Source organism: Tachypleus tridentatus, chromosome 13 (genome assembly GCF_004210375.1).
Source record: "Tachypleus tridentatus isolate NWPU-2018 chromosome 13, ASM421037v1, whole genome shotgun sequence".
Taxonomy (NCBI): Eukaryota; Metazoa; Arthropoda; class Merostomata; order Xiphosura; family Limulidae; genus Tachypleus; species Tachypleus tridentatus.
The window spans coordinates 96040504-96093130 of NC_134837.1; the positions used below are offsets into that span (position 1 = coordinate 96040504).

The following is a 52627-nucleotide window of genomic DNA, read 5'->3' on the forward strand; positions in this document are numbered from 1 at the left end:
GTTATCGGTATTCATGTTACATAAGAGGGTAAGTCAGTAATAACAGTTACTGGTATTAGATATTCAGTGATAGATAAGAGAGTAAGTCAGTGATAACAGTTACTGGTAATAGATATTCAGTGATAGATAAGAGAGTAAGTCAGTGATAACAGTTACTGGTATAGATATTCAGTGACAGATAAGAGAGTAAGTTAATGATAACAGTTACTGGTTATCGGTATTCATGTTAGATAAGAGAGTAAGTCAGTGATAACAGTTACTGGTAATAGATATTCAGTGTTAGATAAGAGAGTAAGTCAGTGATAACAGTTACTGGTAATAGATATTCAGTGATAGATAAGAGAGTAAGTCAGTGATAACAGTTACTGGTAATAGATATTCAGTGATAGATAAGAGAGTAAGTTAGTGATAACAGTTACTGGTTATCGGTATTCAGTGTTAGATAAGAGAGTAAGTTAGTAATAACAGTTACAGGTTATCGGTATTCATGTTAGATAAGAGTAAGTCAGTGATAACAGTTACTGGTATTAGATATTTAGTGATAGATAAGAGGGAAAGTTAGTGATAACAGTTACTGGTAATAGATATTCAGTGATAGTTAAGAGAGTAAGTTAATGATAACAGTTACTGGTTATCGGTATTCATGTTAGATAAGAGAGTAAGTCAGTGATTACAGTTACTGGTATTCATGTTAGATAAGAGAGTAAGTCAGTGATAACAGTTACTGGTAGATAGATATTCAGTGTAGATAAGAGAGTAATTCAGTAATAACAGTTACTGGTTATCGGTATTCATGTTAGATAAGAACAGTCAGTGATAACAGTTACTGGTTATAGATATTCATGATAGATAAGAGAGTAAGTCAGTGATAACAGTTACTGGTAATAGATATTCAGTGATAGATAAGAGAGTAAGAGAGTAAAGTTAGTGATAACAGTTACTGGTTATCGATATTCAGTGATAGATAAGAGAGTAAGTCAGTGATAACAGTTACTGGTAATAGATATTCAGTGTTAGATAAGAGGAAGTCAGTGATAACAGTTACTGGTAATAGATATTCAGTGATAGATAAGAGAGTAAGTCAGTGATAACAGTTACTGGTAATAGATATTCAGTGATAGATAAGAGAGTAAGTTAGTGATAACAGTTACTGGTAATAGATATTCAGTGATAGATAAGAGAGTAAGTTAGTAATAACAGTTACTGGTTATCGGTATTCATGTTAGATAAGAGAGTAAGTCAGTGATAACAGTTACTGGTAATAGATATTCAGTGTTAGATAAGAGAGTAAGTCAGTAATAACAGTTACTGGTAATAGATATTCAGTGTAGATAGATAAGAGGATAACAGTTAAGTGTTAGATAAGAGGAAAGTCAGTGATAACAGTTACTGGTAATAGATATTCAGTGATAGATAAGAGAGTAAGTTAGTAATAACAGTTACTGGTTATCGGTATTCAGTGTTAGATAAGAGGTAAGTCAGTGATAACAGTTACTGGTAATAGATATTCAGTGTTAGATAAGAGAGTAAGTCAGTGATAACAGTTACTGGTAATAGATATTCAGTGATAGATAAGAGAGTAAGTTAGTGATAACAGTTACTGGTTATCGATATTCAGTGTTAGATAAGAGAGTAAGTAGTGATAACAGTTACTGGTAATAGATATTCAGTGATAGATAAGAGAGTAAGTTAGTAATAACAGTTACTGGTTATAGATATTCAGTGATAGATAAGAGAGTAAGTTAGTGATAACAGTTACTGGTTATAGATATTCAGTGTTAGATAAGAGGGTAAGTCAGTGATAACAGTTACTGGTAATAGATATTCAGTGTTAGATAAGAGAGTAAGTTAGTGATAACAGTTACTGGTTATATAAATCAGTTAGGATATTCAGTGATAGATAAGAGAGATAAGTTAGTGATAACAGTTACAGGTTATCGGTATTCATGTTAGATAAGAGTGTAAGTCAGTGATAACAGTTACTGGTAATAGATATTCAGTGTTAGATAAGAGAGTAAGTCAGTGATAACAGTTACTGGTAATAGATAGTCAGTGATAGATAGAAGAGTAAGTAGTGATAACAGTTACTGGTAGTAATAGATATTCATGTATAGATAAGAGAGTAAGTTAGTAATAACAGTTACTGGTTATAGATATTCAGTGTTAGATAAGAGAGTAAGTTAGTGATAACAGTTACTGGTAATAGATATCAGTGATAGATCATAAGTTAGTAATAAAGTTAGGTTATCAGTATTCAGTTGATAACAGTGTTACTGGTAATAGATATTCAGTGATAGATAAGAGAGTAAGTTAGTAATAACAGTTACTGCTTATTGGTATTCATGTTAGATAAGAGAGTAAGTCAGTGATAACAGTTACTGGTAATAGATATTCAGTGATAGATAAGAGAAGTAAGTTAGTGATAACAGTTACTGGTTATCGGTATTCATGTTAGATAAGAAGAGTAAGTTAGTAAAAACAGTTACTGGTAATAGATATTCAGTGATAGATAAGAGAGTAAGTTAGTAATAACAGTTACAGGTTATCGGTATTCATGTTAGATAAGAGAGTAAGTCAGTGATAACAGTTACTGGTAATAGATATTCAGTGATAGATAAGAGAGTAAGTTAGTGATAACAGTTACTGGTTATCGGTATTCATGTTAGATAAGAGGGTAAGTCAGTGATAACAGTTACTGGTAATAGATATTCAGTGATAGATAAGAGAGTAAGTTAGTGATAACAGTTACTGGTTATCGGTATTCATGTTAGATAAGAGGGTAAGTCAGTGATAACAGTTACTGGTAATAGATATTCAGTGATAGATAAGAGAGTAAGTTAGTGATAACAGTTACTGGTAATAGATATTCAGTGTTAGATAAGAGAGTAAGTCAGTGATAACAGTTACTGGTAATAGATATTCAGTGATAGATAAGAGAGTAAGTTAGTGATAACAGTTACTGGTTATCGGTATTCATGTTAGATAAGAGAGTAAGTCAGTGATAACAGTTACTGGTAATAGATATTCAGTGATAGATAAGAGAGTAAGTTAGTAATAACAGTTACTGGTTATCGGTATTCAGTGTTAGATAAGAGAGTAAGTCAGTGATAACAGTTACTGGTAATAGATATTCAGTGATAGATAAGAGAGTAAGTCAGTGATAACAGTTACTGGTAATAGATATTCAGTGATAGATAAGAGAGTAAGTCAGTGATAACAGTTACTGGTAATAGATATTCAGTGATAGATAAGAGAGTAAGTTAGTGATAACAGTTACTGGTTATCGGTATTCATGTTAGATAAGAGAGTAAGTCAGTGATAACAGTTACTGGTAATAGATATTCAGTGTTAGATAAGAGAGTAAGTCAGTGATAACAGTTACTGGTTATAGATATTCAGTGATAGATAAGAGAGTAAGTCAGTGATAACAGTTACTGGTAATAGATATTCAGTGTTAGATAAGAGAGTAAGTCAGTGATAACAGTTACTGGTAATAGATATTCAGTGATAGATAAGAGAGTAAGTTAGTAATAACAGTTACTGGTTATCGGTATTCATGTTAGATAAGAGGGTAAGTCAGTGATAACAGTTACTGGTAATAGATATTCAGTGTTAGATAAGAGAGTAAGTCAGTGATAACAGTTACTGGTAATAGATATTCAGTGATAGATAAGAGAGTAAGTTAACAGTTACTGGTAATAGATATTCAGTGATAGTTAAGAGAGTATGTTAATGATAACAGTTACTGGTTATCGGTATTCATGTTAGATAAGAGGGTAAGTCAGTGATAACAGTTACTGGTAATAGATATTCAGTGATAGATAAGAGAGTAAGTTAGTGATAACAGTTACTGGTTATCGGTATTCATGTTAGATAAGAAAGTAATACAGTGATAACAGTTACTGATAATAGATATTCAGTGATAGATAAGAGAGTAAGTTAGTGATAACAGTTACTGGTTATCGATATTCAGTGTTAGATAAGAGAGTAAGTCAGTGATAACAGTTACTGGTAATAGATATTCAGTGTTAGATAAAGAGTATAGATAAGATAGATAAGAGTAAGTTAGTAATAACAGTTACTGGTTATAGATATTCAGTGATAGATAAGAGAGTAAGTTAGTGATAACAGTTACTGGTTATAGGTATTCAGTGTTAGATAAGAGAGTAAAGTGATAACAGTTACTGGTTATAGATATTCAGTGATAGATAAGAGAGTAAGTTAGTGATAACAGTTACTGGTAATAGATATTCAGTGATAGATAAGAGAGTAAGTCAGTAATAACAGTTACTGGTTATCGGTATTCATGTTAGATAAGAGGGTAAGTCAGTGATAACAGTTACTGGTAATAGATATTCAGTGATAGATAAGAGAGTAAGTTAGTGATAACAGTTACTGGTTATAGATATTCAGTGTTAGATAAGAGAGTAAGTCAGTGATAACAGTTACTGGTAATAGATATTCAGTGATAGATAAGAGAGTAAGTTAGTGATAACAGTTACTGGTAATAGATATTCAGTGTTAGATAAGAGAGTAAGTCAGTGATAACAGTTACTGGTAATAGATATTCAGTGATAGATAAGAGAGTAAGTTAGTGATAACAGTTACTGGTTATCGGTATTCAGTGTTAGATAAGAGAGTAAGTTAGTGATAACAGTTACTGTTAATAGATATTCAGTGTTAGATAAGAGAGTAAGTCAGTAATAACAGTTACTGGTAATAGATATTCAGTGATAGATAAGAGAGTAAGTTAGTGATAACAGTTACTGGTTATCGGTATTCATGTTAGATATTCAGTGATAGTTACTGGTAATAGATATTCAGTGTTAGATAAGAAGTAAGTCAGTGATAACAGTTACTGGTAATAGATATTCAGTGATAGATAAGAGAGTAAGTTAGTGATAACAGTTACTGGTTATAGATATTCAGTGTTAGATAAGAGAGTAAGTCAGTGATAACAGTTACTGGTAATAGATATTCAGTGTTAGATAAGAGAGTAAGTCAGTGATAACAGTTACTGGTAATAGATATTCAGTGATAGATAAGAGAGTAAGTTAGTAATAACAGTTACTGGTTATCGGTATTCATGTTAGATAAGAGAATAGTAAGTCAGTGATAACAGTTACTGGTAATAGATATTCAGTGATAGATAAGAGAGTAAGTTAGTAATAACAGTTACTGGTTATCGGTATTCATGTTAGATAAGAGGTAAGTCAGTGATAACAGTTACTGGTAATAGATATTCAGTGATAGATAAGAGAGTAAGTTAGTAATAACAGTTACTGGTTATAGATATTCATGTTAGATAAGAGTTACTGGTAAGTCAGTGATAGTGATATAACAGTTACTGGTAATAGATATTCAGTGATAGATAAGAGAGTAAGTTAGTGATAACAGTTACTGGTTATTGGTATTCCTGTTAGATAAGAGAGTAAGTCAGTGATAACAGTTACTGGTAATAGATATTCAGTGATAGATAAGAGAGTAAGTGAGTGATAACAGTTACTGGTTATAGATATTCAGTGTTAGATAAGAGAAGTAAGTCAGTGATAACAGTTACTGGTAATAGATATTCAGTGATAGATAAGAGAGTAAGTTAGTGATAACAGTTACTGGTTATAGATATTCAGTGATAGATAAGAGAGTAAGTTAATGATAACAGTTACTGGTTATCGATATTCAGTGTTAGATAGAGAGTAAGTCAGTGATAACAGTTACTGGTAATAGATATTCAGTGATAGATAAGAGAGTAAGTTAGTGATAACAGTTACTGGTAATAGATATTCAGTGTTAGATAAGAGAGTAAGTCAGTGATAACAGTTACTGGTAATAGATATTCAGTGATAGATAAGAGAGTAATAGATAACAGTTACAGGTTATCGGTATTCATGTTAGATAAGAGGAAAGTCAGTGATAACAGTTACTGGTAATAGATATTCAGTGATAGATAATAGAGTAATTTAGTAATAACAGTTACAGGTTATCGGTATTCATGTTAGATAAGAAGGTAAGTCAGTAATAACAGTTACTGGTAATAGATATTCAGTGATAGATAAGAGAGTGATAACAGTTACTGGTAATAGATATTCAGTGATAGATAAGAGAGTAAGTTAGTAATAACAGTTACTGGTTATCGGTATTCATGTTAGATAAGAGGGTAAGTCAGTGATAACAGTTACTGGTAATAGATATTCAGTGATAGATAAGAGAGTAAGTTAGTGATAACAGTTACTGGTAATAGATATTCAGTGTTAGATAAGAGAGTAAGTCAGTGATAACAGTTACTGGTAATAGATATTCAGTGATAGATAAGAGAGTAAGTTAGTGATAACAGTTACTGGTAATAGATATTCAGTGATAGATAAGAGAGTAAGTTAGTGATAACAGTTACTGGTAATAGATATTCAGTGATAGATAAGAGAGTAAGTTAGTGATAACAGTTACTGGTTATAGGTATTCAGTGATAGATAAGAGAGTAAGTTAATGATAACAGTTACTGGTTATCGGTATTCAGTGTTAGATAAGAGAGTAAGTCAGTGATAACAGTTAGTAATAGATATTCAGTGTTAGATAAGTAATAGATAAGTTAGATAAGAGAGTAAGTCAGTGATAACAGTTACTGGTAATAGATATTCAGTGATAGATAAGAGAGTAAGTTAGTGATAACAGTTACTGGTAATAGATATTCAGTGATAGATAAGAGAGTAAGTTAGTGATAACAGTTACTGGTAATAGATATTCAGTGATAGATAAGAGAGTAAGTTAGTAATAACAGTTACTGGTTATCGGTATTCATGTTAGATAAGAGAGAAAGTCAGTGATAACAGTTACTGGTAATAGATATTCAGTGATAGATAAGAGAGTAAGTCAGTGATAACAGTTACTGGTAATAGATATTCAGTGATAGATAAGAGAGTAAGTTAGTGATAACAGTTACTGGTAATAGATATTCAGTGATAGATAAGAGAGTAAGTTAGTAATAACAGTTACTGGTTATCGGTATTCATGTTAGATAAGAGAGTAAGTCAGTGATAACAGTTACTGGTAATAGATATTCAGTGATAGATAAGAGAGTAAGTTAGTGATAACAGTTACTGGTAATAGATATTCAGTGATAGATAAGAGAGTAAGTCAGTGATAACAGTTACTGGTTATAGATATTCAGTGATAGATAAGAGAGTAAGTTAGTAATAACAGTTACTGGTTATCGGTATTCATGTTAGATAAGAGAGTAAGTCAGTGATAACAGTTACTGGTAATAGATATTCAGTGATAGATAAGAGAGTAAGTTAGTGATAACAGTTACAGGTTATTGGTATTCTTGTTAGATAAGAGGGAAGTCAGTGATAACAGTTACTGGTAGTAGATATTCAGTGATAGATAAGAGAGTAAGTTAGTGATAACAGTTACTGGTTATCGGTATTCATGTTAGATAAGAGAGGTAAGTCAGTGATAACAGTTACTGGTAATAGATATTCAGTGATAGATAAGAGAGTAAGTTAGTGATAACAGTTACTGGTAATAGATATTCAGTGTTAGATAAGAGAGTAAGTCAGTGATAACAGTTACTGGTAATAGATATTCAGTGATAGATAGATAAGAGGTTACTGGTAAAGTAAGTTAGTAATAACAGTTACAGGTTATCGGTATTCATGTTAGATAAGAGGTAAGTCAGTGATAACAGTTACTGGTAATAGATATTCAGTGATAGATAAGAGAGTAAGTTAGTGATAACAGTTACTGGTTATCGGTATTCATGTTAGATAAGAGAGTAAGTCAGTGATAACAGTTACTGGTAATAGATATTCAGTGATAGATAAGAGAGTAAGTCAGTGATAACAGTTACTGGTAATAGATATTCAGTGATAGATAAGAGAGTAAGTCAGTGATAACAGTTACTGGTAATAGATATTCAGTGATAGATAAGAGAGTAAGTTAGTGATAACAGTTACTGGTTATCGATATTCATGTTAGATAAGAGAGTAAGTCAGTGATAACAGTTACTGGTAATAGATATTCAGTGATAGATAAGAGAGTAAGTTAGTGATAACAGTTACTGGTTATCGGTATTCATGTTAGATAAGAGGGTAAGTCAGTGATAACAGTTACTGGTAATAGATATTCAGTGATAGATAAGAGAGTAAGTTAGTGATAACAACAGTTAGGTAATAGAGTATTCATGTTAGATAAGAGAGTAAGTTAGTGATAACAGTTACTGGTAATAGATATTCAGTGATAGATAAGAGAGTAAGTTAGTAATAACAGTTATTGGAAATAGATATTCAGTGTTAGATAAGAGAGTAAGTCAGTGATAACAGTTACTGGTAATAGATATTCAGTGATAGATAAGAGAGTAAGTCAGTGATAACAGTTACTGGTAATAGATATTCAGTGATAGATAAGAGAGTAAGTCAGTGATAACAGTTACTGGTAATAGATATTCAGTGATAGATAAGAGAGTAAGTTAGTGATAACAGTTAATGATTATCGATATTCATGTTAGATAAGAGGGTAAGTCAGTGATAACAGTTACTGGTAATAGATATTCAGTGTTAGATAAGAGAGTAAGTCAGTGATAACAGTTACTGGTAATAGATATTCAGTGATAGATAGAAGAGAGTAAGTTAGTGATAACAGTTACTGGTTATCGGTATTCATGTTAGATAAGAGGGTAAGTCAGTGATAACAGTTACTGGTAATAGATATTCAGTGATAGATAAGAGAGTAAGTTAGTGATAACAGTTACTGGTTATCGGTATTCATGTTAGATAAGAGGGTAAGTCAGTGATAACAGTTACTGGTAATAGATATTCAGTGATAGATAAGAGAGTAAGTTAGTGATAACAGTTACTGGTTATAGATATTCAGTGATAGATAAGAGAGTAAGTTAGTGATAACAGTTACTGGTAATAGATATTCAGTGTTAGATAAGAGAGTAAGTTAGTGATAACAGTTACTGGTAATAGATATTCAGTGATAGATAAGAGAGTAAGTTAGTGATAACAGTTACTGGTTATCGGTATTCATGTTAGATAAGAGAGTAAGTCAGTGATAACAGTTACTGGTAATAGATATTCAGTGATAGATAAGATAAGAGAGTAAGTCAGTGATAACAGTTACTGGTTATCGGTATTCATGTTAGATAAGAGGTAAGTCAGTGATAACAGTTACTGGTAATAGATATTCAGTGATAGATAAGAGAGTAAGTTAGTAATAACAGTTACTGGTAATAGATATTCAGTGATAGATAAGAGAGTAAGTTAGTGATAACAGTTACTGGTTATCGGTATTCAGTGTTAGATAAGAGAGTAAGTTAGTAATAACAGTTACAGGTTATCGGTATTCATGTTAGATAAGAGGAAAGTCAGTGATAACAGTTACTGGTAATAGATATTCAGTGATAGATAATAGAGTAATTTAGTAATAACAGTTACAGGTTATCGGTATTCATGTTAGATAAGAAGAGTAAGTCAGTAATAAAAGTTACTGGTAATAGATATTCAGTGATAGATAAGAGAGTAAGTTAGTGATAACAGTTACTGGTAATAGATATTCAGTGTTAGATAAGAGGGTAAGTCAGTGATTAGTTACTGGTATAGATATTCAGTGATAGATAAGAGAGTAAGTTAGTGATAACAGTTACTGGTTATAGATATTCAGTGATAGATAAGAGAGTAAGTTAGTGATAACAGTTACTGGTTATAGATATTCAGTGTTAGATAAGAGAGTAAGTTAGTAATAACAGTTACTGGTTATCGATATTCATGTTAGATAAGAGAGTAAGTCAGTGATAACAGTTACTGGTAATAGATATTCAGTGATAGATAAGAGAGTAAGTCAGTGATAACAGTTACTGGTAATAGATATTCAGTGATAGATAAGAGAGTAAGTTAGTAATAACAGTTACTGGTAATAGATATTCGGTGATAGATAAGAGTAAGTTAGTGATAACAGTTACTGGTATAGGTATTCAGTGACAGATAAGAGAGTAAGTTAATGATAACAGTTACTGGTTATCGGTATTCAGTGTTAGATAAGAGAGTAAGTTAGTAATAACAGTTACAGGTTATCGGTATTCATGTTAGATAAGAGAGTAAGTCAGTGATAACAGTTACTGGTAATAGATATTCAGTGATAGATAAGAGAGTAAGTTAGTGATAACAGTTACTGGTAATAGATATTCAGTGTTAGATAAGAGGGTAAGTCAGTGATTAGTTACTGGTATAGATATTCAGTGATAGATAAGAGAGTAAGTTAGTGATAATAGTTAATGATTATCGATATTCATGTTAGATAAGAGAGTAAGTTAGTAATAACAATTACGGGTAATTGGCATTCAGTGATAGATAAGAGAGTAAGTTAGTAATAACAGTTACTGGTTATCGGTGTTCATGTTAGATAAGAGGGTAAGTCAGTGATAACAGTTACTGTTAATAGATATTCAGTGTTAGATAAGAGAGTAAGTCAGTGATAAAAGTTTCTGGTAATAGATATTCAGTGATAGATAAGAGAGTAATTTAGTAATAACAGTTACGGGTTATCGGTATTCATGTTAGATAAGAGGGAAAGTCAGTGATAACAGTTACTGGTAATAGATATTCAGTGTTAGATAAGAGAGTAAGTCAGTGATAACAGTTACTGGTAATAGATATTCAGTGATAGATAAGAGAGTAAGTGAGTAATAACAGTTACTGGTAATAGATATTCAGTGATAGATAAGAGAGTAAGTTAGTGATAACAGTTACTGGTATAGGTATTCAGTGATAGATAAGAGAGTAAGTCAGTGATAACAGTTACTGGTAATAGATATTCAGTGATAGATAAGAGAGTAAGTTAGTGATAACAGTTACTGGTTATCGGTATTCATGTTAGATAAGAAAGTAAGTCAGTGATAACAGTTACTGGTAATAGATATTCAGTGATAGATACAGTTACTGGAGTAAGTTAGATAAGTGATAACAGTTACAGTTACTGGTAATAGATATTCAGTGATAGATAAGAGAGTAAGTCAGTGATAACAGTTACTGGTAATAGATATTCAGTGTTAGATAAGAGAGTAAGTCAGTGATAACAGTTACTGGTATAGATATTCAGTGACAGATAAGAGAGTAAGTTAATGATAACAGTTACTGGTTATCGGTATTCAGTGTTAGATAAGAGAGTAAGTTAGTAATAACAGTTACAGGTTATCGGTATTCATGTTAGATAAGAGAGTAAGTCAGTGATAACAGTTACTGGTAATAGATATTCAGTGTTAGATAAGAGAGTAAGTTAGTAATAATAATTACAGGTTATCGGTATTCATGTTAGATAAGAGAGAAAGTCAGTGATAACAGTTACTGGTAATAGATATTCAGTGATAGATAAGAGAGTAAGTTAGTGATAACAGTTACTGGTAATAGATATTCAGTGTTAGATAAGAGAATAAGTCAGTGATAAAAGTTACTGGTAATAGATATTCAGTGATAGATAAGAGAGTAAGTTAGTAATAACAGTTACTGGTTATCGGTATTCATGTTAGATAAGAAGGAAAGTCAGTGATAACAGTTACTGGTAATAGATATTCAGTGATAGATAAGAGAGTAAGTTAGTGATAACAGTTACTGGTAATAGATATTCAGTGTTAGATAAGAGAGTAAGTCAGTGATAACAGTTACTGGTAATAGATATTCAGTGATAGATAAGAGAGTAAGTGAGTAATAACAGTTACTGGTAATAGATATTCAGTGATAGATAAGAGAGTAAGTTAGTGATAACAGTTACTGGTATAGGTATTCAGTGACAGATAAGAGAGTAAGTTAATGATAACAGTTACTGGTTATCGGAATTCAGTTATAGATAAGAGAGTAAGTTAGTGATAACAGTTACTGGTAATAGATATTCAGTGTTAGATAAGAGGGTAAGTCAGTGATAACAGTTACTGGTAATAGATATTCAGTGTTAGATAAGAGAGTAAGTCAGTGATAACAGTTACTGGTAATAGATATTCAGTGATAGATAAGAGAGTAAGTCAGTGATAACAGTTACTGGTTATCGGTATTCAGTGATAGATAAGAGAGTAAGTTAGTAATAACAGTTACAGGTTATCGGTATTCATGTTAGATAAGAGAGAAAGTCAGTGATAACAGTTACTGGTAATAGATATTCAGTGATAGATAAGAGAGTAAGTCAGTGATAACAGTTACTGGTAATAGATATTCAGTGATAGATAAGAGAGTAAGTTAGTGATAACAGTTACTGGTAATAGATATTCAGTGATAGATAAGAGAGTAAGTTAGTAATAACAGTTACTGGTTATCGGTATTCATGTTAGATAAGAGGATAAGTCAGTGATAACAGTTACTGGTAATAGATATTCAGTGATAGATAAGAGAGTAAGTTAGTGATAACAGTTACTGGTAATAGATATTCAGTGTTAGATAAGAGAGTAAGTCAGTGATAACAGTTACTGGTAATAGATATTCAGTGATAGATAAGAGAGTAAGTTAGTAATAAAAGTTACTGATTATCGGTATTCATGTTAGATAAGAGGGTAAGTAAGTGATAACAGTTACTGGTAATAGATATTCAGTGATAGATAAGAGAGTAAGTTAATTATAACAGTTACTGGTTATCGGTATTCATGTTAGATAAGAGGGTAAGTCAGTGATAACAGTTACTGGTAATAGATATTCAGTGATAGATAAGAGAGTAAGTTAGTGATAACAGTTACTGGTTATCGGTATTCATGTTAGATAAGAGGGTAAGTCAGTGATAACAGTTACTGGTAATAGATATTCAGTGATAGATAAGAGAGTAAGTTAGTGATAACAGTTACTGGTAATAGATATTCAGTGTTAGATAAGAGAGTAAGTCAATGATAACAGTTACTGGTGATAGATATTCAGTCATAGATAAGAAAGTAAGTTAGTAATAACAGTTACTGGTTATCGGTATTCATGTTAGATAAGAGGGTAAGTCAGTGATAACAGTTACTGGTAATAGATATTCAGTGTTAGATAAGAGAGTAAGTTAGTGATAACAGTTACTGGTTATCGGTATTCATGTTAGATAAGAGAGAAAGTCAGTGATAACAGTTACTGGTAATAGATATTCAGTGATAGATAAGAGAGTAAGTCAGTGATAACAGTTACTGGTAATAGATATTCAGTGATAGATAAGAGGGTAAGTCAGTGATAACAGTTACTGGTATAGATATTCAGTGATAGATAAGAGAGTAAGTTAGTGATAACAGTTACTGGTTATCGGTATTCATGTTAGATAAGATTGTAATTCAGTGATAACAGTTACTGGTAATAGATATTCAGTGTTAGATAAGAGAGTAAGTCAGTGATAACAGTTACTGGTAATAGATATTCAGTGATAGATAAGAGAGTAAGTTAGTGATAACAGTTACTGGTTATCGGTATTCATGTTAGATAAGAGGGTAAGTCAGTGATAACAGTTACTGGTAATAGATATTCAGTGATAGATAAGAGAGTAAGTTAGTGATAACAGTTACTGGTAATAGATATTCAGTGTTAGATAAGAGAGTAAGTCAGTGATAACAGTTACTGGTAATAGATATTCAGTGATAGATAAGAGAGTAAGTTAGTAATAACAGTTACTGGTAATAGATATTCAGTGTTAGATAAGAGAGTATGTCAGTGATAACAGTTACTGTTAATAGATATTCAGTGATAGATAAGAGAGTAATTTAGTAATAACAGTTACTGGTAATAGATATTCAGTGATAGATAAGAGAGTAAGTCAGTGATAACAGTTACTGGTATAGATATTCAGTGACAGATAAGAGAGTAAGTTAATGATAACAGTTACTGGTTATCGGTATTCAGTGTTAGATAAGAGAGTAAGTCAGTGATAACAGTTACTGGTAATAGATATTCAGTGTTAGATAAGAGAGTAAGTCAGTGATAACAGTTACTGGTAATAGATATTCAGTGATAGATAAGAGAGTAAGTTAGTGATAACAGTTACTGGTTATCGATATTCATGTTAGATAAGAGGTAAGTCAGTGATAACAGTTACTGGTAATAGATATTCAGTGATAGATAAGAGAGTAAGTCAGTGATAACAGTTACTGGTAATAGATATTCAGTGTTAGATAAGAGGGTAAGTCAGTGATAACAGTTACTGGTAATAGATATTCAGTGTTAGATAAGAGAGTAAGTCAGTGATAACAGTTACTGGTATAGATATTCAGTGATAGATAAGAGAGTAAGTTAGTAATAACAGTTACGGGTTATCGGTATTCATGTTAGATAAGAGAGAAAGTAAGTGATACCAGTTACTGGTAATAGATATTCAGTGATTTATAAGAGAGAAAGTCAGTGATAACAGTTACTGGTAATAGATATTCAGTGATAGATAAGAGAGTAAGTTAGTAATAACAATTACAGGTAATTGGCATTCGGTGATAGATAAGAGAGTAAGTTAGTAATAACAGTTACTGGTTATCGGTGTTCATGTTAGATAAGAGGATACGTCAGTGATAACAGTTACTGGTAATAGATATTCAGTGATAGATAAGAGAGTAAGTTAGTGATAACAGTTACTGGTAATAGATATTCAGTGTTAGATAAGAGAGTAAGTCAGTGATAACAGTTACTGGTTATCGGTATTCATGTTAGATAAGAGAGAAAGTCAGTGATAACAGTTACTGGTAATAGATATTCAGTGATAGATAAGAGAGTAAGTCAGGGATAACAGTTACTGGTAATAGATATTCAGTGATATTTAAGAGGGTAAGTCAGTGATAACAGTTACTGGTATAGATATTCAGTGATAGATAAGAGAGTAAGTTAGTGATAACAGTTAATGATTATCGGTATTCATGTTAGATAAGATTGTAAGTCAGTGATAACAGTTACTGGTAATAGATATTCAGTGTTAGATAAGAGAGTAAGTCAGTGATAACAGTTACTGGTAATAGATATTCAGTGATAGATAAGAGAGTAAGTTAGTGATAACAGTTACTGATTATCGGTATTCATGTTAGATAAGAGGGTAAGTCAGTGATAACAGTTACTGGTAATAGATATTCAGTGATAGATAGATAAGAGAGTAAGTTAGTGATAACAGTTACTGGTAATAGATATTCAGTGTTAGATAAGAGAGTAAGTCAGTGATAACAGTTACTGGTAATAGATATTCAGTGATAGATAAGAGAGTAAGTTAGTAATAACAGTTACTGGTAATAGATATTCAGTGATAGATAAGAGAGTAAGTCAGTGATAACAGTTACTGGTAATAGATATTCAGTGATAGATAAGAGAGTAAGTTAGTGATAACAGTTACTGATTATCGGTATTCATGTTAGATAAGAGGGTAAGTCAGTGATAACAGTTACTGGTAATAGATATTCAGTGATAGATAAGAGGGTAAGTCAGTGATAACAGTTACTGGTATAGATATTCAGTGATAGATAAGAGAGTAAGTTAGTGATAATAGTTAATGATTATCGGTATTAATGTTAGATAAGAGGGTAAGTCAGTGATAACAGTTACTGGTAATAGATATTCAGTGATAGATAAGAGAGTAAGTCAGTGATAACAGTTACTGGTAATAGATATTCAGTGATAGATAAGAGAGTAAGTTAGTGATAACAGTTACTGATTATCGATATTCATGTTAGATAAGAGAGTAAGTCAGTGATAACAGTTACTGGTAATAGATATTCAGTGATAGATAAGAGAGTAAGTCAGTGATAACAGTTACTGGTAATAGATATTCAGTGTTAGATAAGAGGGTAAGTCAGTGATAACAGTTACTGGTATAGATATTCAGTGATAGATAAGAGAGTAAGTTAGTGATAACAGTTACTGGTAATAGATATTCAGTGATAGATAAGAGAGTAAGTTAGTGATAACAGTTACTGATTATCGATATTCATGTTAGATAAGAGGGTAAGTCAGTGATAACAGTTACTGGTAATAGATATTCAGTGTTAGATAAGAGGGTAAGTCAGTGATAACAGTTACTGGTAATAGATATTCAGTGTTAGATAAGAGAGTAAGTCAGTGATAACAGTTACTGGTATAGATATTCAGTGATAGATAAGAGAGTAAGTTAGTGATAACAGTTACTGATTATCGGTATTCATGTTAGATAAGAGGGTAAGTCAGTGATAACAGTTACTGGTAATAGATATTCAGTGATAGATAAGAGAGTAAGTCAGTGATAACAGTTACTGGTAATAGATATTCAGTGTTAGATAAGAGGGTAAGTCAGTGATAACAGTTACTGGTATAGATATTCAGTGATAGATAAGAGTGTAAGTTAGTGATAACAGTTACTGGTAATAGATATTCAGTGATAGATAAGAGAGTAAGTTAGTGATAACAGTTACTGATTATCTATATTCATGTTAGATAAGAGGGTAAGTCAGTGATAACAGTTACTGGTAATAGATAGATAATTGTGCAGCTTTATACTCAACTATAAACAAACTAATAATCTAGCTGAAGTGATTTATTTCAATGCAGCAATATCAGATAGTCCGAAGTGTAATGACTATATACATACTTTTAAAATGTTTAAAGAAACAAATTACGTGACAGAGGAGAACAGGAAATCAGTTTCAAAAAAATTAAAGTCATGTTTTTCAACTTGCAAAATTCAAATATTTAAATGAAAGGAAGCTTTTGACAAAGCATTAAGTGAAACCGCTAAAAGTTTGTTAAGGAGTTGTACTTCTGAAAGCTATTGAAAGGTGTGCTAAAACGTAAAGCCCATTTGAAGTAACTCGAATCTGAAAATCAGTACATATATGGGCGAAAATAAAGTCTTTTATAACTGATTGTTTCCAATCTCGTTAATTATTGTTATTTTATCAGTTCTCTCTTAATTGTAACCACAGATTATTGGTTACTACAAACTTTATAAAATTCGCATGAACAAAAAATACACATTTCTTAATACTATGACCGTAAGCTTATAGAAGGAAACCTTGTGATTATGAGTGTCATTGGTAATGTGAGTAGTTTTGAAATAAATAAATTCAAGATATATACGTGTTTTTAAGTTTCTTCCATTTATCAACGCCAAAAAAAATCAGAAGTATCCCATAAAATTTAGGTCTGTTATAAGAGACGTATTGCACAAGTAAAAACTTGTGTTTAATTCCATAATTGTGTAGATGTCTCAGCATTCACAATTGGAAATGAAAGAACTCATCGTTTAATTCATCTGATTTCGTTGTTCTTTATGCTACAGAAGTGTTCATGGTCTATAGTTGTGATACAAGAACGATTATTTAGGCCTTACAGCACTTTCTTCCACTACTGACGGCTCTGGTTATGGACTGTTCCTTTGCATCGCAATTTTCACTACAGAAGTTTTTTGTACAAACGCTGACTTTAACGATCCCCCATTTCCTTTTCAAAGACGACCATCCATGTGCAGACTATAACTTCCAAGGGCCTACTTGAGCAACCTAAACACACAGAAGTAGATGGATGATATCTGCGAATGAAGTAGCGTGATTTACCATTTGAAATGACGTTTAGAAGAGGAACTGCCATACTGACTGGAACATGTGGTTGGATAGTTGTGTTGAAGTAGCCATATGTTATCGACATCCTATTCACACAAGGCTGGTATATTTTCATCTTCACATTATTTCTCGACTCTCCAGATGTATAGCTTGCTATTATAGCCATAAACCGAAAGTATCATAAACCCCTTGGAAAAGCTTTTCCAATATGCTTTGTGCCATTTTTAAGTATATTGTGAGCAGGATAATTATATATGTTGCATATATATATATATATATATATATATACAAGCGCTCAACTCCAATATGGCGCCATATCTTCATTTATTATGTATTAGATACCGCTTGAATAGCTTTCGCCAGTTCATCTTTCTTTGGTTACACACTCGGTAAGAAGCTTGTGAAAATGATTCTCGTGTCTCTCAGTAGACCTAAATCCTGCAAATTATCTTACTTCAGTTGAAAATAGAGACTCCTATTTTTTTCGATAACAGACTTTTGAGTTATTTATGATGACAAGTATTCAACTTTTCTTCAAGACTTCTTAGTAAGATTTGGTAAATCAGTTGATGGTGTTAATTAGCTGCTTTTCTTCTAGTCTATCACAACTGAATTAGGGACGGCTAGTGTAGATAGCCCTCGAGTAGCTTTGAGCGAAATTTAAAACAAACTAAACCCTTTATACTAAGTATGAAAAATTTGTGAGTTTCATATTTTGACATTTTCAAAATATGAGAACGTGTCGGAATTGAAATTTATATTTGAACGGCCCCTTAGGCGCTTACGGAGAAAACTGCCATATCAGAGTTTCTAGGATTCATGTGTAGCCGTTCCTACTTTGGGATTATTTGGGAAAGGCAGAATGTGAAATGTTCAGCAGGATCACGTCTCAAACGCTGGGCAGGGTTAAACTATGCACAGTTATAATTAATTACAATTTAAATTATTTGTCGTTAAGCACAATGTTACACAATAGGTTATCTTTCCATTCTCCACCGCTGGTTTCGAAATTCGACATTTAGCGCTATTTGCTGACATCAGTGATGTCGAGAAAACCCACTTGTAGAGAAATATATATGTAAAAACGGGCTCGTTTTTACATATATATTTGCTGACTTGCTTTTTAAGATGTTAACTTATTGATCTAAAACCTAGGTCGCAAATAAAGGACTTAAACCCAATTACAATAACATAAAGTCACTAATAACATGATGTTACCATGTTAACAGTGTGTGGGCAATGAGAAATATTTTCGTGTGTGTGTTTTTTTTATAGCAAAGCCACATTGGGCTATATGATGAGTCCACTGAGTGGACTCCAACCCCTGATTTTATCGTTGTAAGTCCCTAGACTTACCGCTGTACCAGTGGAGGACAAATATTTTTGTAACCCAACTTCTTCTGAGCACATGTACTTACTATATGATTTAAATTTGTACGTTCAGCCGTTTCCACTGTTACTTTTTGTAGTACAGTAATAGCATCGCAATAACTGAATTACACTTTTCTACGTAAAAAAATATCTAATTTGGACTATTTTCTCCATGCAAACAGTCTTTTGTTGGTAGAGTTTGTGGTTTGTTCAACATCTCAATCAAGATAACCATTAATTTTACTATCTTCTTCACTATTTCACCTGCTTCTGTTTTTACGATATTTTAAAAAAACCATGTATTTCATTTCAAATAAACGATTCGCTGAACTTTTTATAGTTTGATATATAAGTAGTTTCTTTTCATTTAACACCTCACGAGAGCACTGTTGAAGAAAAGACCCTTTAAAAGAGAACAACATAGTTTTATGACGTAAACTTTCACTTAATTGAATGATATGTCAAGAACCTCTATAAAGATCTTTTTTGCTTTTTAGTCGTGGAAAATAACTATAATGAAAAATAGCAAACAGTTTGTTGAATTTCATGCAAAGCTACACAAGGGCTATCTGCGCTAGCCGTCCCTAATTTAGCAATGTACGACTGGAGGGAAGACAGCTAGTCATCACCACCCACCGCCAACTCTTCGATTACTTTTTATCAAATAATAATGGGATTCACCGTCACATTATAACGTCCCCACGGTTGAAATGACAAGAAAAGAATGTTTGGATGTTAGAGGGATTGGAACTCTCGTCCCTCATATGAAGAGTCGCGCGCTCTAATCTCCTGACTATGCTGGGCCTCCTAGTGAACAAACCTGTACATTAAAATGTAAAGAAAACATATGATAAACGGTATTCTAATAACCTCAATATTAAATTTCAGATGGACTGCTTTTCGTTTTACCTGTTTGGCCTTTTAATTGGATTTCTTCTCATAAAGAATTTTATTTCTTAAAATATTGTACTATCGTTGTGTTTTAATATTATGGATATCTGCCGTTGTCTCTCATTTTAAACTACTAACCATTGATCATCACCTCAAAATTAATTAATTATCTTCAGTATATTAACATTATATACTTAAATGGAAACTAACATTACCATATGCAACTAACATATTCTACAAAACACTAGTTTCTCGGATAAAAAAAGCTCTGTTTGCTGAACATTAAATTTATTTAATTACATTAATTCCATCGCTCTCATCCAGTAATTACCGTCAAATTAAGTTGTAATGAATGAAATAAAAGAAAACCAAACGCTATTCCTTTGTTTGTCTATCTTATCCTTTATTTTCGAAGTGAAATGTGGACTTACCATCTCTGATATTATTGGGGTTTGTGTTTTCTTATAGCAAAGCCACATCAGGCTATCTGCTGAGTCTGTCGAGGGGAATCGAACCCCTGATTTTAGTGTTATAAATCGGTAGAGTTACCGCTCTACTAGCAGGGGACTGATATTATTGGAGGTTCATAATAAAACCAACCGTAGAAAGAAGTTACTCATCATTATAACGTCAAGCTAAACAAATCACATAACTATTCACTGGTCTTCCTTAAGGCTTAGAGTAATTACGACATGAGTATTCACTGGTCTTCCTTGGGGGTTAGAGTAATTACGACATAAGCATTCTCTGGCCTTCCTTTAGGGTAGAGTAATTACGACATAAGCATTCTCTGGTCTTCCTTTAGGGTAGAGTAATTACGACATACACCTGTCAAGTGTATAACTTGAATAACTGTTATTTTTATAGAATGGAGTGTGTTCAGTACCACATCGCTGGCTCAAATCCTGGACATTCTGGTTTTCGCCGGACATGTTAACCTATAGACCACACAGTTATTTTCCAAAATAATGATTTTTCTCACTCTTTCTTCAATGATTAAATTATTATAACTCATAATTCTAGGAAGTATTTTCAAGACTAAGGTTTTATTTGAACTTTCTAGCCATTATTGCTACAACTTAAGTTTAACTTTCTTCACAAGCATAAACGTATGATTAAAAATAGCTTATATTCATATAATATTATTAATAGCTGAGATTGCTAAACGTTAATTCAATGTAAGATATTTTACTCGAATATATTAAAAATATATTTTTTGTTTTTAGAAAGTAACAGCACCGTTTAAACATCAGTCATTACAGTGGTTTTACAAAAGTAAGTCAGATCCTATAACACAGGTTAACACACAAAACATTATCTCAGAATGGTTTGTATGTATATTAATACTTTTATTGATAAGCAGAGAACAACGTTTCGACCTTCTTAGGTCATCTTCAGGTTAACCCATTTTTATTTCAGTTGGGTTTCTCGTCACCAAGGTTAGCACACACACACATATGTCAAGCTATAAAACGCTTCACTAAAATGGTTTAACGAAAGTAAGTCAGGTGTTATAGCACAGGTTAACACACACATATAACGCTAAAATTTGAATTTCGAAACTTGCATTGGATAAAGCACATATAGTCCATGTGTAGCTTTGTACTTAACAATGAAACATAACAGCTTCGTTAGATTTTACATAAAAAAAAAAACCTATTCAAGTCAATTAACGACAATTTGCGTATTTTTGTCCTTTACTAAACCTTTTCTTCGCAGACATATTGTGTTCATGTAATCATAATTAAATTATTTTAATAACGTTTTCTTCAATAAATGATTGTCAAAGTAATTACTTTAGTTTCTGTTAATTAAACCTCTTCATTTTTCAGTTTTCAAAATGACAGACAGTTTTATTGATGAGTGACAAACAGTTTTATTGATGTCTGCTGTTCACTTTCATTTGATGTCTAGTAATTGCATGCCTTTTCTACGTGATGATACATGTCCATTACGAAAAACTCTTTAAACGTTTTTACATCAAGTGATTTTTCCAAATCAAACAATTCAATCTTTCGTCTTTAAAACGCAATCTAAATTTGATCTGTTTCTTGTTTTATTCTTTTGCTATATGCACCTATTATCCAACCTATACGTACGTTTTCACTTTAAATGTGATTGTAGACGCTTCTGTAACATCAGGAATTAGCATCTTTTCCCGTAAGAGACGTCAGTTGTTTCTCCAGTTTTTGAACCTTTCTTTCCTCAGCTCGCAGGAGATGATTTAAATGTCTGATTTCTTCCGACTGCTGGGCAATGATTTGTCTCATCTGTTGTTTGATAATTTGAAAACAGAATATTCGAATTTACACTACTCGGCAAATATTTGTTCACATAGTTTTCTTCCAACAAAACCGTCAAGTTAAATAGTTTAATGTTGAAACCAAATTAAAGAATCTTACGTGTTTTTTAATAGAAATATTAGACAACATTTTTAATAGAAATAGAAAGTCATGGTTCATCATATATGTGTACTTGAAAGGTTAGAGTTACACAATAGAAACAAATGATCAAAATCGATATATACCTTACATATTGTAGCACATAAAATGAAGGCTATTTTATAACAGATAAAGAATATAACAAATTACACCTTTTCTATTTTTAAAACAATTTTGAAAAAGTATAAAACGAAACGATAAGTTAAGATAAAATTCAAAGAAAGATAAAACAAGAATTTATATTAAATTTCCATAAAGTACTGGTGTCTTCAAAAGAGAACAAAGTATAAGATATTTCGAAACAATTTAACATTCGATAGAACCCTGGCACAGTTATTGGTGCAGTAAGCTATAGATTTATTCTGTTCCACATTTATTCAAATAAAATAAATAATAAATAGACGAAAAGAAGAAGTAATTTACCTCTGCTGTGGTTTGTGGGTCAGAAACATCGAGTTCCTCATTTGATACGTTTATCAAGTTTTTCTGTGTTTGCGTAGTCCTGATCAACCTGTCTGACAAGTCTAGTCCATTCACTTGATCCATACCATTCTGTTCACCTCTGCCAACAGTTTCTTTACTGTAACAATATATATTAATAAAAAATAAATTGAATATCCTATAGAAATACTTTTAGTTCAAGATTGATAGAGAATTAATAATCAAACCAGAATTTGTTGAAACATAAGTAGATATAATTTACTTAGCATTAATAGACATTTCACAATCAATATGGTATTCACAGAAGAAGGTAACATTTGAGAACAATAAACCATATTCGCCAAACCTCGATTTCGAGCACGTTATAAAACACAGTTACAAATCTAATAATACATTTGAAAAAATACAGTACTGTTGCAATTAACAGATGTTATTAACATTAATGAGATCCTACTCATCCCCACAATATATCATAACAAAAATTCATAAATAATATTTTCTTGTTTTCCAAAATTCAGAAGAAATTCAAACGTTAAATAAATACAAAAGTTAACAATATTTTTATCAGTAATAATTTATACTTACACACGTGAATGTGAAGGGTCACGCTGTGACTGCTTGTTGTCTGTCTCGTCCGAAAAAGGGTCAGTAGTGGATATGTTACGGGAACGATTTTCAGGAAGGAAAGACATTTGTTTATTGATTACGACTGATTCTGCATCCTGTGGGAAAAACAAAATTTTATCGATATGTTTGTTTGTTTTTCTGAATTTCGTAGAAAGCTACACGAGGGTTATCTGCGCTGGCCGTCCCTCATTTGGCAGTGTAAGACAAGAGAGAAGGCAGCTGGTCATCACCACCCACTGCCAACTCTTTTACCAATGAATAGTCGGATTGGCCGTCACATTATAACGCCCCCACGGATGAAAGGGCGGGCATGTTTGGTGCGACGTTATCAACGTGTTCCAGGAACTCGTAACAATGCAAATTAGGTTAAATTCAAATACCCAACTATATAATAATTATCACGGTTATAACACTTATAATTCTTAGTTGCGGGTTTTTATGTACTTTTTAACCTATAGAAACCTAGATTAAATTCGGTGTGTAAATAATATTATTTTGATATAAACTTGTAAAAGAGCTTCTTACTAGATTCAGTCATTTGGTTAACACTTTCAAATTACTTATAGCCCTCCAAAAGTCCTCAAGTATATATAATTGTTCAGTCAAATCGAAATTCCATTGAAAATAGGCCAAGTTTGTTATCTTTCTTTCTTTGCATTTTTCCGTGTTCTTTAAAAGGTTTAAAATTTTATATTTGAGCAATTCAGTTACTGAGATATTGTTTTGACGTTTTTTTAAATAAATTATTAACATGAATGATAATTTAGTTTTCAATGAAAATAACATTGTTACTGGTTTACCTTCATAGTTTCTTGTCATTAAGAAGTGGAGTTAACTTCCAGTTGTTAGATTTATTATGAGTTTACTGAGTATTTTGGTTCAAGGCTAACTCCTAGACTAAGTTATCAATTTCTCGTATATTTTAATTTTATTTAAGATTTGTTTTTTATTTTGTCCTAGGTGTATTAATACTATTGTAATATCTTAAGATAAAGCTGATATTTCACCAATTTTAAAATACTTGTATTTACATGATTGAAATAACAATTTATAGTTAAAAGAACGGTACAATACCATCTCTTTTAGATTAAAACATGTAATAAATATAATAATAACTTACTTATTTATCTCAATATTAGATTCACTAAGTCGTATTTCCATAGTTTTTTCTATTGAATATCAAGATAAATTTAGTTTATAATATAATCATTAGAAAATACAAATCCGTTAAGAAATAAGAAATATCAACTTATTTCTTCAACAGAGCTATTTCATTCTGTTTTTACTAAATGCGTATAAATAAAGAGAATTCTAAACCCCATCACTAAATAGCTACTTATATTCTCAATTCTACAGTTTAATGGAGGCATTATAATTTAGTTCAAAAGAAATTTTAACATATTTTACTATTTGTGTTTTCACAGATATCTTTTTCGTTTTGTGTTGTTGAAAGCATAACATTAACCTCTGAATAGTTTTCTCTTGAGTAAACACGAAATTCACACATTTCAATGCTATTTTATTACTCATCAGTGTGTTTGTACACGCTGTCGCCTAGCTTCATTGTTTGCCACTTTTCTGCCCTGTCACGATACTGCTGGCCAAAATCTTAAGGCTAATGAACATAAAGACATAATAGGCATTTTGCGTTGTTAGACTCAACCATTTATCTAAGTAGAGCTTCGAAAGATGAAAATAAGAAAAGGGAAAATAAAAACAAAAAAATTTTTTAGCATTTAATAGGAAAATGTGAACATTATGAAATTAGCCTAAATATTAGCTGGTCAAATGTTTGAGACCATAGTAAAACGAGCGTTAATCGGTAAACACGTAACGAAATTTAGTCATTTGTGTTCAAGCATTAGCGATGTCAACATCTCCTACTGATATCTCCTGTGTTACATTGGGTAAAAACATGGTTAAAACTAAAAAGTTGACAGAGTTTGAACGTGGCAGAATTGTCGAGCTGCAAAAGCAAGATTTTTCTCAACGTGCCATCGCTGATGAGATTGGGCGTAGTAAAACTGCTGTTGCAAATTTCTTAAACGACCCTGAGGGATACGGAACGAGAATTTCAAGTGGTCGGCCCAAGAAAATTTCGCCGGCGTTGAGCAGAAGGAATCGACGGGTTGTCCGGCAAGACACCAGCCGATCGTCGAACCAGATTAAGGCTCTTACGGACGTAGAATGCAGCTCAAGAACAATAAGACGGCATCTACGAGAAAAAGGCTTTAAAAATTAAACGTCTTCAAAGGCCACGCCTCCTCCCCACCACGAAACAGCTCGGTTAAACTTTGCTGAGAAGCATCAAACATGGGACGTAGAAAAGTGGAAGAAGGTTTTGTTCTCTGATGAGAAAAAAATTAACTTGGGTAGTCAAGATGGCTTCCAACGTTACTGGCACGATAAGGATATCCTACCGGAGACACTTTCTACATGACACAGTGGAGGAGGTTCCATCATGATCTGGAGTGCTTTCGCCTTCCATGGAACAATGGAGCTTCAGGTTATACAGGGGGCGTCAAACAGCAGCTGGCTACATTGGATCTTTCAGCAGGACAACGCTGCAATCCACAATGCCAGCAGAACAAAGGACGTTTTCAAGGCGAATAACATGATTCTCTTGGACCATCCAGCGTGTTTGCCCGAAATTAACCCCATTGAAAATGTTTGGGGGTTGGGGGATGGCAAGGGAAGTCTATAGAAATGGACGTCAATTCCAAACAGTGCATGATCTTCGTGAAGCCATCTTCATCACTTGGAATAACATTCTAGCCAGCCTTCTACAAACGCTTATATTGACCATGCCAAAGCGAATGTTTGCAGTTATTCGCAATGACGGCCGTGCAACTCACTACTGAGACCTCTTGTTGGGCATTTCCTACCATGTTTAGGACTTCTTTTTGGTATGGTCTTAAACTTTTGACCAGCTAGTATTTAGGCTAATTTCATAGTGTTCACATTTGCCCTGTTAAATGCTAAAAACTTTTTTATTTTTATTTTCCCTTTTCTTATTTTCATCTTTCGAAGCTCTACTCAAATAAGTGGTTGAGTCTAACAACGCAAAATGCATATTATTTCTTTATGTTCATTGGCCTTAAGATGTAGGCCAGCAATGTATGTCAGACTTTCTCATGACAAAAATATCAAAAATATAGAATATCCAAATTAAACAACATACTATCAATGTAAACTACTAGAAATAACGTTGACAAAAAGCAATTAAATTAATATATTTATATTAATTAGTGTAGTGTACAAACTTTCAATTTTAACACTTGAATATCTTGTCGTTAGTCATTTAAGATTTTATGTAGCGCTTCAGTCATTGTTCAGCCTATTACGTGACAGGCTGAACAATGACTGAACATAATTAAAATTCAAAACACAGACATTTCGTTTTATATATAACTGTATTAAACCGGCTTTTAAAACTATTAAATCTGAATCTCGTGAAAATATTTCAGAACAAAAAGAAACTATTTTTGAAAAATATTGATTACTGTTGTTCTTGAAAGGAACTGTTTTTATAGCCATTCCGTCAAATATATTTTTATCTTTATTTGTTAGATAAATTTGTGATATTTCTAAAATTAATTAGCATGTGATATATATTAACTAATTACGTTAAAAATATAGGATACTAAAATTAAGAGGAGCTTTTGTTTGTTTGTTTGTTTTGAATATCGCGCAAAGCTACACGAGAGCTATCTGCGCTAGCTGTCCTTAATTTAGCAGTATAAGACTAGAGGGAAGGCAGTTAGTCATCACCACCCGCCGCCAACTCTTGGGCTACTCTTTTACCAACGAATAGTGGGATTGACCATCGCATTATAACGCTCCTAGGGCTGAAAGGGCGAGCATGTTTGGTGTGACAGAGATTCGAACCCGCGACCCTCAGATTACGAGTTAAGTGCCTTAAGAGTAACTATTTTTTTATCATTCAACCAATTATATTAGTCTTAAGCTACCAAAGATTAATTCGCTAATAATTATTTATGAAATGTCAGAAAAATATTCAAATGTCACAAAGACACTAATAATAACATAATTTATTATTATCTTTTATATTTTATTATTTGCAACCACGTGAACATAGTCCATGGAATACCTGAATGGAAAATAATATCGGTGGTCTGTTGAGACCTTCCATCCATTCTTTGGCTGTCAGAGAGGAATAAGGCGCGGGTGTTGGAGGGTACAAATCCTTTTGAAATTCCAATCCCTTTGAGAAAGAAAAAACTGAGCTATGAAATTGAAATTATCCTTGAAGTCCAATCAGAATGAAAAATACATTTTTTAAATAATAAAAACAAAGTTTGAATATATTAAGATAATTTACTTTGGATAATATGACAGCCGGTAATAGGTTAATGTAAATTGTGTTACTATTCTGAAATCAAAATTATGCAACGAACAGCAAAATAATATAAAATATGAAATTAATAACACATTTGTAAAACTTGTATGTGCTGTTACTTACTTCTGTGCGAATCGACGTTATTCAAGCATCATGAAATCTATGCTATAACCATTCCAACACTCTACGATAACTGATTTGGCAATCTTCATTTCGCAAGATTTGGCTGTATTTGCAGTATTATGTCATTTGAAAATCCCATAAAACCCGTTTTCTCTCAAAAATTCGTGAATATTCGTTTTATTTTTTAATGCATACAAAATTATGTTTTTTCACTTTTAAATTGTATTCACACAGCTTATATCCTCATGTTATGAAACTCAGTTAAAATTACATATTATGACATTCTATATAGACCATAAACAAGCATGTTTACAAAGTTCATGGAGATCTAGACAGATATCGTCATGAAATACTAATACAGAGATTAAGCCAGATATATTTATTACACCACAATAACTCATATAGTTTCTGTGGTAACTTAATTTAAGTTGGTGAAAACAAGACATACTTGTCTGCTTTAGTGTATTTATTAGGAAAAGGTGTTTAACAGAGTTGGTAATTTACTGGGTAATATAATTTAATTGTATTCACAACTTGAAATAAACGTGTTTTTTTCTTGTTTTGTTATCAGGCACAAAGCTATACAAAGGGTCATCTGTGCTCTGCCCACCCAGAGTATAGAAACTCGGTTTTTAGCAAAATAAGTCAGCAGACATACAACTGTGTTACTTGGAATAGGATAGCAATACAGTCTATGCGCTGATAAGAGTATTGAAGAATAATTCTGTCACTAATGTTATTCCCTATACTCTCTTAGCCCTTACAGTATAATGAAAGAACCTAAATCCAATAAAGGTTCATATTACGATATTGCTTGTTGCCTTTTTTGATATGCAATTTCTGCTCTGAAGATTTCTGTCAAAATAAAAATAATAACTAATTTTGTTTATCTTACCAGCTACAAAAACGTAAGGTATGTTCACCTCTATGAAATAATTAAAAATTCAACAAATAATGTTCAAGTCTAATTTAAAAATTTACTTCCAGATCAAACCTCTTAAGACAACATTTTGAAAAAGAAAGTAAACTGAAATGTTAATTTTAAAATATAAATTAAAAATTTTTAATAGCCATAGTTTTGAAAATTTAAAACACATTTGAAATTCATTAAATTTCCAAATGAATATACATATATTACGAGAATGACAAAATCGTTTTATATTTTAAACAAAATCATTCACCTATTTTTAAAGTTCAAAGCATTTATTTCGACATTTAATTTTTTCAATTCTTACACGTTAGTACTGAAATCTTGGTAATTAAAACAACATTCATATTGTAATTATTTGTATACCAATGTGCATATGAACCAACCATAAACTTACGACCACCTTTAATGGTTTCTTTCTCCTGATGAACATTTTGATTTCATTAAACTAATCAACATTTGGACTATATTTCATGATTAATATATATCAGGCTGTTGGATATGAAATGTCGGATTTTCATGTGCAAAATTTGTAACCCGATTTTTTAGAGGTTGAAATAGAAGCATTGTTGTAAATTTGCCAGAATAATATAGTATATTGTCTGGTTCGTTTCAAGCTCACTTTATTTTTCTTATTTCAGAAACTAACTCATATTTATACTGATTTTGGTCACCGCGGATAAAATTGATATTCGTGTAATTTTCTTAGCTTGAGCTCCCCGCTAGTACAGCGGTAAGTCTACGGATTTACAACGCTAAAATCAGGGGTTCGATTCCCCTCGGTGGGCTCAGCAGATAGCCCGATGTGGCTTTGCTATAAAAAACCACACTTCTTAGCTTGGTCATAATGCGGAGACAGCAGCTCGTAATATCAACTATACATTTAGTGGTGCACAACAAATGAGCGCAGAGCACAGCGTTGGTTTACTTTTTGTTCTGGTATCAGAAACCTTGAAAATGAACCTTGGGGTCGTCCTCAGACAACCATTAATGAGTAATAATTGAAGGTCTTAGTTGAATCAGATACCCGCCAAGCCATAAGAAAACTTGTCGACAAATTTAGTGTTTATTTTTCAACAGTTTCTCGACATCTTGAGACAATTGGTAAAGTGAAAAAGCTCGATAAATGGGTACCTCAAGAATTGACTGAAAACCATCAAACTAGACGAGTTGAAATTTGCTATTCACTTCTCCTTCGCGGCAAAAGCGACCTCTTCCTCCATAAAATTGTCACCTGTGATGAAAAATTGATTATTTACGGCAACAAACGACAATCCGGACAGTGCCTTGACTATGAAGAAGCGCCCAAACCAGCTCTTCACCCTAAGAAGCTTATGGTCAGTGTTTGGTAGTCGTCAACAGGTGTGGTCTATCATTCATTCTTAAACCTAAAGGAAACAATCACAGAAGATAAATGTTGTACTGAATCTGAAATTATGTATCAAAAGCTGTCACAAAAACATCCAGCAATATTCAAATGCAGTGAATCTGTACTGCTTCATGACAGTGCTCGACCTCATGTCTCACATGTTACTGTCCAAAAACTATATGAAATTCATTGTGAAATTTTATCTCATCCACCATATTCAACAGATATCTTTCCTGCAGATTATCACGTCTTTAAATATTTGAACTTTTTTTTTTCCAAAAGAAATCGTTTGCAAACCAAAGATCAATTGAAGACTTCATTGCATCAAAGGACGCCCAATTCTTTAAAGATGGCATTTTTGAACTTACAACTCATTGACAGAAGTATATTGAGTCTAAAAGTGTTTATTTTGTTTAAATAAATTAAACAACAAAAAGATGTACTTGTTTCACATTTTCCTTTAAAAATTCGATAATTATATGTAACAGCGTGATATTTTTTTCCTTTTGAATTCGCCCCAATCTACACGAGAGCTAATTTAGCAGTGTAAGACTAGAGGGAAGGCCGCTACTCATCACCGCCAACTCTTGGGCTACTCTTTTACTAAGGAATAGTTGAGTTGGTCTTACATTATAACGCCCCCACAGCTGAAAGGGGGAGCATGTTTGGTGCAATGGGGATTCGAACTCGCGACCCTCGGATTACGAGTCGAATGCCTTAACCACCTAGCCATGCCGGGTCATGACGTAGGTTCTTGAATTGTTATTCAAGTTCAAATTAAGTGGCTTTAAGATATATTTCATTATTAATATAAGTTTATTAATCATGATACATAATCCAAAAGTTTGTTCAACTAATTGCAACTTTTCCACAACTAAGTCAAAATATTTTAACCCAACAAAAATATATATATTCCACTGAAAATACTATGTGTTGTTTGTAAGCTGTTTTCAGTGTTAACTGAAAGCGCTATTTCAACTCGATTTTATATTTCGGTACTTGAGTCACTTCCTGCTAGTTAAGTTGGTGTATATCGTTGTAGACCATTACGGTTACTAAACATCAAATAGCAAAGTTTGAAGATAAAAATCCGCAGGTTTTAAAATTGTATTTCACCATAAGAAATTGTATTGCCTATAGAAGTCATTACTCTGTATATATATCCTAATATGATATGTAAAATTTAGTTAAGAACTTAAGATATCCTCTCACCAGTACTCATTCTTATCATAATACGTAATTGATGGTATTCTGTTTCAACTCAAATGATTTACGTACAAACCTTTCTGGGGACTATCATAGACACTGGTTCGCACATTCCCTTCGTAGCAGACAATCTGTAAAATCGAAACACTTCGCAGCGTCTAACACACAGTCCTCTCTTTGGCATAACACATACGCTCCGTTGAGGCCATCCGCTCAGATACTGATTCAAGTAGTAACACCAGGGAGCGTTTGAAACTAATTCGTAAAACCGAATATTTCCGTCACCCTAAGAAAATGGTATAATATGTTTCGCCAGAGTGCATATCAGTTGAATATCCTGGTCAAAACAGTGTGTACAAAATACGATCAAAGTTTACTAAAAAATTGACATTGTATTCGTTAAAAGTAGGTTTTTATGAAAGATAACGAATACTGGAGTAAAGAGTTTACTCTATTAGTAAAACACTTAAGTTCTAAGAAAAGGAAAATTCGTTAACCCAAATTTACAGCGTATACCTACAATGCACAGAAGGATGTAAGCTTATTAATTTGTGTAAATTTCTAAGACAGTATTAACTTCACTAATGACATTTCTAACTGTGATAAAATTTATTTCAAATGTTATCAAAATATAATAAAATACACTTACAAAACCACTGTCTTATAGATAAACTTACATACTTATTGTTGTCACACAGTGGTTCACATGTATCTATGTGTATATGTATATGTTATATAGCTATATATGTGCGTACAAAATATTTATAGATAATAATAATAGACAAATGTTAACGTAATTCTAATACGATAAATAGCCCTTTGCAATTATTGAACTTTTAAATTAGTTAGAATTAAAGTACAAAATAATTTTTCATTGTCTGTTTGCTTGTTTTTTAGTAATCGAAAAATATATTTTCGTTGATTTATTACTAACGAAATCTAATTTCACGGTGTAATGAAAAAGAATACGTTTCGTATCGTAACAAGACAAACCATAAACTGCAAATTATTTATTATCGAGTTATTATTTTGACAGGTTAAATCTTAAAACATATACTTCATCAAATATTCTGTGATATAAGCCCAAAAATTATTTTTAATTAACACATTCTTTTTATAATATAAGCAAAGTAAACCCTAGCGCATGTGATTAGTTATCTTGTTAATGTTACAAATTTTAAAGACACGTCAACTGAAATTTATTCCTGATTTCCTGTTCAAATGGGTGGTTAATTTTCAGGTATTCTTTATATATCTTGAAAACACATATTATAAGTCTAAATAGGATATTACGTACTACACTATCATGATTTCTGAGTGGTCCAGTCAAACCAGTTCCAGCTAATTCAAGCCCAACATATTTATACATATTTTCAACTCAATAAAATTACATATTTATTATCATAAGCCAAAGATTGTGCTTCTTATTTGTACTAACGTCAAACAGATTAAGTTCGAAGTGATATGCAAAGCATATATAAAACATTAGTGGCTAAGGGTTTGTTTTGAATTTCGCGCAAAGCTACACGAGGGCTATGTTCTCTTCGTCCATAATTTAGCAGCGTTAGACTAGAGGGAAGGCAGCTAATCATCACCACCAACCGCCAACTTTTGGGCTACTCTTTTACCAACGAATAGTGGGATTGGCCGTAACATTATAACTCCAACACGGCTGAAAGGGCGAACATGTTTGGTGTGACGGGAATTCGAAGCCCCGACCCTCGAATTATGAGTCGAGTTCCTTAACCACCTGGCCATGCCGAGTTTAGCGGCTAAGGGAAAGAACTACATAAATCCAGAAAAAACACTGCCTTTGCCACTGTTTCAGTTACCTAATAGAACTTTGTTACACGATATATCTCACTGAAATGAGAGAAAAGTAATGCAGTATATAATGAAGAGGTTCTTACTAAAAGAAGAAATCTAATAATTTTTGGATTGAATATTAATTATGGATGAACTTCAACTACGAATTGTCACAGAAAACTGTGCGCTATATAGTTTGCAATATTTCTGTAAAAATCGCTCACCTTTCCAGCCAAATAGATAATCTTTGTGTCAGGATCATAGTAAGGAAACAATATACCAGCAGATGAATCAATGGTTTCTATTCGTAGAGGCTGCCTTATGTCTTTCTGTAATTTAGTTACAGTCATATTAACACAAAATTCAATAATACCAAGCATATTGTATCAAAACTAATTATTTTAAATTAATAACAAAATTACGAGGCTTAGGAAAAGATAAAAATACCCCTTTTCATAGAAAAAAAAATCATCTTGGAGACACATATATAGCATCGAAAGAACTTTTCTCTTGATATGACTATTGCTTTAATTGACTAAAGTGGCAGAAACTATATTGAAATGAAAAGATAATATCATTATATTGTTCTAATAAGCTTAAAATCTTCTCATGAACAGAAGCTAATAAACGCTCTTTTTTCTTCCTTTATTACTTTTAGCTAAAAGCTTTTTACGTTTTAACTAAGTACACAACAAAAACTCACTGTTTATCACAAAACATTTAATAAGTATACTTACCTCAGACCAGATAGCCCACTGGCGATCACAATATTTTGAAAACCCTGTAGTGAAAAGCATTTCTGTATCGCCCAGGTACACCACTTTTGAAGCCTTAAAACCTTGCTGTAAAATAGTTTCCTAGGAAAAAACATTTTCTGAATTGTTAACAGAAAGCTTTATCACTTATAATCACAGATTGTTCTATACAAAATACCCAGTCATCTGTTGTTGGTCTATGTTTTGTTTGTTTTTGGAATTTCGCACAAAGCTACTCGAGGGCTATCTGTGCTAGCCGTCCCTAATTTAGCAGTGTAAGACTAGTGGGAAGGCAGCTAGTCATCACCACCTACCGCCCACTCTTGGGCTACTCTTTTACCAACGAATAGTGGGATTGACCGTCACATTATACATCCCCACGGCTGGGAGGGCGAGCATGTTTAGCGCGACGTGGGCGCGAACCAGCGACCCTCAGATTACGAGTCGCACGCCTTACGCGCTTAGCCATGCCAGGCCCTTGTTGGTCTATAAAAATTGAGATATTGTCTTTGTCACCCAATTCTTGGCTATAAATTCTGGAATCTTGTAAATATGCTTTTTTTAAAAATTTCAATTAAATGTTCAAATATAAATGGCAAATAGTAACACTCGAATTTTAAGAATATCCAGTTTCTACGATTCTTGAATCAGTGTTTTTCCGCATGTGGTGAAAAGAAAAAACTTAGATAAATGATACCAAGATTAGTTAGAACATCAAACCACAATACCAGAAGTATTTAGAACATCAAACCATAATACCAGAAGCATTTAGAACATCAAACTACAATACCAAAAGTATTTATAACATCAAACCACAATACCAGATGCATTTAAAACATCAAACCACAATACCAGAAGTATTTAGAACATCAAACCATAATACCAGAAGTATTTAGAACATCAAACTACAATACCAGAAGTATTTATAACATCAAACTAAAATACCAGATGCACTTAAAACATCAAACCACAATACCAGAAGCATTTAGAACATTAAACTACAATACCAAAAGTATATAGAACATCAAGCCACAATAACAGAAGTATTTAGAATATCAAACCATAATACCAGAAGTATTTAGAACATCAAGCCATAATACCAGAAGTATTTAAAACATCAAACTACAATACCAGAAGTATTTATAACATCAAACCACAATACCAGATGCATTTAAAACATCAAACCACAATACCAGAAGCATTTAGAACATCAAACCATGATACCAGATGCATTTAAAACATCAAACCACAATACCAGAAGTATTTATAATATCAAACTAAAATACCAGAAGTACTTAGAACATCAAACCACAATAACATAAATATTTAGAATATCAAACCATAATACCAGAAGCATTTAAAACATCATATCACAATACTAGAAGTATTTAGAACATCAAACCATGATATCAAGATCAGTTAAAACATCAAACCACAATACCAAAAGTATTTAGAACATCAAACCATAATATCAAGATCAGTTAAAACATCAAACCATAATACTAAGATCAGTTAAACCATCAAACCATAACACCAAGATCAGTTAAAACATTCAACTATACTACAAGGATTAGCTTAACCCACTTACTTTCACATTCTGTGTGTAATCTGTTCGATCCAATAAGGAGTGTAGAGTGATTAACGTGTTCGAGCTGTGAATCAGAGGGTACATGGGTCGCATGCAGGCCGCTAGAACAAAAACATGTTCTTCACGTTTGGGCTATATGTGCGTGCTATGAGAGTTCAAACTCCACTATTTAATAAGAGAAAAGTTGATGGCATATGGTGTTAACTAGCTGCCTATCCTCTAGCCTATAAGCTAGGGACGACATGCACAGAAACCTCTTTGTGTAGGTTGGTGCGAAAATATAAAAACGAAATAAGTCCTATTATTATATGAATAAAATGGTAACGTAATACCTATGCCCTTTAGAATGTAATATAATAAATTCTAGAATATCGAACAATAAACATAGCTTAAAAATCGATTCATTTTCCACATTAGTTTTTTTATTAAAAATAGATAGGTGGATCATTTGAATTAAATACGACCTCATATATTAAAAGATCCTTTCTCAGTGTTATTGTTTTTTTGTTTTTTGAATTTCGCACAAAGCTACTCGAGGGTTATCTGTGCTAGCCGTCCCTAATTTAGCAGTGTAAGACTAGAGAGAAGGCAGCTAGTCATCACTACCCACCGTCAACTCTTGGGCTACTCTTTTAATAACGAATAGTGCGATTGACCGTCACATTATAACACCCCCACGGCTGAAAGGGCGAGCATGTTTGGCGCGACGGGGATGCGAACCCGCGACCCTCAGATTACGACTCGCACGCCTTAACACGCTTGGCCATGCCGGGCCCCTTTCTCAGTGAGACTATTTATGCATACAATAATAACAAATGAACCTACCTCTATGACTGTTCCTTTTTGAGGGTTGATAATTCTGAGTTTTTTGTCCCTACATGTTGTCGCTAGCAAAGTTCCATCCCAATTAAAAGACATGGAAAATATGTAGTCGGAGTGGCAAGCTATGGACTTAACCAACGTTCCTTCTGCTGTATTCCACACCAGAATCTGTTGATTGATTTTTTTTTAATATGAACTAGAGCAAAGACATTAGAATTTAGTACATGGAGATTAAATCTACCAATGACGACAGAGGAGGTTATTAACATTACTTAGTTATCAGTGTAGCTCACGTACATACATGATTTATGAATAAAAGTAACTGATTATCCAAAACTACATACACGTAGCGGTTAAATTATGGCAAATTAAATCGTGTATAAATTATATTTTCAGCATAATGTTATCGTTATTGTTGTGACCTTTCATATTACCTCAAGAAAACTTCAAACTTTAAAAATGAGCTAATAATATGTATCACAAAAGGTTACTCAAATCATTTTAATTGCCAAGTACTTTACCACTTATATATGTAAAAAAGGCTGGTTTAGGTTAAGAAATTTTTTTTATGTAGAGGAGCGAACAACGTTTCGAAGGTCTAAACGTTGTTTGCTACTCTACATAAAACTTTTCTCAACCCAAACCAGCCGTTTTTACATATATATTTCTCTACAAGTGGGTTTTCTCGTGATCGCTTTACCACTTAGTTAATTTAACCACAAGATTTTTGTGACTTAAAACTAAGTTATTTTTCCGAAAGGAAAAATCACACACACATACGTAATAGAAGTAAAGTAAAATTATAGGTTATCTCCATTAGTTGACTACGTGGTTTTTAACAAAACAGCACCTTCCTAGTTATAAATTTTGTGTGTGCACAAAACAGACAAATAATATTTTTACTAGAAAAATTAGCTTAATTTGTAAACAACACGGCAAAGTTTTTTAGTTATTTCGTAACTACACTTTCACGCGAATTTTCTATAAATTAATAGATAGCTCATTTCCAATAATAACAACTATAGGAATTGGAGCCTATCTACAATTATTATTAATTTAAACTTTAAATATTTTAACAAAATAACAGTTAAGTACTCTTAAAACAGAGGAAGGATGAAATTTCCTGAATATCTTATACAGTTATTCAAGCTATTTTTACTGTTTTTACTTGTTCAAAAATTAGACATTAAAGTAATAATTAAATACTAACAAACATTAAGAAGTGTGAGGTTATTAATTTAAATCTTTGATCACTTTGAGTTCACATGCTTAATTTTCCAGCTTGTTACAGAATCTTTCATACAAGATAATCAAATCCTGCACTAAAAAGAATGTCTTCTGCTGTAGGATGCCATTCTAAGTGGCCAGCTCTTCGTTTGTGTCCCCTTAACGTTACCAGCGATTCCTCTTTATTCTCTTCCTCAAGGCCTCCGTCAGGAATTAACCACAGTTTAATCTAAAACGTGATAAAATTGTATGAAATTGATAAAGTATTTTAGGTTAGACCACTAAATTAATAAGGTGTGAGATATTAAAATATATTTAGTTCCGATTGTAAGAAAGTCAAGAAATTAAGATAACGTGATAGCATCTTTGCTTTATTAAAACAATAGTGATTTTACGTAATAAAACACAGTGGTACCTCTTAGTGGCACAACTATTGATAACGCTTTAAAACGATGTGAAAAGATTACTGAGAACTGATTGTGGACAACAAGCAACAAAAGTTATGGGTGTCCTTTGCCATGTTACCTTATTGGGTATAAACTAAAAATAAATAACTAGAGGATATTACGTTAAATTTCAGGTCGCTAGTTAAGTAGATGAGATTCACGAAATATCTATATAAAAATAAAGAGATATATTGATCAACATTACCGTAAGGTCATCAGAACACGAAGCAATAACATTGTCGTTGAAAGGATTCCATTTTAAATCAATCACTGGCCCCTGATGTCCAGTCACTTTTCCTGCAGTATGTGGAACTCTACCTGTCTATATTGGCACGAGAAAAAGTATGATAAATAATTGTTTATGTTCGTTCCAGCGTCATTGATCTTTTATTAAATGTTTTCTACATTCGTCAAAGGTCGCTAAAATTTCATTAAAAAATCTTAAAGCAATTCACTTTAAAGAAGTCTGAAAATATCTCAAACAAACAACAGTAGCAGAATTTTATATTTATGTGAAATGATTAAACGTTGCAAATCAAACTGGTAGACTTTATTAGTTCCACATAAAACAACTCAGACTTCGTGCAATAGGTAATACTATAAATTTTCGTCTTGCAACGAGAATTTTTGTCTTGTTGATATTAATGAAGTCATATTTCTTATTCTTCAGTGAAAATGTAGTTGAGTGGAGGTTTTAGAAACGTAGCATTCTTACCAACAGTAATTGTGGGTAATAAGTTCTTTCATAATTAACCCCGCTAGTACAGCGGTATGTCTCCGGATTTACAACGCTAAAATCAGCGGTTCGATTCCCCTCGGTGGGCTGAGTAGATAGCCCTTTGTGGCTTTGCCATACGAAAAACACACACACTTTCATAATTCAAACTACACAAATTTAACATTGAACAAGAGGCTCTGACAAGTTTAAACGTTACTTTTCCAAATTTTGTTGTGTATTGTTTCACTTACATTTATAATCCCATTAATCATTAAGTTTATTTATTCTTTAAACAAGCGAATCTGCAATTATGTAGCTTAACTTATGTTGAACTTAACTTATGATACAGACTAAAACAAATGAAGCGTTGATGAAACATGAAAAACAGCTCAAAATGACAACCAAATTAGGAAAATGATAACTTATTTTTTATGTGGTTTCCACACACTCAACGATACTAAAATAAAATTGGTCATAGTTTTCATATCAAACTTACTTAGAATAAAGTATTCGGTGTTATATACATATACACACACACTAACATACATGTAACTGTTCATAACCATAAGTTGAGAAATATGACGGAAACTTCATTCCAGATTCAAATACTAAAACTAGAAAGTATGAGGTTTCCTAAAATTATGCATCATGACAATTCAAGTTACTTATCTGTGTGAATTTCTCTATGTTGACGAGAAACCCACTTGAAGTAAAGAAATATTCTGGAGACGTCTGGTATAGGTATTAACACTTTACTTAAAATAAAGTACAAAACAACGCTTTGACCTTCTTAGGTCATCCTTAGGTCATTTATTTGTTTGGAATTAAACACAGAGCTACACTATGAGCTATCTGTACTCTGTCCACCAGGGGTATCGAAACCCGGTTTCTAGCGGATGAGCCTACAGACATACTGACGTCCTGCTGGGGGGGGGCATGTGTAGTTTTGTGCTTAACTACAAAGAAACAAACCAACCAAATGTTATAATATAGTGAGGAATTGTCAACGGAAAGTAATTTGCATCCTAGTTATGCAAATCCCGTTAGCATTTCTCCACAAAACTTATTAAAAATACTGCACAACAACTTACGTTTTCTAAAGATAAAACCAGGAAGGAGCCTCCTCCAGTGGATTCCGTTATAATGGCAATAAACTTTGGATTCACTGCACAAAGGTTCCCGTCATGAGCAGTCATGCTTATTCGAACACATTCATAACACTTTTCTTTTCTTGAGGGGCTACCATACAAATGTCTGAACTTGCTGTTTCGTACTCCTCGAAATGTCATCTACATAACAATTCAATGTTTACACAAAACGAATTAGGAATTGAACCAATTATTCGCGTACACTCATAACATGTTTCTTTCCTTGAAGGTTTACCATATTAATGATTTAAAATTCGCTGCTTTGTATTCGTCGGCATGCAATATAATATGCAATTTATTATCATAAAAATGAATTAGGGTTAAACCAATTACTGGCATATGTTTCGTGAGTAGTTAAACTATGATGCTTAGACTAATAATGAAAAAAAAAGTGTCATAATCTTAAGGCAAAACTATGGGACGTGATTGCTCCGCAATGTCTCCCTAGCAAAGTTATTGCACAGAGTAGTTTAAGAGAAAGTGATGTCGCAAGACATCTCCAAACTATTAGACTTGTGTCAAGAAAGAATCGCACCCCGATTGTTCCTCCTCCAATCTTTATTCCAATCTGAAGTTAATTTTCTTTACTGTTTTTATTCTTTGAGCGATAAGCTTTACTGGCATTTTATCTATATTAAAAAACGCCAGAACGTAAAACTGTTTCAAATTATGGGCGAAACTGTAACTTAGCAAGTCTTATAATAATGTAACAGGATGCTATTTTCTCTACAAATTACCAAAACTTGCATTATACATTACATAGTGTGACCACTTTTTAGTTAATTCCGAAGTATATTGTCGTTATTTCTTGACGTTCTAATAAAAGTATATATTTGTGTGCAGTACTATGATTAGTTGAATCTAATTCCCCCAAAATGACGTCACAAATATGAGCTATTAAGTTGGCACAACTATTATATCTGCATTACGATCCAACTGAAATCAACTTATTTTATACCTGTATTTGCTACGCCTACTTTCCAATTTGTTTGTTTACTTGTTTTTGAATTTCGCGCAAAACTACACGAGAGCCATCTGCGCTAGCCGTCCCTAATTTAGCAGTGTAAGACCAGAAGGAAGGCAGATAGTCATTACCACTTACCCTCAACTCTTGGGCTACTCTTTTGCCAACGGATAGTGCGATTGACCGTAACATTATAACGCTCCCACGGCTGAGAAGGCGGGCATGTTTGGTGTGACGGGGATTCGTATCCGCAACCCTCGGATTACGAGTCGAGTGCTATAACCACCTGGCCATGCCAGGCCCACTTTCCAATTCAAGTGACTGTTGCTTGTAATGAGAAAGGTTCTTAAGTCTTAGTCTGAAATTGTAATGTGAACATTTATCATTTTAAGTGTTTAGTTGTGTCCAGTTTTTCTATCCATATTTAAAACTGTTATATACACTCTATAAAATCATTATTAGTTAAGAAACCTATACCAAATAAATATCTACTTTAATTCTTTACCAACTTCAAAATTATTATTGTGCAAAGGTTTTCTAGAAATCTTACTTCATATAGCACGGATACTTTATATCGGACTCTCTTCTTTGACTGGTATACTTTCAGCTATGGGAGCATTACAAAAATGACGGTCAACACGGCTCTTGAGTTCAAGAGGCTTTACAAAAAAAAAAAAAACCTTATGGTAGTGAGTGGTACTGGCTACTTCGTCCCCCTTCAAGTCAACTACTCAAAATTAAATATAACTTTCTGACCCGACTATTTAGTCAACACACATCAATATATATATATATAAAACCATTAACATTATGTTCAGATCTATCTATACACACACAGACACGTATATATATATATACATAGTTCTTGCATATATTGCGAATTACAATTCCTGTTATTTTTTTAAAATATCAAAGAAATAATTAATATATCATAACCTTTATTAAGGTTATTGAAACACCACACACACACACGTATGTACATACATGCCCCTTGTTATTATGTTTAAATTTATTTGGGACAGTTAAGATTTTTGCTATCTATAATATTGAACCAATCGTAAGCTGAATGTACATACAAGGAATAATATTTTTATGTTTATCTTGTATTGTGCAGAACAGTTTCGTTTTATTTTCGGATTAAAGAATTTCATGTACACTATCAGTTGTATTAGTCAAAGTCAAAGAAAATTATATGGCACATAATCTAGTAACAATCACTTAAGATGATAAAATATTGTTATTAATTTTCCATGAATTAAGTGATAAAATGAAAACATATGACAACTTTGGAAAAAAATCACAAAATAAATAAACGGCAAAAAGTATTAACAAGAATAGCTACATCTAGTGACAGCTTCAAATATATATTTTAGTTAAAATCAGGCAATAAATCCGTCTTTATTCTTCACAATAAATGATTCAATTAAAAGATAAAGTTGTTTTCTGCGTTTCTCCCTTAAGAGTCTACTCACAACTTTTCATTTCGTAAAAAGGATTTTATGAAGTTATTTAAAAATAATAATATTTAATTTTATTGTATATTTATCACCTGTTTTATTTAACTCAATTTAGTATGTTAATTCTTAAATAGCTATATATATATATTTGCTAAAATCAGGCAATAAACCTGCCTTTATTCTTCATAAAAGTTAGAGCTATGTTTTCGTTAAGGCGATTTTATGAAGTTATTTTATTTAAAAATAACAATATGTAATTTTATTATATGTTCATCAACTGTTTAATTTAATTTAATTAAGTATATCTATTCTTAAATAGTTGAAACAAAACTGTGTTAAAAGTGTATAGTCAGTTGTTATAGAGTTTCAAAGATTGAAAACACAGTATGTCAATAGCCTCAGTTGTCTTAAAACCCGATACAAAGTAGGATTTCAAAAGAAGCAAAATGATCACTATTAATAATTCAGAAGAGGAGATGGAGTAACCCCATTGAAATGTATAGTTAAAGAGCAGAAGGGATAAAAACAACTTCCATTTCTTATAGACTTGTGGCTTAGGATTTAAAGAAACAAGTACTTAATCAGTTAAATGAGTCAATTAGTACCTTAAACTAACCAATTAGCATCTAATAAGGTGATTATGAATTTAATAACAAATGAAAGAAATAAAGGAAACATTATCTAACATTAATCTTTATACAAGTTTTAGTTCCTTTAACGGGTATCTCCAGCAGATAGGAAATAAACCATAAATCTTCTACCACAACCAAGATAAGTTCGAATCTCTTCGTAAAAATAAAAAACAATTTATTTCTTCATCGTTACAGTTAAATATCCTACCTTGCAATTTTTTTACCTTGACTAGCAGATCAAATTTCATTTACAAACAATTTCACCAGCATAGAAGTTTTCAAAGTGAAAAAACAAAATTGTTTGGCAGTAGCTCAGTTTGTAACTTTGACTTTCTTGTTTCAATAAAAATGCTCCCCGGTGGGACACTGGTATACCTGTGGACGTATACTAATAGAAACCGGGCACAAATAGCCCTATGTGTAGTTTTTTGCATTATAACAAACCAAGTAAACAAAGCCATAAAACTTTCTATATTGCTATAGTTAGCTAGGCTACATATATAGTAATTCCTACCTGTCTTTATAAAATTTAATTTTTTATTGTACTTCTTTTGTTCCCTTTTATTAGCTATTTTTGTGGGCCACCAATAACAAACTTAGGGCAAACATATACCAGATTAAATTTTATTAATCATCAGGACCTCTTCCGACCTACCTTTAAAAACTCAAATCTGATTACAAGAAAGAAATCATCTGGATCTCAAACAGAAGAATTTTGTGGAAAACTTAGAGCAGTAAAGTTCATCATTTGTCCTGTACGCTTGTCTGGAAAAGTCACTTACTTATTTACTTATTCGTTGAAATAGAGAAATTTTGATTCACTCCATAAACATGTATACAGCGCGATTTTCACGGCTTTTCTAAGTACAATAAGTTTTAGTTTGCTCAGGTAATACTGTGAAATAGTCATTGTTAATACTCAGATATTTTGAAAGTGTTTTTAAACGTGCAATTTTTATGACTGACATTTTGTTTCATCACGATATTTATTAATAAGTACTACCGTATTTAACGATAAAGCACTAAATCCCTTCATTGTAATTGCATACTGTGCTAGCTTTGATAAATACTTCAAGTGAATTAAAATAACAAGTTTAGTGCCTTTTTCTTGATTTTTTTCTCATTTTTGTTTGTATACTAATAGATCCTTTGCATATTTTATTCAGATCATTTGGCATGCATACGAAATAGTGAGTGAAAATTTAAACCCAACTTTTCCTTGTTACGTTAATTTCGATATTGCTGTGTTTTCTAAGCATTTAAAGATTAAACTTTAATTATAAATTCCTATTAAACTAAAAAATAATAATAATAAATTGAACTATGTGCAGTGTTTGATTGCTCGCTGCAGAGCTAGTCAATAATATTCTAGAATTATATCTTTTTTCTCTAGTCATTCAAAGGCAACCGTGTACAACTTTCTTACAGCTCTAGAACGTTTTGATATTCTTTTTTTTTTAGTTTCTCTGCTTCATTAAGATGTGTTTGTGTAAAATTACTGAACCTAAATTTACGTAAAATACAGTGTATCTAATTTAACTAAATTTGATCTCTTTTTACGAATCTTTTATTTAATAGTAATTTTTTGTCACACGATAAAGTTAATGAAGCTTGGTATAACGGGTTCCTTCTATTTTGTATGTATGTATGTCATCACGAATTCCTTTTATTGTTTCGAATCAACGACTTTGCTGCCTGAAAAATGATTACGTATATTCACCGTGGTTTTTGCGCTATTTATTTATTTCAAGCAGAGATTACACTGTCCGTTCCGTTTTACATTCTTCTATGTGTATAATAAATAATCTTTCTAATAAATAAATGAATACTCTTAACTTTTATGCACGTAATACATCAAATGAGTTGTATAGATAAGCGTGTGTGTGTACGTGTATACATATATATATATACATAGATATACATATTCTAATATACAAAAACAAGCCCAAACAAAAGTCTAAAGAATCCCCAGGTTACAGGCTATAATGTGGGGTATAAAATGTAACCTAGGTTTTGGAGGTGACTGAAAATGTAGGGCCCATGTTGCGGTGGGATACATTTTCTATCTGTCTTAGCATTCGTTTGCTAAGTCTCACATGAATAAATTCATAAATAATAAAAACAATAAAATAATCAAAAGGAATATAAATTAGGATAGCGAGATGTGGATGCTCCAGCCAACAACGTCTCACATCTATAACGCTCTTCACTGCCTGTAAAGTTGTGGGAAGGTGATTGGAGATCCTCTTTCTTTATTTTTGTTTGGGCTTATTTTTGTTTATTACAAACTATCATTAGTTAGACGTTTGAATTTGCTGTTTTTGTTTTATTTTACTTGACTGTTTAATATTAATAATTCTCTCTCTCTCTCTTTCCATGTATATATATATATATATATATATATGTAGACACATATGTACATGTGTGTGTGTGTGATCCAAATAATGATGTTTTCTTTAGAGATTTTCTTTTATATCATCCTGGGTATCTAGCTCAGCACAATAAGATATATTTCCCCCCACTTCCCAAAAATTTCGAATCATTATAAGCATAATATTTACAAATAACTTAAATGTAATATAGAATAATGAGTCATAAAGTTTTTGGTTAAGACGCCCCCTAGAAACAAACAATTTAATGCGAAAGCATAAAAGTCACCTAAAGTTTAAAAATATAAATGTTCAGTGTTACATCCATCCTTTGAGTAAAACTTTAGTCGAATACGAGTGTCATAAAGCCAGTTTTTAAAAAGACAATAAATAATATATATCACATACGAGATGCTGACGTTTGAATACGTTATTGATTTGGGAAGTTTATGTCCTACACTTTACGAAACTGCTTGCTTATATGTTATTTAATGTGAAGGCTCTTAACAGCCATGCATGATCTAATAATGAGGGCACTCGACTCGCAATCACAAGATCGAGGGTTCGAATACTGACCCTAAACATATATTCCCTTTCAGCCGTGAGTATTGTAATGTTATAGTCAATCCTTATGTTCTTTGTTAAAGAGTAGGCCAAAAGTTGGTGTTGGGTGGTGCTGACCAAACTGCCTTCACTCTAACCGAAAGCAATCGCACCACTATACAGTAGCGTGTTGTTTGTCAGTCAGTGGACACTTAAATGACGTCACATAAGGAACGCTTAAACATTGCAATCTGTACTGTCGTAGCGTCTGTAAAATGTGCGCATGCCATGAACCACGAGAAGAATTATACGTTTTTAGGCTACAACATATAATGGCGTAAGAACTTCATAAACAAGAAATAAAATTATTTGTTACTTCCTTAATTTTTGTTGTATTTACTCTTGAAACAGAATACTTTGGAGACTGCAAAAATACATTTAGTCTAGTAACACCACTCGAAGTTCTAAACGAAAATTGGTTTATGTACGAAGATAAACAGGCGAGAAAAAAACAGCAGTACTCTTTTATAGTTTCTTTCTTTTTTAAGCTGTCAGTGAACAATGAAATTACTCTTCAAGTTTAAAGAAAGCTCAAATCACTTATACGTTCATCACTACAATTACGTATGCAAATTAAGTTGTTGGCGCCGCTTTATTGCGAGTTAAACATAAAAGCATGTGAGTTGTTGACTGTAAAAGGTAAGAAAATAAATCATACATCAGAAAAAAACAACATCACACTACTGTGTATATATATATAAAGTTGCTGATTATGACTTCATTTTTATTATCTTTCAAGATAAAATTTATACTGTCTTGACAATAAATATGAAAAGAAATTAGTAAAATACGTTTTGCATATAACACAGCAAAATGGAGAATCTTGCGAGATTAAAACAGAAACCAAAGAGCGAGAAATATGTTTGACGAATCAATTGGAACAGTAAACAATTTCAGTCAAGTGGATTACTAATATTAAGATATTTGATGAATAAAAAACATGTTTGGAATTCACATAAAACATAACATGCTAAACCATCAACTTTATCCACAAGTTTTCCTGCATGTTTTATTGTTGATGATAACAAAGAGATGAGCATGTTATATTGAAATGGATTTGAAACATCATCCCATGTCCCCACGTATCATATTCTCGTGGCCCGGCATAGCCAGGTGGTTAAGGCACTCGACTCGCAATCTGAGAGTAGCGGGTTCGAATGCCCGTCACACCAATCATGCTCGCCCTTTCAGCCTTGGGGGCGTTATATAGAGACGGTCAATCCCACTATTCGTTGGTAAAAGAGTAGCCCAAGAGTTGGCGGAAGGCGGTGATGGCTAGCCGCCTTCCCTCTAGTCTTACACTGCTAAATTAGAGATGGCTAACGCAGATAGCCCTCGTGTAGCTTTGCGCGAAATTCCAAACAAACCAAACCAATCATATTATCGAACAGAGTAGTTCCCATTTCGTACGTATTCGTCCTGACGATGTCATATCCAAAACATACTAATCTTCCTGAATCTTTCCATAATCTATTTAGTTCACAAGAAATAATTCATAGACTTTGTCCAATGTATTGACCTGTATGTCTTTGTCTGAAATGAGCCCAGCATGGCCACGTGGGTTAAGGCTTTCGACTCGTAATCTGAGAGTCGCGGATTCGAATCCGGGTCGCACCAAACATGTTCGCCCTTTCAGCTTTGGTTGCGTTATAATGTGGCCATCGATCCCACTATTCGTTGGTAAAAGAGTAGCCCAAGAGTTGGCGGTGGGTGGTGATAACTAGCTGACTTCCCTCTAGTCTTACACTGTTAAATTAGGGACGGCTGGCGCAGATAGCCCTCGAGTAGCTTTGCGCAAAATTCCAAACAAACAAACAAACTTGTTTGAAATGACATGAATGCACATTTCATTCTCCAGCTGCTTGATGCAGACAACAGTTGAACTTGTGTATCATAAAAGCAACTTGTGTATATGATAGTTGTGTCACTTGTACTGATGGAGGTTCTTACGATTAAATCACATATTCTTGCCTTGGACACGTAAATGGATTTTACCTACTGACCTTTGGTTTCGCTGATTTTCACTTATTAGAAGATGATGTACTTTGCTCGCCACAGCTAGGGTGCGACTTACCGCAGATACCTTTCTGGACGGTTCCGATTCCTACGTTTATCCATGTACTTTTATTTTTCAGTGCCGTTAAATACAAAAAATATGAGAAAAATTATAAGCTCATAACTCAAACACATGTTTATAACCTCAGTACAAGAATAATTTCGTCAGAAATGTGTTTCACACACTCTTCTCAGAAGTGATAATTTTATATTGTCATCGTATCATCTGTGCAAAGTCAAACAATGCCAAATTGTCGTTCTTATATAATTGATTTCTCCGCTACTTCATACTGACTGCAGTTGTCAAGTAGCTTGCAGATTTGCATACTCAAAATAGTTTGGTCTGGCATAGCCACTGGAAAAACTGTGACCAAACATACCAGTCACTAATTGCACATTTCATGAATTATGTTTTCACCTTATGTACGTGATTATCATAAGCTTCAACAAATACTCTTTTCAAGAAGCCTCTCCTTAAGCATTATTTGTAGGACTCTCTTGGCTTTAATATTTTGTTTTGTATCTTCTGACTTTAATGTTTTGAGAGTACAGAATACAAATATTTGTTTTCTTGAAAACTGAGAAAGAAGCTGATTATTTCAAACTGTACTGAGACTTCCTAATACCTGCAGGAGGATTGTATTTCAGTCACAAGGAAGATAATTTTAATAATATGCTGTATTAGGAATAATTATGGAAACACACACATGATCAAAATACAGCAGTCACAACCAAAAGGCAGCTTTAAATATCAGTACTATATATTATTGTTAAAATAATTTTCGCAACAAAATCTACATTTTCTTTACTGTTTTTTATCCTTTTAAGAATGAAAAAATGCCCGAGAAGAATGAGCAAATGCGAAAACGATAAAAAAAAAGCTAAGAGGGCAAAGTTTTAAGTTTGTTAAGTTATCGTCGCCTCCAAGTCTTCTGTTTTTGTGTCGTATTTTTGGGCTCTCCTGCTAAAAGGCCGTGCCCATATGGGGAGGGTCCCTTAGTTTGGAAAATACTGTGTTAGTTGATTTATCTCAGTTGTACAAGTCTGTAATATAAATGGCCTTATACAGAATCTGACAGTTTTACACTTGTTAAATACTTAACACACTTTATCATCAGTACAAATGTATTTACTGGGATACATATTAATATACATACACAAACACATACATATATATTTGATGGCGAGGAACCCTCTTTCTACAAAGTAAAGTCTAGAGACGGATTGAGTTGGTGTGAGAAAGAAACTTTATTACAAATATTCCTGATGATGACATAAGCTTGTCGAAAGTTGAACATTTGTAATGCTCAATCCGTCTCTAAACTTTCTATATATATATTTAAGCTCTTTGTAAATTTTGTTATACAAACTGTAAATCTAAAATATAAAGCAAATCATTAGATTATTTAAACAGTTACAAAGTATAACAAAAACGCAATAAAAAACATACCTTATAATTTTTGTTGGTACGTGAACTAATTTAAATCCAAAGAAACTAGGCTTAACGTTTCTAGTCAAGTAAAGTACTGACGGAAAGATTTCGTGTACTAACTATCACGTGACAAAACTAACGTAATCTTTAACTTTCAAACAATAGAGGTGCGCTCTGATTATGTTTATCAAATACTCTTCATTCGAATACCGTAATAGGAAAACCTCAACTCATTCCGAGCTGACGGAGTGGCTGGCAGTCGTACAAACCAGCATTACGTCATTGTAACAACAGGCTAAAATATCTTAATAATCAAAATGCATGAGTTGTGTTGTTTTTTTATGAGTTGTTTGTGTTCGCTGAGGCGTAGCTCCCATGGATTCCTGTTCAAAATCTTTATGCAAAACATTAAGACAAGTAACAAGAAATATGTTCACTGCAAAAGAAATTTTTAACACAAATGGTAATTTTTCAAGTACTATAGTCTGTGCTTGACTGCTTTTGCAAAGAAGGTTGCTGTTGGAGTATTTCGTTATCACAGAGCAAGATATCTTAGGATCTTGAGACTTTCTGGCACTACTTTATCTATCCAACTGATACCAGCTATTTGAATTCAAAGTAACTCCATGAACATGTTACAGATAAAGGTTTGAACAAAATTAATGTTGAAATATCAAATGTGACAGTCGCAAATAAAATGATAATTTTAAAAGAGCATTAGTATAAATTAATTGTTTTGCTGAAGTAATAATGATTAGGGATCTAAAGCACAATTTCGTTGCTTATTGATTAAAGTTCCGAGTGAATGTGACAGATATAAAAGCAATGATAACGTTTATATGTCTATTTTTATGTTGCAGCAAGATTTTACAGTTTCATGTTTGAACCTCACACTATAAATAATAATTAAAAACGTTGTACAAATGCCATAAATTCTGTCATTATTCACTGACAATTTTGATACAAAATTAATACTAATTTCAACATCTAAATTAAAAATTACTTTATTTCACTTCGCATTTCAACAAAAAATGGATAATGGTCTAAGTATATATATTAGCCAGTTCTCTCCATCTAATGCTATAATAAGTAAATAAGGGGAAAAAAAACAAACCATGAAGTATAGTTTTGTATTTTCTAAGTGACAAAATATCTTTCTCTTCGACGCAATTCATTTTAAAAGTCTACTTTCTGAACAAGCGTAAGGTTACAAGAGAAAACTCTTGCTTTATGGTTTAGCTATTTTGACCCTGCTTAATTTCTTAAAATCAGGTAGAATACTTCATCAAGTAATTCTCAAAAAATTCCACAAAAATATTTTCTATGGTATTAAGCCTATAAGAATGTAACTTCAAAATATTTATCAGTTCAGTAGACCAGTAAACATTGAGCAATATTTTAAGCGATTCTAACTGGTTGACAGTTTCTATTTATTTTTGAATTTACACACTTAAAATATCAAAGAGAAAACAACCAATCAAGCAGTAATGAGATTGTATTGATTGGTTGGTTTATTTCATGTGTTACACTTTATTAATCTGCTTAAACTGACACAATGTTATCTCTAACCATAAGGTAGGAAAGTATACAAAACAAGTTTATATAGACATAAGAGACAGTCACCGTTTATTTTCCACGAGTCTTTATAAACATCGATCATTAATCGAAAATATATATAACAGCTAATTCATTTCTAACACGACGTATGTTTCATCATTGTTGCATAGGGTTGTAACAATTTGTACAGTAAACTTTTATCTTTTACAGCAGTAAAAAAATATTTTTAAAAACTAAGAAATTATTAAACATAGAAAGTTTTTAGCAATTTTTACCTGGCAGTTATGATTCGAATCATATCATTAAACATAAAATAATGTGACGATCGATTCAACTATTCGTTGGTAAAGTATTTGCGGTGTGTGGTGTGGACTAGCTGCCTTCCCTTTAATTTATAAGCGATAACTTAGAGTACAGGCAGCTAGTTCACACTACCCACTGCCAGTTCTTTACCAACGAATTGTATAATCGATCGTCACATTACAGATAGCCCTTGAGGAACTTTGAGCGAAATTGTATAAACAAAGAGGCAAATTTGCTGGGGCGAGGCTTGTTGACTTGCATGCTTTTATGGAACTTTAGAACCAAAAACATATAAATGATTCACAGCTGATTAAATGTATTTGTTTCAAGGAGTTTTCTATGTATTTTATGATTGAATGTGTACCGATTTATGTTGTAAAGTAAACAGTATAACAAACACATATGGTTTTATTGCTTTTAATGTAGTCACTTGTGTATTGCTTTGAGATAATAACAATTATTGTTGCTACAGTAACTGAGTATGAAAAATCACATTAATTTTAGAAATATTAAGTATTCACACATGAGGAAACAAAACGTACCATTCCATGGTCGGTAAATTTGGTGTATAGTGTAATAACATCGGCATTTTTCTGATTTTAGTTGCTTATATATATATAAAGTTTATATATAAACTTTATAAAGTTGCTTAAAGTCTTCACAGAAGCCTCAAGAAGAGTAAACTCTCAAAGAGAACACTTATAAAGTAGAAGTGTCATTTGTGTGTCTGCGTTTCCACATTTTTACGACTACGTTTTTGACGATCTCAGACAAACTTGCCACAGACCATTGGAGGTTTAACTCTTCAAACGTATGATATTTAACAGCAAAGATAATACATGAGGTTTGCTAACAAAAACACGGCATTGCATTTACTGGAACACTGAATATATTTACTTAGATGGTGCATATATTGTACACACTCAAGCATGAAATTGGAGGTTGTCCGGATGCCAATCCAGTTACTAAGGGAAGATGGTTAACATCGGGCAGAGACAACGAGTCGAAAAATACAAATTTTGAGAGATTATGAAAATTGGTCCAAAAAGATATGATGTCAGAGCTAGAGCACTTCCCTGGAAAGCCATGCCCAGAGTCACAGTCTTAGCACTGCGAAAAGTAGGCAGATTCGTTGGTAACAACATATGTGGCTTTTAAAAATTAGAATAGCCAGTTGGAATCAGGAAAGAAAGCAAAAATTACAGATGTCATGAAGAGGAAAGGGATATAAATAATACGCATAGAAGAAACAAGATTAAAAGACACGAGAAACTGAAGAAGGTTACAAACTCATTCATCATGGGACTACGAAGAAAAGATATGGAGTAGCTATGTTATTGAGCACAGAAGTGAAAGAAAAAGTGGCAGAAGTGAAAAGGTTGAATTATAAAGTAATAGTGAGAAAGCTAAAAATATAATGTGGCATGCTGAATGTAATATGTGCCTATTCTTCGAAAGAGTGATGTAACAAAACAGAAAAAAGTAGAGTTCAGA

General features: G+C 32.4%; 1 protein-coding gene across 3 annotated transcripts; it reads right to left on the minus strand.

Annotated features, from left to right (window-relative positions):
• Positions 1–20182: 20182 nt before the first annotated feature.
• LOC143238577 (coronin-2B-like) lies at positions 20183–49469 on the minus strand. Of its 3 annotated transcripts, none has more exons than XM_076478932.1 (13): positions 40864–41030; positions 39705–39902; positions 38101–38217; positions 37526–37678; positions 36226–36390; positions 33795–33914; positions 33282–33386; positions 31328–31537; positions 27377–27490; positions 23224–23360; positions 22621–22777; positions 21856–22026; positions 20183–20694 (listed from the first exon to the last, which is right to left on the minus strand). In XM_076478932.1, exons 1-12 carry the CDS (start codon positions 40915–40917, stop codon positions 21895–21897), a joined length of 1662 nt encoding a protein of 553 aa, XP_076335047.1. In that variant the 5' UTR covers positions 40918–41030; the 3' UTR covers positions 20183–20694; positions 21856–21894. The 3 variants fall into 3 exon arrangements, with proteins under 3 accessions (XP_076335047.1, XP_076335050.1, XP_076335049.1); XM_076478935.1 differs by lacking the exons at positions 20183–20694; positions 40864–41030 and adding exons at positions 41276–41384; positions 49292–49469 and having other exon boundaries at positions 20904–22026; XM_076478934.1 differs by lacking the exons at positions 20183–20694; positions 40864–41030 and adding an exon at positions 49292–49468 and having other exon boundaries at positions 20904–22026.
• Positions 49470–52627: the final 3158 nt, after the last annotated feature.

Coding starts and splice junctions, on each gene's coding strand:
- LOC143238577 (XM_076478932.1), bottom strand. CDS start 40,917: ATGTTACGGTCAATCGCACTATCCGTTGGCAAAAGAGTAGCCCAAGAG. Junction 38,218..39,704: donor TGGTTTTATCTTTAGAAAAC/GTAAGTTGTTGT, acceptor GTGCCAATATAG/ACAGGTAGAGTTCCACATAC. Junction 22,027..22,620: donor ACCCACAAACCACAGCAGAG/GTAAATTACTTC, acceptor ATCAAACAACAG/ATGAGACAAATCATTGCCCA.